Source organism: Botryllus schlosseri, chromosome 16 (assembly GCF_051294905.1).
Source record: "Botryllus schlosseri isolate E-star chromosome 16, Bs_hap1, whole genome shotgun sequence".
NCBI lineage: Eukaryota > Metazoa > Chordata > Ascidiacea > Stolidobranchia > Styelidae > Botryllus > Botryllus schlosseri.
This window is the reverse complement of record NC_137251.1, coordinates 18,998,276-19,070,364: the sequence shown is the minus strand read 5'-3', so window position 1 is coordinate 19,070,364 and position 72,089 is coordinate 18,998,276. Positions and strand designations below refer to the sequence as shown.

At 41.1% G+C, this 72,089-nt stretch overlaps 4 protein-coding genes across 6 annotated transcripts; 2 read left to right on the top strand and 2 right to left on the bottom strand.

The window, feature by feature from the left end:
* Window positions 1–8,746: 8,746 nt before the first annotated feature.
* LOC145458897 (uncharacterized) lies at window positions 8,747–12,448 on the top strand. Its single transcript, XM_080337402.1, has one exon. The coding sequence runs from the start codon at window positions 10,242–10,244 to the stop codon at window positions 11,295–11,297; it is 1,056 nt and encodes a 351-aa protein (XP_080193528.1). The 5' UTR covers window positions 8,747–10,241; the 3' UTR covers window positions 11,298–12,448.
* A 21,100-nt stretch (window positions 12,449–33,548) lies between these two features.
* LOC145459309 (uncharacterized) lies at window positions 33,549–44,467 on the bottom strand. 3 transcript variants are annotated; one of them, XM_080337955.1, is made up of 5 exons: window positions 43,244–44,467; window positions 39,374–39,457; window positions 34,896–35,293; window positions 34,722–34,833; window positions 33,549–34,667 (listed from the first exon to the last, which is right to left on the bottom strand). In XM_080337955.1, exons 4-5 carry the CDS (start codon window positions 34,797–34,799, stop codon window positions 34,437–34,439), a joined length of 309 nt encoding a protein of 102 aa, XP_080194081.1. In that variant the 5' UTR covers window positions 34,800–34,833; window positions 34,896–35,293; window positions 39,374–39,457; window positions 43,244–44,467; the 3' UTR covers window positions 33,549–34,436. The 3 variants fall into 3 exon arrangements, with proteins under 3 accessions (XP_080194081.1, XP_080194083.1, XP_080194082.1); XM_080337957.1 differs by having other exon boundaries at window positions 43,244–44,466; XM_080337956.1 differs by lacking the exons at window positions 34,896–35,293; window positions 39,374–39,457; window positions 43,244–44,467 and having other exon boundaries at window positions 34,722–34,889.
* LOC145458760 (protein brain tumor-like) lies at window positions 33,870–34,408 on the bottom strand. Its single transcript, XM_080337227.1, has 2 exons — window positions 34,229–34,408; window positions 33,870–34,184 (listed from the first exon to the last, which is right to left on the bottom strand). The coding sequence occupies exons 1-2, from the start codon at window positions 34,406–34,408 to the stop codon at window positions 33,870–33,872; spliced, it is 495 nt and encodes a 164-aa protein (XP_080193353.1).
* Window positions 44,468–63,326: 18,859 nt separating the features above from the next.
* Window positions 63,327–65,525, top strand: LOC145459105 (uncharacterized). Its single transcript, XM_080337707.1, has one exon. It carries the CDS (start codon window positions 64,113–64,115, stop codon window positions 65,166–65,168), a length of 1,056 nt encoding a protein of 351 aa, XP_080193833.1. The 5' UTR covers window positions 63,327–64,112; the 3' UTR covers window positions 65,169–65,525.
* The last annotated feature ends 6,564 nt before the right edge of the window (window positions 65,526–72,089 follow it).

Below are 72,089 nucleotides of genomic sequence, written 5' to 3'. Positions count from 1 at the left end.
TTCCTACATTACTGGTAACGAATGGTATATATTTTGGTCGCTACCGCGCTAGAACTATTGCCTAATGTACGTAATATTTGCATCATTTAATTTTAGTCGCATAATGATCAATCTTCTGTCGTTTCTTTGTTGTTTTCAAGTTCAATGTGTTCCGTACCATAGTCTATAAGCAGGGTTGCCATACCGTCCTTATTTCTAAGATTTGTTCTTATTTTGAAAGGCCACGTCTTGGAACACTCAACTGTCCTTATTTCAAAGAAATGTCCTTGTTTTCGACTTGCGTCCTTATTTTGTCTTATTTTCAACAAATATACAGAACTTCGATCGTTTTCCTATGGTATCTGTGTTGCATAATATTCTAAAATTATGCTTTTGGGTCGAGATTTTTTGTCATGAATGAAAGGAACTCCCGTGGCGTACACACCACAGGATTTGACTTATAAGTGGTGAGATAGCAAAGGCAGTGAGTGGTATGGCAGTTTCGGGTGTACCAAGCTATTGTAGCGGACGTCATTTCAGCAGTAAACAGCAATAACAGGTTTCTCCTGCTTAGTCAACAGCAGAATAAGCTGTGGGGAACCCAGCATTTATTGCGTACTGAAATGGTCTCGGTGCAGTCAACACTTCGGTTAAAAAGTAGCATAGCTATAAATCATTGATAAATTGATCTAAATTATATTGCACGTATAGTTTAGCTACTAATAAGGCTAAATCTGATTAAATAAAATGAACAGGCGTAAAAACGTTTTTCGTGACGATTCTGAGAGAGAATTCAAAGGCATCAAAGAGTGTTTCGCACATTGCAATATCTGCAGTTGTGACATTAACCTGGAGGCCATAGGAAAGACCACTATTTCAACCCACATTGATACCCCAAAACACAGGAAGTTTGTCATAGTGATCAATTCGCGCCAGTCGATTATTATTCTTTTCACAAGTCGATCAGCACCAACGACCACAGACTAGGCAGCTGCTGCTGAGGGTCTGGGCATTCTATACTGTCAAACAGTAGCAATCATTCCTCACCAACGATTGCGCATCGCAAATGTTCGAAGCAATATTCGCCGATTCTAATATAGCCAATACGTTTGCTTTGGCCAGGACCAAAACTAAGGGCTTTGTTACTGGAGTTCTTGCTCCATACGCTAAGAAATGATTTTGTCTAAACTTGGTGTAGAGCCTTTTTCCATCTTGATCGTCGCCTCTAATCACAACGAGGTGAAGAAGTCTGGTTTATCTTTATCACCCTATGGGGGGGGCCAAGAGCAACGTTATTATTTTGGAAGGGGGTGACGAAGTGCTCTTTCAACGCTGAGTAAAGGTAAACCTAGCCTTGAGCTGTCGTGTCGATCCATGAAGCACTTTCTAATATCAAGGAGTTGCTGGATCAGGCTCTTTCTGGTGAAAAGTATGTGATTTGCCACTGCTCGTATAAATACAAAGTGCGTACAAAGACGGTTTTTAATGCTAATCTTCATTTTCGACTGTCCTTATTTTGGGGTCTATGTCGATGGCAACCCTGTCTATAAGTGATAGACCAATCAAAGATATCACGATGATATGACCTGAGGATATAAAATGTGCCCACCCCTGCATCATATAAGTCAGTTTGATATCGCAATTTGGTTGGTCTGACACTAGATTTGTCTGTAAAGCTCCTAAGATCTCGGAGATGGAAGCGGGCCGGGTGAGCCGGACCCGAACCCGGCCCGAACCCGACAAGTTCAGCCCGAACCCGGCCCGAACCCCTCGGTCGAGTTTTCAGCCCGTTTCGGCCCGAAACCAAGTTCAAATAGCAATTTTCAACTGTTGCGAGCAAATAAGCTGATATACGATTCAAATTTCGAGCTTTTCAACGCTTTCAATGCTCTCACTTTGTTTTCTTTCGATAGCAATCTTGCATATGGCAAGAGAACTTAATATATCTGAATGAGAATACGCTGAAAACAGCCCCACTGTTAACTTAGTTCCACCATGCTTTTTGCAAAATGTGAACTGTATTAAATGGTTCAATATTAAACTAAATTAAAGAAATAAAGGAATGAAATTGGCCAAGATGAGAAAAAATAGTCTGTTCAAAATACAAGTCAAATGTCATCCATACAAAGGGCGTTGCATTCACACGTTATACGAAGAATTGATTATTTCAATAGCCTCAACAGTTACTGGAGACAGTCGGGTTCGTCTCTGCGACAAGGTCAGACCGCACGAAGAAAAATCTCTTTCGGATTGCGCACTTGAGCACTGGGCTGCAAACATCTTTCTAGCCACCCTGGAGAGCGTTGGAAAGTCCCGTTCATGGTTTCTCCAGAAGTCCAGCGGATTGGGGTGCGATGATGCATTTTGGTATTCCTTGTACCGTTGAAGTTCCTGAAGTAAGTTTCGCTTGATACTGTCAGACGAAGCGAGGCTTGGAGCAGAATGTCTGTCAAGACCGTCGCGAAATTGGGAGAATGGATCATCAAGTTCGATTGGTCGCATTTCTCTTGCTTCTGATCGAACATAGTCTTGATTTCCTGGGCTATTGTCGGCAACCTTTTCCATGTGTTCAATTACTCATTTATCAATGTCCGAGAGCAATCTTATCTTGAATGAGACCTCTTCATTACTAATAAGTGGCAGAAATTCAAATCGTTTGAAATTTAGATCGAGAAAGGTAGCTAGCCAGTGATGGGCCTTCAGCTAAGATTTAAAATATACTGTGTCCAAAAGTTGTCTAAGTTCTGTCTTCATAGCCTTGATAACGGGATGGTCATTCTGGCAAGGTTTTGCAAGTTCAAACGCCTTATAATACGCTAGCACGGCGTAGCCTATCGTTGGTTTGGAATTAAATTGCATAACATCAAATATATCGCCGAATGGTTTCATGAATTGTAAAATTTCCGCGTTCATTCTTCGATTAACAGATGCTATGAGCTGCATGCGGTCTCTGTGTGGTTCTGAAAGAATGCGCACCAAAGCTTCATAACTTTCGTTGATGGAATATGCTCTATCAATATAGCCTTGCCATCTCCGAGTTGACGAGCCTTTTTTCAACGACACGGGCAGTTGTTCCTGCACACCGGAGGCTTGATTACAATACTGTACCAGAGAAGATGCATTGTTATCGTAATCGAGCAATTCTGACTGTGAAGTGCATACCCGTGACCACATGGTTGAGAAGCAAGTGTGTAGCCTATGTGCCATACAGTCAAGGCGTGCGGACGTTTCCAACATTCCTACTCGAAAGGCAGCGACAACATTTGCACCGTGGTCGGTAGTTGCCGTAATGTTTGAAGCATCAATAGCATATTCAGCCAATATAGTCTGTATAACCCGTGAAATATTTTCAGCAGTGTGACGTTGAGTCCCAAAATGACGTACCGCCAAAACTTGATGTTTCAGTTCAAAGGACTTATCAATCCAGAAGACGTGTACGTCTAGGTATGACGTATGCTTGTATTCGTCCGTCCACAAGTCCAACGTTACTGCGACGGCTTCGGCTAACTGTGGTTCAACTAAAACCTCTGTTGTCCTTTCCCTTATTACTGCAGCTTTTTCCTTGCAATATAACGATATAGTTTTACGTCCATATATCACGTCTGATACATTAAAACGTCCATGCGTCGCGGACATGTTCACAAATTGCTGTAATAGCTTGATCAGGCCGTCATTTTCAACTGATTGAAAGGCATGATAGCCAAGAACGCAAAACTCCAATTCAGCAGTTTTTATGTCCAGCTTTTCAGATTCGCTTAGTCTAAGCGTTTTATTTGCAAACTGTAACATTAGCTGCTGCTTCTTTTTTCCATGAGACCCAGGCTTGCAATGTTCGGAATGGCGCTTGATATGGGACGACCCTGTTTTTTGGCAATCGTATTTTAATACTAGTTTGCAAACACCGCATGAAACTATTCTGGTCAAAATTTCCGGTGTGACACCAATTACAGCATTAGTAGGCTGACAACGCCGTGCTACGACTTTCATTGTCCTCCAAAACTCTGATCGACCAGGAGCAGGAGAAAACGTAAATCGTTCTGGATGTCTTTGCAATTCTTTTGATAATTCATGTGTCGTCTGCATTATTTACTGTTAGTGTAGCCTACTATATAACAATACTACCGCTGTCACATAGCCTAATACAATATAAGTTAGTTTCCGTATAGACCTAAAGCAATTCACCATGGACGACAAAATCACTATGGCGCATCTAAAAGCTTTCTTTAATAAATATTAACACCGCCGTAACACATCTATCGATCAATTCTGCTGTGCCACAACGGAAGCCGTCGTCTCATCACCTGCTTCTAGCTGTTCAGTTCAGCATGCCTCATCGAAATTATAACTAAATTGGTAGTAATCCAGGCTCCAGCATGGTAATCCATCCATCCGTAAGTCATGTTTTCGTCACAATGTGGCCTGAACAATGATCAATGTCTGGCGTATTTGGGACACTTGTTTACTATTTAGCTGACATTGTTTCATTATTCAATCATAGTCTTCGGGCCGTCTTATAATGAAGTTTATCTGGGTTCGTACTGCGTATAAAATTTATTCACAGATATTGCCATACTTACGTGATACGGTATTGGTGTGTCTTATATGTAGTTGTGCCACTTTCGAACAAAATTGCAAATCAAATTTGTAAATGAAGTCAATGCTTTTCGTAGTGACTATTCGGCCCGATTCAATCCCGATAATTTTTATAACTTTGGGCCCGAACCCGGCCCGAACCCGAAAAGCCCGGCCCGACTTCCATCTCTGCTCGGTAAAGATTGTCGTTGCTCCAGACATATTGGAATCACTTACACGTATGAAACAAAACACAAAGAATGTATCGCTTCGTGAGACGAACACGATTCCATAGTCGTATTTCGGCACGAGACTCATTATTTTTCTCTGAGGTTCTCGCTTGATACGCGCGCCTCAAGCTGCGGGCACTGGACCATTCGGCGCCTGAACACTGGACAGTGGACAATGGACATATCAATGTCGAACGTTTTGGATAACATGCGGTGGGCATTTTATTGCAAGGTTTTATCGTCGCCAATTATTTTGGCAGCGCACATAGCGCACGGAGTCGCATTTTGCGCAAAACGTTATAAGCTAAGTCGTGTCTCCTATAGCGTGAAAATGCCCAGCGCCGAAATGCCGCTTCATAAAATAATCGTGCTCGCACAGGGTGCTCAAGCTCAGGGTACAATCCGAGATTAAAGTATAAGACTCTATGATTAAAGCAGTCAAACGGTCTCATACGATACTAGGCGCCAGTATACATATTTTGAGCGTTTTGCACATCATAATCAGGAAATCAGATCTCGGTAAATCGCGCCAAGCGCGAAAAGAAAATTTCTAGCTAATAAAATCTGCTCACAAGACTCTACTTTATGTTGATTTACAAAGTAATTTGGGGTCTGCGACGAGCTTTTTCCATTTTGCAAACTTATGTTACACGTTTTGCAGCAAACGTGGTAATGATATGCCGTGTGCGTCAAATCATTTGGCGTGCCATGCAAAATAATTTAGCGTGCCACAAATGGATATATGTAAAAACTATATCGCACGAGATTTTTGCAATAAATTAAACAAATATTACATACATATATTAACAGATCGCTCTTGTACTGTGTCGACCCAAAATTATACCCACTCATACTTTAAAAACCTTTAAAGGGGTGATAATTTGCGTTACGGTAACTTGCAAATGTGAGTTTGTAATGATAACACTATCCTCGTGCCTCGCGCTAATCGAAGTGTTATTTCGAAATAAGATGATTGTTCAAATGTTCTGCGAAAAAAAGCAGAAAGTCAATTCGAAGTCATTTTCCCAGCCTGTCGCTGGCTCAGACGGGCTGATCCACTATCTGCCACTACAGCTTTTGAATACGTAATAATTATAGTGCACAAATAATAATTCACTGTGGCTTGTGAGAGCCAAAGTTATTGCTAAAGCCACGATTATACTGTGCGTCGTAAGTCAAACAAGTTTTTACAATTGCGTCGCAGCTACACAAGATAGAGAGCCACTGCACTTGAATTTCCTATTAGGTCAGAAAAATCAACAATTATTTACTATCATCATCCGCACCTTCTTCGTCATCCGCACTGCAAATTTTTTCATTCACACAAGTGCATACCATCCCACAGGTTGGAAAGCACTGCTATAGTCAGGGTTGCCATAACGTCTTTTTTTCTAAGATTTGTCCTTATTTTGAAAGGCCAGGTCTTAGAAAACTCAATTGTCCTTATTTCTAGGAAAAGTCCTTATTTTCGACTTGCGTCCTCATATTGTCTTTATTTTCAACAATACAGAACGTCGATCGTTTTCCTCTGGTATCTGTGTTGCGTAATAGTCTAAAATTATGGTTTTGCGTCGCGGTTTTATGACATCAGAAATGAAAAGAAATCTAAGTGGTCAGATCATAGTGTCCTAAACGGTGTGGACACAGCGAGATTGAACGGCTCTCTGCATTTAAGTTACGTCATACTTTTCATTTGGCCAAAGGCAATTTTACGGCCATTTTTGCAGGCTTGTCGAGCGCTAACTTTAATGTAACGGGTAATAATGGCAAGCTGATGCTGTACTGACCACGAAAATATAAACAAATTTTGACCAACGCTACAATTTTGACAAAATTTTGAGAAATTTTGACATGTCAAAAAAAACGCCCCAATTATATATAACTCGGAAAAAATTATCCGTTTAACAGCCTTGATGCACTAATGATATCACCAGTCTCATTATATCATATGTGATCAGCGATGCAGGTTGTCTAATCATGCAGGACGGAACGTAATATGTAGACAGTATACACTCTCGGGATTATTTTGAAATCACAACAGAATCTCATGAAATGCAGATCTATGGGGTAACGCACTGGTAGCAGTAACATCATCTACAAAATTACATGAGAAAAATGTATTTTCAAATTAGAAGAGCAGTTCCCAATCTTTTTTTCTTCATTACCCACAGCCTGAAATCTCTATTTCCACAGTTTAATATTGCCCCCTCCATTAAAATTTGCCAAGACTTGGTTTTGTCAAGACTTGCTATCGGCGAAAGTTAAGACCCCCAGAATGGAACAGCACACAACACAATTATTGAGCAATGAACTGGTAACCGTTCAAGCAGTGTTGCGCCTCCATGAAATATATATGTAGGCCGACAGAAAAATAGGAAGGAGTTGAAATTTTTTCAATGTTGCGTCAATTTACACGTGTAAATGCCTAGAAATGCATAGGTCAGATAAACTTCCTGGTGTTGACGAACTTATGCGTATGGTAGATATAAGCCGCCATACGACACACCTTCGAAAAGAAATAAATATGCCACTTCATCTGTAAGGAGTCCGGATATGCTATCAATTAGCGAATCGGCGATCTCCCCACAAATACATATTCATGTACACATGAGCTCTTATTATTACGAACCAGGAGATTCAATCACACCATTTCGAATACAAATGAATAGCAACCTATACGCGAAAGATCGCGCACCGCTGTCCAGCCGATTCTCGCTAATTGGAGTCACTGATAATACTAATTGCTGAATTGCAAATGAGTTGAGCAATCATCGGCATTTAATAAACGAGATTAACAATGCAATGAATTTTTTTAATTGTTTTTATTCCCATCCAGAAATCCCTAAATTACCCACGGGTTGGAATCCACTGTATTAGAATATATCTTGGCATATAATTTTACATCACTACGATCATTTTGCGACAGCGGATCAAGTGTCGAATTTCCTCGCCATTCTGTGGGTAAACATTCACACAAATATTCGCTTCATTAGCCAACAGCAGGGTGTCCACTGTCCATTGTTTTATGGTAGATAACCAGATTTCATGAAGTTACAATACGTGTTGGGGACCGACATATCGTAACGTCACCCCAAGACAAGCTACATATTTTTGAATTACAATGATGGTAATGTCAAATAGATATTGCGTGAGGATCATCCGACCAAAGCGTAGAAAATTATTTCCAATTCCAAGTTCAACATATTGCTATAAATATTCCTGTAACTGGTAGCTACATTTTAGAGTATATGCTTTTAAAGCTCCCTTGTTAGTTTACGGACTGGAAGTTAGTACATGCTAAATTCAAGTTGTAATGCGACAGCGGTCGAATATCATTCGTTTTAATGATATTCAGATTGGAATAATATGGTATTTTCATTCATATGCGCGTGGCGCAACTTTGTCCTCAAATAGATGTCTACCGGGGTGGGTGAGTCATGAATCGCAATGTGAGATATGAACATGGACACGGACAGTGAGCGATTTTCCGAGGTATGCAATCAATTTAACAAATCGAAAGTAGGATCATTGTCATGGTTTTGACAAAACTGTCGAAGTATGGAAAAAGTATGTAAGTATGGAAAAACAATTCCATACCATACTTGGGAAACTTCCATACCATACCATACTTGCCCATTTCCATATTCCATACCGAAATTTCGTTCCATACCATACCATACCATGCCCTGGATTGTGGTTGATTCTGATCGTGAATATTGCGGCTCGACGAACCCGACGGCTCCTTGTAACTAATCAAAGAAAAAAACAGCTGCTGTTCTCACGCTTTCGCTTTCGCACATCCGGTTTCGCACTTTCGTAGTGAAAGCAAGTAGAATCTACTACGCAGACTATTGTAAGGTCGAAGTTTGGTTGGATGGAACGCAGTAGTGAGAATAGCTAGACATGATTGCGGTTTTGACTTTCGAATCGAAAACACATGACAATATTTTTGGGAGGAATATAAATGTTATTAGAGTGCGGTGAACTCGGCTAAAGGCGACGAACTTCGAGTATCGATTGGTTGATGTGTAGTTAGGTTAGTTATTTATAGCTAGAGGGCGTCAGCCAATTGATCAACATACAAGAACACCGACAGTTTCCGACACGTTTTCGCAATAATGATGATATTCAAAGCAAGCGAGAGAGTACAGAAATGCGGCGCATGCCGCAGTAGTGAAACGTGTGTGTCACAGAAGAGCACGTGGAGAAGCACGCAGGTTTTCCGCACCATCGTTTTTGACAAAGCGGTCGGCCTTCCTCGATTGATGGAACGTCTAGGGTCGGGTTCTAGGAATTGAATAGTCGGAATACTAAGGTAGTTCAGTAAGTTGTGATTTCGTCGTCGGTAATTTTCGGCGTAGAGTTGGTGTATAATAACGTTATCGCGTTTCCTCGGTTGTTTCCCGACATTTCTGTTGATTAATACGCGCCGATTTTAAGGCCTTTCTCCATAAGCGACCAAGCTGGCGGACCAAGCTACCGTCGAAAATGTAATTTCACAAAGATGAGATAACCTCGAGATTGTACGGAGAACGACATTCACCGCTTTATTCATAAAACATGCTTCACTAATTGTTATATAGGTAATTGCGTTCCAGAACTAAAGCGGTGGCAGCCGAAAGGAATACATAGGGCTATAGGCATACCATCCTTGCATCGTTTCATGTCGCATGATGTTGTGTCGCCATGCGTCTCCGTGTCGGTTTGTTTATAATCTATATGTTTATTTGTTAGAATAGGCTTTTCGAAGTACAGAACTTCAATATTAAAGCATACAATTTGTTAGAATGGTTCAATAAAGTAAGCAATAACTATGGACCTGCCCGAAGCGAACCCCCGGGAACACCATGAATACTTGAATAGTCATAACCGCGAGGCATGGACGTGGCTAAAGCTGAAGATAACTTTCCAAGACGCCGCCAAAGTAAACAAGCTGTACCGGTAAATCTGTTCACGTAGCCAAGCTAAAGCATGAAACATTAATAGTTAAATATGCAACTATCCATATTATTGACATATTTCATTCGCACGTCGGACTATACTCGAAAACGTATGCCTATGTAAGTAGAAAATCGATCGAAATGAATAAATAGATAAGTGTTGCGTCACCAACCCCTATTCCATCAGCTCTCGTACTTCAGGTCTTAGTTTGAAACAGACAGAGTATGTGTGTTTGTAGATCGTCCGCATGAGGTGCCGATGAAATAACTAGTAATACCGTAATTTGTTTACCAATAATAATTGATGGCCGTTACTGACATAGCGATCTTATATTAGTCAGAAACTCTCCACAAGTTAATTCTTTATTCCTGCACCAATTTGAATCCGTTTTATCAATGATTTGTTTAAATTAGACTTCATTTAATATACTATGTTTCTTTTGCCATTCACTTCCAGCTTTTGGTCCTTCTTTTTAATATATCTCATAGAAAAGACTGCCGCTGTTGTGTGACAAGAGAGATGACCGAGGAACATGGTGCAAAAAATCACTTGTGTGACGTTTGCAATAAAAGCTTTGCTAACAGGAATAAATTGCGATTGCACATGCATACTCATACGGCAGAGAGAAAACACAGCTGCGATGTTTGCGCCAAGTCGTACAAGACACGTTCACGCCTTAATGTACACATGGCAGTTCATAACGCATCATCGAGATTCGAATGTTATGTTTGTGGAATGTCCATTGCATCAAAAGAATCAGTAACCAGACACATGCTTCGACATTCAGGAAAGAAAGATTTTGAGTGCAAGATTTGTGGAAAAACATATTCCCGCAATGACAGTTTGAAATCTCATATGGCTATCACCCACAATGACAAGAGAGAGAAATTTGAATGTGAGATTTGTGGGGTGATTCTGAAAGGGAAACAAGCATTGCAATTTCACTTGGATAATCACATGGCACGGAAAATGTACGAATGTGACTTATGCTTCAAAAAATTTGCTACCTCATCTGCTTTAAGGAGTCACGGCGTCGTCCACACTGGCGAAAAAAAATATGAGTGTGATATCTGCCAAAAATCGTTCACAGTGAAAACAAGCTTGGTGATTCACAGAAAAATCCACATTGGAGTGAAAGAATTCAAATGTGACCTATGTGGAATGCGATTTTCACAAAAGGGTGGTTTGCACCGCCATTTTCGTCGTCATACTGCGGAGGACAGTGTTGTATGTGAGATTTGTGGAATGACTTTGAGTCGCCCTGAAAATTTAGCCAAGCACCTACTTGTGCATACTGGAGAGAAAATGTACAAATGCAGCATCTGCGACAAATCATTTAGCAGCAACACCTATATGAAAAATCATATGACCCTGCATACAGGAGAGCGCAAGTTCCCCTGTGAAATTTGTGGATTTCGCTTTAAGCTTTATTCAAATCTTAATGCTCATCGCTCAATTCATACAGGAGAGAAGAAATTTCAATGTGATATATGTGGCCAGTCGTTCAGACTGGCACAATCCATGCATCTGCATGCCGCTTCTCATAACACAGTGAAGTGTAAGAACGTCATGTGAAGTGAGCTATTATTTTCATGTTTGCCTACAATCTTTTCACGTAAGGTGCAAATGGTGATAGTTTGACTTGAGGTACATCCATTCCGTCCAACTGATTCAAATGCATACGTAACCATTAACCAATCATTTTTATGTAAATTTCCCACTTCAGACCATAAATACTTTGTCACCATGATGAGATGGTGATGTTTCAAGAGGAGTTAATGCGTTATTCATGCATTACATTAAATTTGAAATTGAAAAAGAACGCGTGCACTGAGTGAGAAACATTATTACATAGCCAATGTGTCCAGGAACGGGTACAACTCCTAGCGTACTCGAATGTACTTCATGATGTTGTTCTGTATCTTGCTATGTTCTGCGGAGGAGGCTTGTACTGTACAAAACTGTAGATTCGTAATTACTGTAATTCAATATTCTGGATGACAATAGGTAAAAAGTGATGTCGTAATACAGTACATATAAATTTCTACGTTTGTCGATTGTTGCCACCCTCTAATAGTCTAAGCTTGCTGATTCATACATATACAAATGGGCATTTTTTATATGTGTAGGTTGACCAATCTTGGTAAGTGACTATAAAGTTTAGACATGCCTGTGATGATTACATTATTGGAATCAGGGGCTCGCTGACTTGTTTCGTGAAGAACGCTACGTTTGGCCATCAGTGTATGTACGATACCATATATGTCGTATATATGCGGGTCAGTGCCAATTAGAAGACTGCCATTTTCAATCGGTGTTATTGGGTGGAAATGCATAGCATTACCTCTGTATATAGCCTACCTCAATAGCATCAATTACTGCTTTGACTATCTCGGAAGGGCGCTAATGTTTTGTGTATATTGTGTATCGCATTTTACAATCTTGAGCGTATGACGTAATTGTACTGCTTACTGGCCTAGTAAATTTTGTAATCATTGGATTGCATTGATTTCGTCAGTTCAGCTTATTAATAATTCCATGCAGGTTGCATTGTGCGCAATTTGAAGAGCTTGTTGGAGGTACAGAACTTCAATATACAATTGAATAGTATATTCATATTGAACTAAACCCGAATATATTCGGCTGACACTCGTCAGGGGTAATCGTCAGCAACTAGTAGAGAATTGGAAAGAACATTGTATATCAACAATCGTATCACAAAATATGACGTCACCAGCATGAAATTTCAAACGAGAGAGCGTTCAATGTACTTTTCAGGTGGTGCACAAACTCCTTTTGTTGACAGTGTTTGGGTTGGTGTATTTTGATAAAAGTCGACTCCAAGGCACACAAATGGAAGTCTGAGCGCCCCCCCCCCCCGACGACGCGAAATCTGTCGTCTATATAATTATTCGCACAAATTGGGTTATCTAACATATGTTGGCCGATGGCAGAATTAATGGCGTTTGATCGGTAAGCATCTAGCTTAAGCGGATGAGTTAAGGGTGCGCAATTATGCACCTTGGCGCTATGCTGCATTTTGTTTTATCACCAAGTAGGATAGGCCACCGTCCAAGAATTGATCAACCATTTGTAAGACGATATCAAATAGACAGTTTTCATAGTCCACTTGCGTGTGAGGGATTCAGTTTGTTTTTCACACATGGTAACGTAGCTGATATAGATGATGTCAGTATTTTACGAGTGGAGTGAGCATTTGATACCCTTTTCCTTACGCTGGTGAACCTAGCTACTAACTTTGATTGTTTACGGCAAGTTTATAACCGTGAAAAGTCACCGTCGCATCCAAGGTGGTTATTGTAGAGATAATCATGAATTTTAACCTATGGTTATTACATTATATACATAGACATTGTTCAGAAACCAGGCCACTTTTATCAGGTATATCACATAATGGATGAGAATAAATCTGATGGCTGCAAGTTGCAATGATGGGTCTGAATCGAGTATGCGGGGATATTTTTTACCGGCGGGATTGTAGGAAAGTTAGAAGATCAGTGGGAGTAGACCGCAATAAATGGAGCCGCACACTTTGGACAGCGCTTGTGAAGGCTTTCTTAAAATTAACTACCTCAAACTTAAATGGCTACTTCGTGGTACAGAAATTTAAGATTGTTAGATCGAAGACTATCCGGCAGTGTCTAATCAAAAGTTATCGACACGCTGATCAAAGCGGTGGTTCTCAAACAGCTTAAAAAATAACACGATAGCAAAATTTTGTGGAAGATAAAGATATCCAGGCAACTTATTTTCCAAACCTGGACGAAAACAATCCGCATCGCTAGTTTTGACACCAAACAGAGTAAAGCATGGCAGAGATATGTAACCACTGATCTATATAAATGCAGACAGAAACATGACATAAATTCCACCATTGGCAAACATTTGTCGGATTTTGCGGGAAAAAATTATCGGGACGACAGATTCCGAGTTGTCAGGATGCCGTACACATTCTCATATGGGTGCCTTGGAGTCGAAATCGACAACTATCTAAATACGCCAACCAAGCCTGTGCCTACAAAAGGAGTTCGTGTACCATTGAGCTTAGGCACTCTCTCAGCCCCGATTATTCGAAATTTCATGCCGATGACGTCATACGATTGTTGATATACAATGTTCTTTCCGACTAGTTGCTGACGATTACCCCTGACGAGTGTCAGCCGAATATATTCGGGTTCATTTCAATATGAATGTGAATATACTATTCAATTGCAGATTATTATATATATATCGACTATTGCAGGTCATTTCGACTTGTCCCTATTGTTTCATTGTTTTGGATTGATGAAAATATTAATACACAAATACTGACTATACCGTTTGTAAGTGAGTATGTTTAAATGATTTTATCCTTTCTGAAAGAAAGTAAGTGATAGAGGTTGGAGCATATCGGCTCTACGAATCAGCCTGCTAGGATTTTGCTTTCGTGTGTTTATAATAAGCGGGTATGATGTACTCTGTTGACCAGCGCTTTCCAACTTTTTTTTTCATTTCGCGACCCACGATGAGATATGACTATGACCGAACATATGAGAATGTAATTCAACGTACAATGAGCAGAGTGAGTTATATTAGAAACCAACAAGTGCAATTGCGCGAAAGTTTAAGAATACTTATTTGTCAAGCTAACAAGAATGCTCGTGATAGTAGATTGCAAATGAGAAGGCGAGTATTCAAGTACGCCGATCATAAAGCACGCGAACACGGCTTCAATTCAGAAGAAAAAGGGTATGAGCCCGTCTAATCGCAAGAAGATTCTGGTGTTTGGCATTTTGAAAATTTGAATAAAACACTGTCGGAATTTAGAAATTCTTCGCGACCCAACAGAAATAGCTTCGTGACCCACTGATGGTTGGGAAGCACTGCTGTAGACTACAATATAGTCAAAGTCTAGTTATTGCTGCATGAAACGCAGTAGTCAGAGTAAGCCATCGGGATTCTGGTTTTGGCTTTCGAATTTGAATCTTATTACAATAGCAGTTTGGACGAGTCTACATCAGAGCGTGTTAATGTAATTAGTTTACGTGTATCTTGGGGGCAGGACGAACTTCAAATATCATCGTCATCATAACCATCATTTTATTGAAATTTTTATGATATGAATTCACGAAAAGATTGCGATATAATGAAAAGATAGGCGGGTGCCGAAATGACTTGGAGCAGTCTGTTAATCAGACACCCACCTTGGCCTACAACATGTAAATATGAGGTATGCACACTGGATAAAAGTTGTGGCGAGATAGCGTGGGGATATAATTCTGAGCTACGACAACAATGGGTTGCGGGTTCGAGTTCGACCGAGATCGACTCGAGAATTCCCGCCTAAGTGTTAAAGATATATCTCGGCCCTTCCCCTTCGATGATAATTCTTGGATTATCCACCGATCTAGGATAATCCCCGAATTATCGAAGAAAAACTCAAATAGCTCCGCTTCTACTGGTTGGAATTGAGTCAAATTTGTTTTGCATCGTCTTTGAAGACAGCGCAACGATTTCATGGGGTTAACAGAAAAATCTGACAAACATTTTTTTTTAAATCTTTGGGTAAATTCAAAATTTTCAAACTGTACGAAATCAGCGATTATTGGTTGGAATGAATTAAAATTTGGTGTGCGTCGTTTTTTAAGGCAACTTAACGATTTAATCACGTAACCAGCAAGATTCAGGAAAAAAAGTTATTTTTGAACAGCCCTAATTAACATTGATATTGAAAATACATAGATACATGAATGCAAAGCAAAGTATATATAATTCAATTCGGGCTGTAGCGGCAGATTATCAAGCGGCAGATCATCAAGTCAGCTACAGCCTGAGAGGATGGTAGTTATATAAAAAGACATGTTATAAAAAAGCCTTGAAGTGAGCTGTGCTACAAGTTGGTAGCTACGGAATAATAGTGAAGAAAATTGGCCGGGTTTACGTGACCATAGTTGTCGGAAAACACCATGAATACCACAAACAAACTGGATAAAAGAAAGCATAGGCGCCTACTTTTATTTTTGAATGGGGTGGTGGCAGGCGCGTAGCCATGGGGGTGCCGAAACCCCCTCCTTTTAAAACGCAAAACCCCGTCCTTTTGAAATGGCCATTCTGACGCTAATATTCAGTTGCAACTCAACTAGTATTTTCAGTTTTACGTGCGGCCACGACCAATTAGCGAGATTCGTCTGTGCACGCATAAGAAGACACGACCTCCCGCTGAGTAACACAGCGCGACAATTCCGGAACACGAAAGACAGACAACAATGATGATTACAAACGCGCGCGGCCAATCAGTAATTATCCCTTACCGCCAGCACAATGGGATTTTACTTAGTATTGAGCAGACATGGGGTGATTACTTCATGAATGTAATCGATTGCGATTACGATTACTTCTGAATGACGCGATTACGATTACGATTACAGCAAAATCAGGAAATAGTCGATTACGATTACGATTACATTGGAAAAGTAATCACGATTACTCACGATTACATTTATGTGTAGTTATATTGGAAGACAATATATGGATTGCGCTGAAAAGGCCTATAATGAGGTAACAAACTTCCTTTTAAAAAGATGCGTCCTTTGCTTGTTACCTATTAATGTACCTATTATCCCGTTTTATAGACGATTTATCGCAGCCAGCGATTTGCATTCTTGTCAGGTCCATGACAATAGGTACCCGAAATTTGTCAATAGGGTGAGGAGCGAGCTCGAAGGGGACTCAAAAGTATTTCGTATACCATCATAAATTATAGAGTGTTTTCGAGATATTAAATTGACTTGACAATTCTCTCTAGATAAGCTTGATTTTGAAATGCATACGTCTTCCCCTCAACAAAAAATGCGTACATAATTTATAGTAGGGCTGCATTTAAAACAATTAATTGTTTAAAACAACGTTTTAAACAAAGACTTTTAAAAAAATGTGTTTTTTAGTTGTAAAATTATGCCATAATTGTGTAAATACTTTCCAAAAAACATGTTGTATGAGCCTATACCAGACCTGGGCAAAGTGCGGCCCGCGAAAGTTTGCTTGGAATTCGTAACATAAAACCTTCTTTTTGAATGTTAACGCGTGGACTAAAAGCGTAGGATGCATCCACTGAACAGGAAATTCGTTGACTTTGAAGCCTGTTCATTAAAATACCACGATTACAGTGCCTACGTACCTCGCATGAATAATCCAGATTCAAAATAATGGCAATGTAGCAAAGTATGAGTAGCAAATAAAGTCACAAGAAATAACTCTTTCTGTATAGATTAGGCCAAACCTTCTTTGTATTCATTGTGGCATTGCGCATTATACGGTATTGTTACGTGAGGCGTTTCCAAATTCATAATTCGTAAAACAAGTCAATCAGTGCTCGCGAATGGCGAGTACTATATGATACATCTCTCATCATGTATATCACCCATAAAGAATAAAATTGCACGTCGAAAGAAAGATAGCCGAAAGCTGTAATTCGAAGAAGGTTGGAGCACAAAGTATTTGTATGCTGGAGTTAGGGGTTAACCTGCCTTTGAGTTTTTACCGAGCATGTCGCCAAGATTAAGGATTTTAATTATGACTAAATACGAAACACTCGGTCAAGGGAGGGCGTATTTCAGAAAAACTGCAAACTTCGCTCAACATCAAAGCTATTAGAGCTGAACACTGCTCTGAAGGCAGCGACCGAGACAATAAACATTGCACTACGCCATGTACATTTTAGTGCAGTGGTTCTCGAACTGGGCGTGAACGCATCTAAAGAGGGGCGCGAAGCTGAGGTTGAAAGAAAAATTTGTTCGCGCTAGGCGCGATTTAATCCGGCATTATGGTGTTATAGTTATGGCTCTGTCCCACTTTGATGTTTCAGAATTTTCTTATCATCAGCCATAACCACCCATGCCATCAAACCATCCGTGGGAATTGCTAGCGTTCTCGTTGCTCGTTTTATTATTTTGTGATATCTTGCTTGGTAAAGGGGTCGAAGGTTTTCACCCCCTATCATAAAAGGGAAGCGTGCCTAAAAAAGTTTGAGAACCACTTTGCAGTGTCTTAATAGAATAACGTGGAGAGGGGTTTAAATGGAGTCAAAATGTATCATGTTCAACATTGTTTCGAGTCATGACGACAAATAGATGATTTATTAATTAACCGCCACTTTCTCATTACGTAACATCAACACATACACTGAGCAGCATTAATAGCAATGAAATGTATAAATAAAATTGAAACACGCTGTAAAATATAGCTAATTTTTTTTACTCGGCCCGCCAACGTGTTTTGTATTTCTCATTTGGCCCGCAGAGGAAAATAATTGCCCACCCCTGGCCTATACGGACAATAACCACCGGATTTAGCCGACGTACATCGATATCATGGGATGGTTGGAACCCTCAAAATAGTCGGTTCAGCAGTTATAGCACAGATATTTCATCAAAGGAGCTATATTTACCCTATATTTTTAATTGTCAATATCAATCCACATTCATGACGTCATGGCTTATATAAACTAACAAAAAATAAATAAAAAACATGTTTTAAACAAGGGCCTTGTTTTGAACATGTTTGCTTTAAATTGATTTTTGTTTTAAATGCAATCCTAATTTAAAGTAATAGGCATTTAGGTTCCATTCAATACCGTGCCACGACACACCAGAAGACACATGCAGTTTCGACCAATACGCGACTTCACGAAGTGTGCTACTAAAGAAAGACCTTGGCCGAAACTTAGGGTATGTGTCCATTGTCAATAGCCGCGCTGGATGGCCGTGTCTAATAGTCCGGTCCTTCCAATCTCAGCCCACAATGAAAATGCCACCCGGGCACCCACAGAGCATTAAAGACATGACAATTTGTGTGTGCGTCTCACGAAATTTTTATTTTAGTCTGCTACGTTTGGGATACAACGATATCTTTTGATTATGTAACAGGCCGGAGGTCACGAATTAACAACATACACCAAAGTAATTATAACAGGATACCAGACGTTACAATTATGAATTGTGTGCCCCCGGCTCTACAGGTAAATCTGAACATCGGGGGCGGATAGAGGATTAAACATTATTAATAATTAAACGCGATTACCAAGATTATTGACGAAATTCAGTCTTCAGCTTGAAAATATCACCCTATGGGGGGCCCAAGACCAACGTTTGGACTGGGAGACGAATTGCTGTTTTGGTCCTGATTCTAGCTAATACCCACGCTAACATGATATATAAGCCCATGGCTATGGCAGCAGGTCCCAATGTTGAGTGGAGAATTGTGAAATGACCATTGGCGCCCGTTTCAAGTAGAGTCATATGAGAATAAGATGAAGAGAACATAAAATTCTGCCTTTAACAGATAATGTACTGCAAGCTGCCATAAAATGGCTCGGTTATGATATATATCAGCAGTTTCGTTGTGGAAACCGTAATGTTTTATTTGACGAGTACAAAATTTCAAACCTTTGTATGGTGTACGTATACGCAGGCTACTACATAGGCACTCTGCTCGCCAAGCAGCAACGGTCAAACTGCGTTTAACTAAGCATAACCAAACATCAATACACAAGTTACTATTTTAAACTAGGCAAGGCAGAGTGGTGATTGATTATCCCGCTGCGAGGCACTGGCGTGAGGAACGTTTTGATAACCTGGCATAGAGCACGGCGGGTGTTCTTACAATCGAACTAATGCACGTACGTACAAACATCGAATATCTATTTGCTGTGGAGACTTCTTACGCAATGACTAGCGAAGCTAATGGGCTACTTCTGACGTAATAATGATCAATGTCAATCAAAAATCAGACGTTTGTGCTATCACGAGCCTGGCATAATATCTCTTCCTTGTTCACGAATGTTCAGTTTATGTCATAGTCCATGTACAAATAAAAAGTAATCGTTCTTTCACAAAGAAATCGATTAGATATGGGAAGTAGTCGATTACGATTACGATTACTTGAAAATGCTGTAATCGTCGTAATCGATTACGATTACTAATTGCGATTACCCCATGTCTGGTATTGAGTAGCTCGCATCGCGACAATTGGTTGCTGATTAAAATATCGATTTGACTGTATTGCTGCATTTCCCGATTTACGTTCCCAAAACATGATTGAATAAATATTATTGGCACCGGGATAAATTCCAACAAGCAGGCACACACAATAGTGCTTTCTTCAACTCTGTTTATTACGAAAATGGTTCACAAAATATTTTAAACGCGGCTTGCGGCCCGCATCAATGCCAATAATGCACTTTAATTCGTAGAAGGTTGGTCGTCAAATCGCGATAGGAGATGGTGCTTCTCAGAGCGCGCGATGAAATCTACGTTTCTAACGACGAGGTCGAATTTGTAAATCTAATAAGGATCGTTAGTTTGCTGAAATCAGCATCGGTACGCTGTGCGAAATGCATGGTGTGATCAATTCTATCGGACTGCACAATCGACCGGCAAGGTTGTGCTAATAACGAAATTTCAGACATGCAGGAAACCAGCAATAATTACAATTACAGGGTGCGCTAGTCATACCGAAATACCCAGATTTGGCAATGGCAACGAGCACAATTTGTTTAGACGCGGGCATAAGTTTTAATTAAAAAGTTACATAAACGCGAACAATATTACACTCAGAGATTGCTACTGTTTGGCGGAAGTGTTTCTGCGGACGGCAGCAGGCCTGCATGCGGACACGCTAAATCAAACCACCGACGATAGTGCACATGAGATATCGATGACCCATTTCGCATACAAATGATTCTCGCTAATTTTCAGTTCGCAGCATCGATAATACGAATTAGTGAATTGGCATTTCAAAATGACGGGATTTCTAGTTATAAATGAGAAACTCGCCGGCTACGCACCTGGGGTTTTAATACCGACAATGCGCTAGTTATTATCAGCCCGGGGCCGACGGCCGAATTAGTAGCCGGCTACAGATGATGGCAAACGAGAAAGCGCGCATCTAATCAGTAATTCCTCAACTTGCATACAGCACAATGGAGTTTCGAGTAGAACATTATAACGACGTTTAAGTTGCATTGTTGAAATCGACGTCGTAAACGGGGTTGCTTCGATTGTCTGATTACTAATCAGGGATTACAATTTATTGAGTCGTTTTAAGCACTAGTTCGTCGTCGCGTTATTCGCGCGCGTATCGATTAATGCTAAATAGTGGGCATTTACGCGCTATCACGGACTCGCTAATTGACAGCTCTGATGATTTGAAATCGCAGGCGGCGGGCGTTTAATCGAATTGTTTGGGGTGGCCGCCACCCCGTAACTCGGCGCCTATGAAAGAAAGAATAACATAAAAGTTAGCTACAAAAGTGCGGCATGTGTCGGTAGGCGAGGTTGATATGTCAGATTGTGGTCCCGTAATCTTGAAGACTGACTAGTATTGATTCAGTAGAAATAGCTTGTATTTCGATTTGAATGTGGACAGTAAACAATTGGACAATTGCTCGACGACTGGCAGATAGCCGGCGAGATGCTGTTCCACACTACAGGTCCGGCATACTTGATAGAGCGATGTGTTTACTTGTGTTTCGTCCTGATAATATGGTAGTTGTTCTTCGAGGACGTGCGTGTGTTGAAGTTATGTGCTTTTGACTCCGAGCTGCAGTAGTCGTTTAAATTTGTGTGACTGTGGCCACAATGGAACTGATAGATAAACTTGGCATAAAAATAGCGAGAGTTCGGTTGGTGTGAACGTAGGAAAGGAAAAGACGTAGTTTATTTTTGTCCTTGATGTTTTTGCGGCATATGCACCGACTCATGAATCATGATACACATACACACGATCTGCGCACATGCATACCACGAGTGCATGATGTGCATATGCCGCTGGACAAGGAAGTGCAGATATAGCCTTTACGGCGTTCTAAGTCACGCACCACCCCTCCATGCTATCCCAGTAATGCATTGGCGCCAAGCAGGGAAGCCATGGATACCAGTGCTACTAATCAGGTCTTTGGTCTGACCCGGCCGGGGATCGAACCCACGACCTACCGATCAAGAAGCTGGACGCTTAACCATTGCGCTATCTTTTCTGTGACTGTAGCTAACTAACCGACATTGGTTATTCATAGTTAGACGGAGTAAGTCAGACGATCAACATCATGCAAGCACACCGACAGCGTCCGACGAGCTTTTGTTATAATGATGATATCACAAAGCATGCGAGAGAGTACAAAAAAGCACCATTTGTGAACCAAGACCGAGCAGCGCCACAATAGTAGTATAACATGTGAGCCGTTAAGAGCACGTGGAGACATACATTTTGTTATCGTTGGTTTTCCGTACAAAGCGGTTGACTTTTCTTGATTGGCGAATGGTGTGCACTCTGCAGTTCCTTGCCTTCATGCGCTATATATAGGGTTGGTTTGTAGCATTGGCATGGTCAGATAGTACCGAGGTAGTTCAGGTAGATAAAACTGCATCAGGACGTAGGACAATTTGCGACGCATAAAAATACTTTCGGCGTTCCCTCGGTTTTTACAAGAGTTTATTTGTTGATTAAAGTGCGTCGCTTGTCATGTAATGCCTCCCCCTAATCCCCGATAAAACTCCAACGCAAGCTAAACCCAGGCAATGGGTAATTAATCATTGGTCAGCAAAAATAGTGTGATTGTATGAGTAATAAGGACAGTCAATTGCAAAATAAGGTCAGTCGCTACGTGCTAAATAAGGTCAGTTCCTGCGTTTCAAAAAATGTCAGTCTCTGCGTGCGATATAAGGTCAGTCGCTAAGTCACAACGTGATAAATATGGTCAAGAGCTTCTTGGAGGTACAGAACCTCAATATACAATTGAATAGCCTTCAAAATTAGTAATAAAATTCTTCATAAAATCTGTCGCACTGAAGATCTCTCATCATTTTTTGATCACCAACAAGCTAAATTTCTTGCCCATATAATTCGAAAACCTAATGATAGTGTCGTGAAGTCAATAACCTTTGAAGATGAAAGGAGAACCAAAAAAGGAAGACCCTCTGCATCGCTGATGAACAATGTCCTTGATCGGAACGATGCCGACATCAGGACATTTTCGAAAGCAGCACTTTCACGCGAAATTTAATTTATATTTGAAATCTTTAATGCTGTGTCTGTTTTCGATGGATACTTCCATCACCTCGGTGATGGTGCTCTTAGTCTGAACGCAGACAGAGCTAGACCTATATTAAAATGAGCCCAAATATTTTCAGTTGTCACTCGTCAAATGAAAATTTTACTCAAAAACGACTGTTTAAAGGTCGCTTATGCTTCAATATAGGTCGGTTGAGAGGTCCGTATTTAATACGAAACACATTCTACAATACTATTATACTACAATACTTCCATAATTCGATTTGAGGTTTTATAACCTCAAGCTATACCCTCCAAATAATCAGGATCCTTAGTATTTCAAAGAAATTTAGATACAACTCCAATAAAACAACGTGGTGTAATTTTTCCACATCCGCCTTAGTAATAAGAAATAGACAATCACAAGTACAAATCCAAATCTGTACTGCTGATCCTAATTTCGAATCAAACTTTTTCTTAAGAAAAATCAACTCTTGAATATATATCATAAATCATATTTGAAGAGATTCTTGGGGGCACAGAACTTCAGTCTACAAATGAATAATATATTCAATATCCGTATTGGAAGAAACTCGAATAGGTTATCATAAGTAAGTGCTAGTAGAGAAATGGAAATAACATTATATAAAATATGTAAATATCAACAATCGGATCATCAAATATGAATAAATCGACATGAGATTTCGAATAATCAATGCGACGGATCGCCTGAGCTCAATGTGCTATTTTAGAAGGTATACGCAACCTGTTTCTGTTGGCAGATATTAGGTCGGCGAATTGTGATAAAAGTCTACTCTAAGGCACGCAATTGTATGTGTGAACGGCCTTTCCCGGCGATGCTAAATCTATCGTCTCACAATTCACTATGAGTGTCTTCCTACCTTGACTCAAGGAGTCATTGCTGCTGATAGTGATAAGTTGCGCAAACCTTACCGAGATTCCATCCAAGTGACGTCATATTTGGTGACACACTAGTTTTTAAATGTTCTTGCCAGTTCTCCACCTATTGCTGACGATTACCCCTGACGAGTATCAGCCGAAATTATTATTAAATTGCGTATTTTATATTGTAATTTTAAAATCCAAATTTTACTTTTCCGTATTAAAAATGAGATTTCATGACCAACTATAGTTCTAGCTAGATCCTAAATCTAAATATGGCTCAACACCAGTTGCTACGATATCTGTATGTCAAATCCTAAATCTGAAGATGCTTCAGTATCAGCAGTTTCGACGTACGCAATAAGATCAGCGCGTGCGATATAAGATCGGGCAATACCAGCAAAATAAGGTCAATTGCGTTCGAAATAAGGTCAGTAGATACGTCCGCAGTAACATTAGGACGCTTGGGGATCTAAGGTTCTTGGCGCTGAGCGTAAGTGTCTTAGAGCTAGGATTATATGGGCCGAGCTCAGGGTCATTTGGGGTTGCGGTCCTTTGGGTTGGTGTTTTGGTCATTGGGGTTTTGGATGAGTGTTTACGGGGTTGGGATGCGGGTACTTGGCGTAAGAGGTTTCGGGTCATTAGGGATATGGTTTCCATTGTGTATGCTCTGTCCTTATTTGGCATATAGCGACTGACCTTATTTTGCATGCGGTCGCACCAAGACCGAACCTCCTCAAAAATGTCGGAAACCGCCCTAAAAGCGACACAGGAATCGAGTCGTGTGTCGTTTCCTACCCTGTCTGACCTGAGAAGTAATTGCACATAATTAAGTAAGCAAAACATTCGTCGACATTTTTGTTGTCATCGCTACGGCTGAGTTAATCATTGTATTGCGATGCCACAAGTGCGACTGTCGGGACGAAATGGGCCATGAGCCATGGTCCCAATAGTTTTCGTCGATTAAAATGAAGCAAATTATTTCAGGTCATATTTATTCTTTAGTCTTTAAAGAGTTTCCCACTCCGCTCGACTCGAAAACGAATGCGTAGCAAGGCGATAAAAGTCAGTAAGCCTGGCGTTCGCCGTTCCTCATTCAACGTCGCGTACTACCAGACTTAGTTCGCTACAGACATAGTCGTGTGTTCTTGACGGCTTATGGATCGTTCGTTTTGTGGGTAATTATGAAATTACTATGAACGATCAGAGGTCTGAGGGATCCGGGGCCACAAAGTGCTGTTTCGGGCTTTGGGCCTGACTGAGTCAATAGTAGCTTCTCAGAGACATACATTCCGAATTTATTTAGGGTTAATCGGTACTCTCGATATCGTTTGCTATTTTGGTCAAAACACAACTTACTAAGAGATCACCGTCACGAGAGCAAAATGACCAAATTTCGAACTCTTGTGTATAGTTGAAAGTGATAGTCCGGTCGCGACACGTATAGGCCAACCGATTTGCTGCACTTGATTAGTGTGGGTGTTAAAACATCACATCAGTTTTAAGACATAAAACACGGCACTGATGATGAATTCAGCGTAGATATCTTAGATTTCGTGCCACCCTGACGTCGAACATCTTCATTAGTGACGTGACGTTAGGCAGGGTTGCCATACCGTCCTTATTTCTAAGATTTGTCCTTATTTTGAAGGGTCACGTCTTAGAAAACTCAACTGTCCTTATTTCTAAGAAATGTCCTTATTTTCGACTTGCGTCCTTATTTTGTCTTATTTTCAGCCGCTACAGAACTTCGATCGTTTTCCTCTGGTATATGTGTTGCATAATATTCTAAAATTATGTTTTTCGTCGAGATTTTATGACATCATAAATGAAAGGAACTCTCGTGACGTACACACCACAAGATTTGACTTCTAAGTGGTGAGATAGCTAAGCTAGGGCAGTGAGTGGTGGTGGTATAGCATAGTTTCGTCTGTAACAAGCTACTGCAGCGGACGTAATTTTCGCATTAAACAGCAGTATCAGGCTCCTGCTGCTTGGTCTACAGTAGAATAATCTCAGGCTGTGGGGAAGGCAGCATTTATTGCGTTGTGAATAAAGGTGCAGTGCAGTCGACACATATGTTTAAAAGTAGTAAAGCTATAAATCATTGATAATTTTTTCTAGATTTCATAGCACATGCAAAAATAGTTTTAGCTACAAATGAGGCTAAATCTGAAAAGTTTAAATGAACAGGCGTAAAAACGTTTTTCGTCGCGATTATGAGATAGAATTCAAAGGTATCTAACGAAGCTTGAAGGGCGAGTGTTTCGAACATAGCAATATCTGCAATTGTGACATTAACCTGGAGGCCATAGGAAAGACCGCTATTTCAACTCACATCGATACCCCAAGACGCAAGAAGTGTGTCATGATGATTAATTTGAGCCAGTGAATAATTTTTCCACAAGTCGATCAGCACCAACGACCACAGACTAGATGGCAGCTGCCGCGGAGGGTAGGACCTACCTGGGCGTTCCATACTGTCAAACACCAACAATCATTCCTCACCAACGATTGCATATCGCCATTGTTCAAAGCAATATTCCCCGATTCCGACATTGCAAATAAGTTTTCTTAGGTCAGGACCAAGACTACAAGCATTGTTACTGGAGTTTTTGCTCCAAACGCTCAAAAATGATTTTGTCTAAACTTGGTGGACTAACGTTTTTTTTTTTTGGGGGGGGGGGGGAGGGGGGCTGACGAAGTGCTGTTTCAGCCGGAGTAAAGTTAACAAATTCGACCTGAGCTGTCATGATATCCATGCAGCACTTTCTAAAATCCAGGAGCTGCTCGAGCAGATTGTTTCTGGTGAAAAGTATGGAATGTGATATGCCACGGCTCGTGTAAATACAAAGTATGTACAAAAACGCATTTTCATGTTAATCTAATTTTTCGACTGTCCTTAGTTTTGGGTCCATGCCGATGGCAACCCTGGTTATAGGTAATAGACATTGGTATAATATGACTCGTTGAGCATATCTATTGAAAATATAAGACTAGTATGTTTCCTTTGAGGAAAAAGGTTTCCGCCACCTAGTTCAAGATTCTCTTAAATATACCATAACTTTTGGGTTGTATTCCAAATTTGATGGCTCATTACTGACATATTGGCCTCACACCAGTCAGAAACGCCGCACTACTTGGCTGCTCTATTTTTCATCACCCATCTAAGTCCCTTTCAAATTTGTGTTGATTAGAGTTCATTTGATATCCAGGTTTCTTTTCCCGTCTAACTTCAACTATTCCCCATTCGCTCCAATATTATATAGATACGCTGTGCTAATTCGCCATCAAGATAGATTGTGTAACCTGAGAGATAACCGAGCAACCTGGTGCAAAAATTCACTTCTGTGACGTTTGCAATAAAATCTTTGCTAACTGGAAGAAATTTCGATTGCACATGCATGCTCATACGACAGAGACGAAACACAGCTGCGATGTCTGTGCCAAGTCATACAAGAAACGTTCATCGCTTTATCGACATATGACAGTTCATAATGGATCATCAAGAATCGAATGCTCTGTTTGTGGAATGTCCTTCGCATCGAAAGAGTCAGTAAGCAGACACATGCTTCGACATTCAGGAGAGAAAGATTTTGTGTGCAAGATTTGTGGCAAAGCTTGTTCTCGTAATGACAGCTTGCAATCTCATATGGCGATCCACATTGACAAGAGAAAGAAATTTGAATGTGAAATTTGTGGGATGACTTTGAAAAGGAAACAATCATTCCAATCTCACATGGATAATCACATGGCACGGAAAATGTACGAATGTGACATATGCTCCAAAACATTTTCTGCCTCGTCTACTTTACAGAGTCACGGCGTCGTCCACACTGGCGTAAAAAAACATGAGTGTGATATCTGCCAAAAATCGTTCACGGCGAGTAGTAGCATGGTGAAACACAGAAAAATCCACACTGGAGTGAAAGAATTCAAATGTGACCTATGTGGAATGCGATTTTCACAAAAGGGTGGTTTGCATCGGCATTTGCGTCGTCATAGTGCAAAGGACAGTGTTGTATGTGAGATTTGTGGTAAAACTTTAGGTCGCTCTGAACAATTACCCAAGCACTTACTTGTGCATACGGGAGAGAAAATGCATAAATGCAACATTTGCGACAAATCATTTAGCAGCAACACCTGTATGGAAGAACATATGACCCTGCATACAGGAGATCGCAACTTCCCTTGTGAAATTTGTGGATTTCGCTTTAAGCGTTATTCGAACCTTGATGCTCATCGCTCAATTCATACAGGAGAAAGAAAATATAAATGTGATGTATGTGGCGAGACTTTCAGACTTGCCAAATCTATGCATGCTCATGTTGCTTCTCATCACAGCACAGTGAAGAGCCGCAAGCGAGTTTGAAGGAATCTGTTGAAACATAGCCTTCATGTATAGGCTGTAGTTGCAGTAGGCTATTCGTATCATGTTTATCACAATCTCAACATATAAGGTACAAGGATGTCAATTACCCACCTGATCCAAATACACGCATAACCAATAACCATAAACCAATTATTAAATTTAGATGTAAGCCAATTTTGCTTTGATGTTGTTTTGTACATTGCTATGTTCTGCTAAGGATGCTTGTATTGTGTATATTGGACTGTAGAAAATTGCATGATCTAACATTGCATGATGACAATATGCAATTGAATAGTATATTCATGTTGAAATGAACCCGAATATACACCGAATATACACCCGACTGTCACTCATCAGGGGTAATCGTCAGCAATGAGTAGAGAACTAGAAAGAATATCGTGTATATCAACAGAGCAAAGTAGTTTACGCATTGAAGTGTCACTGTGATTGTGGCTACGTGGGAAGAATGTTAAAGCGCTCACAGGAACGCATAAATCAGCATGTCCCTAGATTCATTAGAACACGCTCATCACGCTCGGTGAAAAGGTCACCCCTGACTCATCCGCTTAAGATTGATACGGAACAATCAAAGGCCATATATTCTGCACTTGGCAAACACTTGTAAGATAATCCCGCCTGTGCTAAAAATTTTCAAGACGATAGACTTCGCGTACTCGGAAAGGGTCGTTCACACTTTCATTTGCGTGCCTTGGAGTCGACTCTTATCAAAATAACCAGTCGAGACTGTGCCAACAAAAAGAGCTCGTGTATCTAGGGGTGGGTAAACTACGGCTCACGACAACATTTTGTGCGGGCCGCGAAGGCAACGAGAAACGTGATACAAATAATGATGAAAAATTGTAGTGAAGATACGAATTACTAGAGCAAGTTGATTAAACTTTTTCCTAATATATTTTATCACGATATTGAGCAAGTCGTAATCCTAATTTTGCATTTTCTGATTTAATTGTTAGCCCAATATCCCGATCTCGGGGTCTACGCATTTTGAAACGGTTCTGTTGCTGAATATCCGAGACAATCGAAACGGAAATGAGTTAGTTCGGATCACAATTGTGATTTTAGATTAGAACTTTCAGTGCTGTAATTGGAAAAACCGATCGGTGCGTGTTTTTGGTGGATTCGTCCTCTATATGCGAAGTTAGTTGCACATCATTTAAGACTTCGGTCTTAATTCATTCCTAATGAGTTATCCGAAGTGATACAAAAAGCGGAAAGTTGAAGATGAATGCTATCAATGCTACAATCAAAAACGAATCAAATGATAGGTAATCCTACTTCTGTTTCAGCATCCATGGTAAGGCAATATGTATTACATGTCATATTATGATATTTTATAATGAATTTGCTGCTGCAATTCAAAACACCATTTAAATCCAAACATCCTAATTATAGGCACAATTTATTAAATTATGAGGTGCAAAATAAATTGACAGAATTGTTAAAATATTTGAGACAATAGTAAATTATGTTGATGTCGTCCCCACAAAATAACGTGAAATAGGCAAGTTTAATACAGCAAACCCTTTGCTGAAACGCGTTTAAAGGTAACATGCTCGTGTCAGCATTGTGCGTTCTATAGCTTAACCAAACGTGGAATAAACATATCTATAAGCCGATCTTTGCTCACATATTCAAATTTCCATCCGATCCTAAGAGTTGCCACAACCTACTATCTTCCCTCCTTATTTCGACGACTTGATTCAGGATGACCATTGACCAGTCTATAAAATCTCGGTAATGTTTCTGACGCATGTGCGTTATTATCAAATCTACATTTAAATTGTTTTAATATACATATGTATTATCTCCAAGTCTTCAGTTACTATATATCAGGGGTTCTGAAAGCGGCGAAGGGTATAATTTTTGGTATGTAATATTCAAGTATGTAACATTTGTTGAGTTTCAAATAAAATTCTTTGCGCGTGGTGCGATTTCCGGTGCATCGTTTGTTGTTGTTGTTTATTAAACATAAAGATTTGGCACTTATCGCCCGATGGCCTTTTGTACCACGGTCAAAGACATTGTAAACCAAAAGAGAAGGTCGTATAAACGGTGGATCGGTTGTAAATTTCCGAGGACACTGTCTTTGGTAATATCGGCCAATGAGCGAGACACGTGGAAAAGTCATAACAACAACTTGGCTGGATCATAAAAATGTGCCGACCTTTGTATTACATAAATTGGTTTCAATTCACGACTGGATTTATTGTTCAACCTTATATTCCCTGAAAAACACTGTCAGGCACCAGTAGAATGCTTTATTGTAGGGGTGTGCAACGATCTAGTGCGGGACTATGCGAGATAGGACTTGTGAGGACAACCCATTGCGCGCCAAGACACGTGAAGGTATTATGTTTTGGGCAGCATATCAACAGGTACAGTGCAGTGTCAAAAAGATTGGCGGCCATAAATCCCTGGCCAAATATGACCGTCGCTGGCTGGCTAATACATTCGATATTGATATGTCTGGTCGTCAAAATAGTCTGAGTAGACAGTAGTACAAATGCGACCCGTAGTGAAATAATACACCTTAATTTTAAAGCGCGTCGAGTCAGACATGTTCCATGGAGCTGCATTACGTAAGACTGCTGTCTGGGTGTTCTCCATACCGTATACATGCCGGTGAAATGTAACATAGTTATATTTAAAATGTATACGATTTGATGTGTGAGGCTTGGGTCGCGAGATGCCACTAAACCTCGGATTTGGGTTTAAGAATCACTGCTTCATATATTCTAATAAAAGCTTGCGTTTTGGTTTGTAAAAACGATTTTACCATAGTGCGGCCCACGAATGTAATCAGATGTTGAATGGAGCCCGCGAGCTGAAAGGTTTGCCCACCCCTGGCCAGACCTGGGCAAAGTGCGACCCGCGGGCCACATGCGGCCCGCGTAAAGTTACTTGAAATTCAAAACATAAAACCTACTTTTCAATGTTGCTGCGTGGACTAAACCGATCGGCTGTATAAACTGAACTGAAAATTCGTTTACTTTCAAGCCTGTTCATTATTATGCCGCGATTATACGTACCTCGCATGCGTAATCCAGATTCAAAGTAAAGTCAATGCGGCGAATTATGCCGTGACAATCAAAGTCACAAGAATTCACCAAGCCGTCTTTGTTGGAATTGTCACATTACGCATTACACCAGTGGTTTTCAAACTTGGGGTGCTTGATAGCATCTGAAGGGGGGTGGCTGCGGTCAACTGAATGAAATTTTCGCGCTTCGCGCGATTTACCTTTGATGTCTAGTTTTTGCTCTATGTATTTTCCGAATTTCTTATTTAAGAATTCTCTCACCAACAGTCATAAGAACCTTCCATGAAACTATTAATTGGGATTGCTAGCATTCTGGATTCATTTTGTGATATGACGATAAAGGTGGTGCTGAATTGTTCACTATATCATAATGAGGGCGTGTCTAAAATAGTTTGAAAACCACTGCACTGCACGGTCTGCCCTTCAAATTGCTACGTGATACGTTTCCAAATCCCTCATTCGTAAAACAAGTCCATTGGTACCTGTGATTACTATGAGTCATCATCACCCATTAAAGGTGAACGGGCATGTCAAATAAGGAAACCCGAAAGCTGAAATTCAAAGTCGGTTTGGAGCAATAAACATTTGTTTGCTGAACCGGTCTTTTTAGTAGTTACTACCGATCAGGTCGCTGTGTTTAAAAGGAGTGTAATTTAAGTCGCTCTGATGACAAAAACACGAAGACATGCACTCGGTCAAGGGAGAGCGAAATTCAGAAAAACTAAGCTTCACTGCGCAACAAGGCTATATTTCGCCAAGCTACACAGTGTTCGGAAAGCAGCGGCCAAGACAATAAGCCGTGTAATATCCCAAAACATTTTAATGTCTTGATAGAAAAATGCTGATGGGGATATAAAGAGAGCTCAAAAGGTATCATGTTTAACATTGTTACGAAATATGACGGCAAATAAATATTCTTATTTTGGTAATTAACCGTCACCTTCTCATTCCCTAATATCAACACATCCACTGAGCAGCATTTATTAAAATAGCAATTCACTGCTTGCGCTGGAGAACATAGCTGAATTTTTTGACTCGGCCCGCCAACGTATTCTCTGCTTCTCAGTTGGTCCGCGGAGAAAAATAATTGCCCACCCCTAATCTATAGTCATCGTCTCATCGCTTCATTATAATTCGAATCTGGTACACCCCTGTACACCTCATCCGAGTGCTAAATCCTTTTAAAATTATGGTACACCCTGGGGTGTACGAAACACCCGGTTGAAGAGCTATGTACTATAACATCTTCACTTCATTACGATTTATCCTCCATCCACTACTTTTTAGATTTTATGTTACATAATATCTTCTCGAAGTACCAATCTTTGAATTTTTTCGGTAGGGTCAAGCCCGCCTAGAAGATCTAAAACACCAAAAGTCTAGTTTTTTACTAATTTTTTTACGACATAATTGTACTTAAAACTTCAACAAGAACTTTGGAGCATCCATTGAGCCTTCTCTATACTTCGCCCGCCCGCCTTCTCTATACTCCCGGCAAGGGCGCAGGTCATAGTTTTTGTCGCTATGCTAATGCGAATTGATTCCTTAGCCTCAGCGAATATTCATTTCATTTCAAGATAAGCAGCGAAATTATCACATGATACGCGAAAACACCTCATTTACATACATGAGGGAGGTGAAAGTTTGGTCAAAGTGAAAGCTTTCACGGCGTTGACGTATTTGACTCCCACCATGGTGGCAAATTCACCACCATTTAGGGTGTGACGACTAAAGACACACCATAAATGATGGTATAGGGTGTAAAGTTGTGTCAGTTGCAATGCAAGTGTCTCTGCTACTTTCAATATAGCAGCATGCGGCGTTGAAGTGAGTCTCTGTTGTCATAAACTTGAAGAAGTCTTGATGAAGTCACCCTATGAGATGTATAAGTTTTATTCTGGTATGTTCGTGAATCGTTTTCCTCACCTCGAAGATTGCAGCTTGGCATAGAATCCTTTCTAAATCTCTTTTTTCAAACTCATCTGACAATCTTTTACGGTTGTTATCTTCTACTCTTAAGTGATACCAGCGCACCTGAGAAGTAGGGCAGGTTGTCCAATTTTTTTTCTATTAATCCGCATCTTTTCGAGCTTTTTATCTTTTGGAAATTGGTGAAACGATCGACCAGGATTTCGTTTTTGCGTAGCTGCACCTAAAGTGCCAAATACAGCACAATGCACCATAGTGGCAACAGCATGCTGCAAAGCACTCTGGAACAAATTAGACGCCAATTTATAGGAATAAGAGATCATTTCAACTTCAACAAAAATCGCAAAATAGACATTAAACGTGATAAAGTAGTAGGCCTATATGCGGTATTTTTATAACAAAACTTGAGCAACAGACATTCCGTAATCCTAACAACTCGTAGTCTACTTGGACATTTGAATAAAAAAGCGGTAAGTTTTTTCATTTTCGTTTCGTGTAATAAGTTTTGGTCGATTTCTGCGGATGGTGCTCAAAAGGATGGAAAGCACTGGTGTAACTGGTTTTGATATAACATCAATGCTTTTTACTGGCAGGAGTCCCCACGAACCCAGAAACGCCAGTCCGGCTATCCGCCGACATAATTAATGCTCTTAGAAGTTGAATACAAATAAATTTAAAATATTATAATTTATATTCAGTTTTCACGCGCACTCTCTCACACACATGAAATGTACAGACACAGATCACGTTCGGACATGGCCGCGTTTCTTTTCTGCACCGTCATCGTCGTTCGTTTTTTCGCGCGTTTCGGAGGAATTTTGTTGTTCAAAAGGTTTGCACTTAGTGGTTGAAGCAGTCACAGACCACGATTCCACCGTCTGACAAAACGCAAACTCCTACAGGCATCTTCATCTGTCCCGGTTCAGAACCCTGGCTCCCAAAGCAAGTCACGAACTTTCCATCGCTCGTCAAGACCTGAACCCGGTCGTTGCCGCTGTCGCACACGATCATGTTGCCGTGATCGTCTTTGGCGACACCTTGCGGATACCTGAACTCAGACTCGTTCGCTCCTTCCGATCCGACTTTAAGAAGATGGCGGCCGCTGTGCGGGTCGAAGACATGAAGCCTGTGATCGTGCCAGTCACTAACGACCACCTGCGAAAAGGGTAAAATGTCACGAGAGTTCGTAAGGAACTGACGACTCCCGTACTCTGCCGTTTGAAGTCACGGGAAGATAAAAACGGACATCCCAAACTTTCGGAACCGAACTTCCGAACGAACTTTCCCTCCTCCGTGAAGACTTGAATTTGGTGATTCAGATTGTCACAAACGTAAATCAAACCCTTGTCGTCTGTCGCTGCTCCAACAGGTTGGCCCATTTCTCCGTCTCCTGAACAAATGCTGACGTCACGTCACACCGATCATTGGCACGTCACACACCTGACCTGTTCCTTCGACACCGAACTTCCGGACGAACTTTCCTTTTTCGTCGAATATTTGGATTCGGTTATTCCCCGTGTCCGAGGTGATAATCCGTCCACGTGACGTCATACACACGTCATGCAAATAACCGAACTGACCTTCCGCTGTTCCTTTGCACCAAATGACTCCCTTCACTTGTCCGTTGACGTCGAAGATCTTGAAGCACGAATGTTGCAGCCAAAGAAAAGTGGTCGGAACAAAACAACGAACCTGGATCCGGTGGTTCTCGCAATCTGCGACCGCGATGTCGTTAGAGTCCGTTGAGCAAATGCCACGTGGATATTCCATCTGTCCTACGTCATTGCCTTTCGTCCCGAAATATCTGAGAGCGGATTGCAACGACTCGATTTCAAGCTTTGTTATGACGAAACTAAAACCATTTACTTTTTCACTCGTCTTTTGATCCGACATTGCCAAGGAGCGTCCGTTTGGTCGTCTAGCGCTGTAAATTTGGGGGCAGGGGATAGAGAGGCTTATTTCTTCGTCAACAAGGACAATCAGGATGATTAGCCTATGCAAAAATACTCAAAACAAAAACACAGAAACATTAATACTAACTAACTCTATAACGGTATAGGCGGTTGCCGGCGATGTGATACTGATTCATGTCATTCCATTTCAAGCACGTTTCAAGGTAGGAAAAGCGTTGTAGGAATTCGACATAAACAGCCTATGAGAAAAGAGCTCTTAAAGATATATGGCGAGCTAACCTGATGCCCGCGGACCGCCATCGAGCTCCCTATTTTCCGTCAATTCCCTGGTCAATGAAATCACTTCGGTATCTGTAATGGTAACTAAACTTGAACATAGCTTTCACTACAACATCCATTACAAAAGAGCACTGCACTTCTACCTGATAAAGTTTGCTCAAAACTCGTACACCCCCTGGCCACTGTTCAGCATTTTTGTTATATACGCCCCATTTCATATATTTCCATGTATATCATACGGCTGTATTCCAGTGGAGATTCGTCGTGGCCCAACTGGGCGATAAATAATAATCATGATGAAGTAGCTACCTGTAACATCGCACCTAGGAGAGACCTTGTGGGGGCTTTTTGCCATCGCAAAGATTCTACTTGTAGAAGCTGAATACCCTCACAAGCTTGCTCGAGTATTATTGTCAGGAAAACTGTCTGGGAATCGTTCTACAGTCGCGCCAAGCGCAAAATATTTTCAACCTCATGAATGAATTTCGTCTATAATATGTTTCACATATTACTGTCAATTATCAATCCATTCTGTGCTTCAATTTGACACCACACCATTTTAGAGTGCAGTGCCCTTTGATTGTAGGGTATTGTTTTATTGCTTTCTGTGACTAGTAAATCAACTGAAATAGTGGTAGGGATCTTGGCTCACATTGAATTTAGTACTGCACCCAGTTATTACCTTTAAAATGAATGTATTCCAAACAAAGCGACCCATTTTATATAATGGTAATGTGCGGTTGCGGGTCACAACACTAAACAGTGCCACCCCATACTATCAGTGTAGGGATCAAGTCACTACCTTCGAGTCACGAGTCATTTCGAGTCATTGCACATTTTGACTCGAGTCAAGTCAAGTCAATCGATTTTCGAAAGTGACTCGAGTCAAGTCAAGTCACTCGATTTTTGGAGGTGACTCGAGTCAAGTCGAGTCAAGTCACAATGCAAGTCAAGTTGGCTTTTCGAAGTATGAGGCATGATTATGTCATTTCATTTTGTTGGCTGTCTGAAATACAGATTGAGTGGTCATTGATTCTGAACCAATGAACGAATATAGAGTTGAATATACACGCAAGAAGACGCTGTATCGCTCACATATACCTCGAACTGCTAAACTACGTAAGTAATTGCATAGCCTCAGTTTATATTTACCAGCCAAAATAGAGAATAGAGAAGCGAATACATAAGATGCACTTTACAAACATTCCGGCCTGCGCCAATGGTTGATGACTATATAAACTTTATTCGAATTCAATTTCAATAAACCAAGAGGTTTGGTTAAGGTAAGAACAGAAAACAGAAATATACATTTTACAATTAAATTACTTTACTATACTAGTTTACGACATCACAAGCTATAAGCTTCGATCACTTCGTTTGCGGTCAATTTATTTGGGAAAGAACAATAAAGGCACAGTGAAACGCAAAATCATTGAATGATTAATCGCTTTCGGGGGCTACACGAGCGTTTCGCGAGCAATACGACCATATGCAAGATACAATGATTTTTATCGACACCGATTACTTGATGACTTGAAATTGACTCGTGAATTTTGCTCCGAGTCACGAGTCAATCCACATTTTTGATACGTCGAGTCAAGTCAAAACAAGTCATTTGAGAAAAGTGACTCGAGTCAAGTCAAGTCATAGGAAAAAGGTGACTCGAGTCTGACTCGAGTCAAGTCATGACTCGAGTCATCCCAACACTGCATACTTACCATGAACAATATTCTGAAGATTTAATTTTGAAGCTCTCAAATACAATTATATTTGGTTAATCGTTTTGAACAAAAAGCTTCAAAGCATCTTTAATGTACAAAGGGCTCTCACTCTCAAAAGTGGTACAGTGTCTCTTTTTTCGATTTCGACACGCTGTTCGCTGCGCAATAAAGTACTTCGTTCAAAACATTTAGTGGAAAATAACCCGAACTATCGTGATGGCGACCCCTGAACGTTTCCACGCCCTTCAAAATCCAAGCCGTCCCTTTGGGGGGTGCTGGCGACCAGTTTATAAAACACTGCTTCAGGGTGTTTGGCAAAAGTGGTCTAGTTGTGCACACCACATGCGCGTTAAAGTTGTAATAACAGCGATGAATTGCAAATTTGATGATCTTTTCAAAGCGATTAGACACGTTGCCGAACCAAGATAGGTACAGAAACATCGCACATGCAATCATCATTGAAACATGTTTGAGGTCCTAATTTGGTGGCTACTAGGGTTACCATATTTTTGTAGATAAAATTCCGGACATTCTTTAGCGCTCACTAGCAATAAGGTTTGAACACACTCAGTCAATGTGACGTCACACTAGCAAGCTTCGCCTATCGTCTGTACACACGAGTGGAGTGAAAGTGAGACATAGATTTTTAATTGAGCCGTCTCTAATGTGAGCTCTGGTATGATTGCTTGGGTCTGTAACAGATTTCGTCACGGGCCAGATGAAATCGTCTGGTGGACCCTACCCGGTCCGCCGGCTGTGTGTTTGACAGCCCGGCTATACTGCTAGGTCCGTGCGGTTATCTGGTTGTGTATTGTAACCAGGTTCGAAACAACATTTTTTCAGCCCCCATCCACCCATAAAAGCACTAATCTTGGGCCCACCGTAGGGTTTGTTTGTTTGTTTTATTGACACATCATTGGCGCTTATCGCTATTATAGTCATTTGCACCCAGTACATGAATTTCATTAACGACAGGTGTCTCTTTTTTTCGTTTTTGCTCCTTCATCGTGATCTGTAGCTGCCATCTTTCAGGAGTTCGGCTCTCTCTTCCACTGGGCTTTTGAAGGCGCTGTATTTACAGCGGGATCGGCGATGAGGAGCCCAGATAAACCTCCGACACATAGAAACATGGCCGAGCCGAGCCGAGGGTAATCGATGCTACTTCTTGCGGGCTTACTATATGCATCTGCTTGTTAAAATTTGTGAATTAAATCTGTCAATAATATTGGTTCTTTCATATATTACTATAAAAGACAACAGTAGTTTGCACATGCACATCTGTTGGTTTCCGACCTTTTATGGCCGCAAGCTTATTTCCAATTTGAAAATGTTCCGCGGTCCAACTCAAAAAAGGAGAGGCTGATTAATATAAAAGTCAGCTTGTCCAAAATTACTCGCGACCTATTTCGGAAGCAGATGACGTCCAACATCTTCTCGATCCCCATAATAAAGGAAAACGAGCCTCAGGTTTAGAACAATTGTCTTTGACTAAAGTAATGCATCCAAACGGCCTTGAACTACTCTCGGAATCAGTGTCGTAGCAGCCACTTTGTAGTTGTGGGTCTGCGCAAGGTGCGGCAGGCTGCAAGGGGGCGGCAAACGTGAGGTGATCAACTTATTTTATTAATAAACACTACAGAAGTACTGAAAAAGGTAGGTAATGCGTGAGTCGAGGTGAAGTGATGGATAACCATTTTTTGATAAAATCAAGTGGATCTCATCTAATTCACGAGACAATTCATGCAATATCTATAAAACAGGACAGGTTCTGCGGCGTTTACAAACATGTTATTTTTATGGTATCCCACGACCGAGTCAAGTCCAAGACCGGGTCCAGTTGTTTATCTCTTCTTTTCTCGAGTTCAAGTCATGTTCATCACCTTTTCTACACCTCTGCTTGGGCGATACGAGTCCCTCGTACACATAATATACCATTTGTCACTCTTAACAAGAGATTACCTGTAAACAACTTGTCGAAGTACTGTTGTAGGTTTTGCTTACTTGCACTACTTCTTTGCACTAAGTGATTTCGGTTTTAGACTACTTCTACTTCCCAATTCTCAGTTTTTAGGCAATAGTAGGCCTAGAATACCTACCCCTTTACTTACATGGAAATCGCTACTTGTACTTGAGTGTGAATTAACGTCGTTATTTCCACTTCTACTTGAGAGCAAACTATGACTCCTTTTATCCACCTCCATTCTGAACAAAGTCATTCAAACAGTTAAAAGACTCTTTCTTGCCCAATTCGTCTCGATCACAAGTCGACTCAAACAAACAAAGTGAATCAAGTCTCGTAATATGGAACATTACTCGATCCATTTTAACCCTGGATACAGTAGCGCATATAGTTTACCCATGTACTCGTTGTCTGAGCTCCAAGAATGAAGACCTAGGAAATAGTCAAATCAATAGCAGCAAATTCTCTCACCTTCGGTCACGCGCTGCCATTGCTCGAGATTTGCCTCGCGGTCGAGCTCATCTTCGTTAATCTCAGATTCGGCCGCTTGTTCGTCTACAAGTGATCAGAGGTGGTAAAAGTAGTCAAGAAAGCTACTCAAGTAGAAGTAGAAGTAGCGACGAGAAAATTTACTCAAGTACGAGTGGAAGTACTTCATTCATAACCCATCTAAAACTACTTGAAGTGTAAGTAGAATTGACTGACTTTAAATCTACTCAAGTAAGTAAGTAGTTCTGGAGATGATCGTAATTAGGTCGCTTGGATTTTCAAAATATGCAAATTGAGCTATGGCGAAGGTGCAGATCTTGATTCATATTGATGCATTACAGAAGGTATCGAATTTTTAACAACATAAGCAATCGTCCGCATCATGGGATGAAAATGAAAGTATTGATATGGAAATGCGATACTATAATCCTCTGTTTACTCGAACAGCCCGATTTAGAAAATATCATGGTATGGCGCCCTCCCCCATATTATAAGGCCCGTCGTTTATTCGAAGAGCAATATAGAGAAGTTGTAGCGGATATACGGTCTAAATACTTTGTCGATTAGAAAAAGTTGATAAAAATATGGTGGATCGTAAAATGCCATATTGTGTAGCTTTATTTTCGGAAATTATAGGCATCACTTGCTTTTATACTTCAACATGTATGTTCTCCAGACAAAAGAACTGAAACTAATCAGAACTCAAAGTATGGTAGTGGGAATTGAAAGAGAAATATAAATTCTACCCATGTCTTTACTCCGGTAATTTTCAAAGGTGGTATGCTAAAACAGGTCTAATGCTAAAAAAAAGTTGGAGTTCACTTTTCCAAATTAGGACGCGCTATGGACTGCTAGATTACGATATCATAATTAAATTCTAGATTGCGAAGCGTCAGTTTCAAACATTATGATTGGCCGGGCCATATATACTGATATATTTCATATGGGCGACAATTCGGTGTGAACGGAACCACGAAACCCGCTACTTAAATTATATTCACCAATACTCTCGTGTAATCATATTGGTCACTCCATATGGACTGTGCGCGAAGTGCGACGAAAATTCTGGGTTTTACTCAACTTTTATGAAAATAAAGTATCGATACACCGACAAAACAGCCCTCAAATTCCTCAGGCTATCTTCCTCGGGTTACTATATTTTGAGATCTGGGATAGAGGAAACTTTACAAGAGCCAATAACAGACATTGAAACTGGAGATTTTTACGGGAAATCGTGATCGGTTGTGAGTTGACTAAAATTTCAAAAAGATCAATTTACCTAGCCGTGCCTGAAAACCGGTTGCGGAGGAAAATTTGCGTTGGGTGGCCCTTTTTATTTTTAGTCAACCTTTACTAACGTTAGGTGTATTGAAGGGCAGTTTTCTCGTCTCAATCTTGCCGATATTACCATTTTAGCTGCCTAACACTCACGGAAATAAAAGAGGACGCTTTACCAAAAAAGAGGAAATTTTTGCGCCCTCGGAGTTTTTTTGAAAAAAAGAGAAGACAATTCCTCATAAAAGAGGACCTTATGACTTTTGAATAGTATCACCAATGACGTGTTATGTTTTTTCGTTTCGACTGATACTTCTAGAGTTTTGAAATTGAAATCGTAGGTACTTTGGATGTGCTGTCAGTTATAAAGAACTTTTCCGCAAATTGGCATCACATTTCGATGCGATCAATAGGAAGACAGGCACGCGTGCCATTTGTGGCAGGCGAGATGACTTTTCATGGCACGCAAAATGATTTCACGCAAATGACATATGGAGATCGAGCTTTTGCAAAAATTGGAACTGAAGTTTTCAAGATGTACAGAGCTTGCAGGTCATTCAAAATTATTTCGTAAATGAACATAAAATAGAGTATTTTAGGGCAGATTTTACTTTATCCTAAGCTTTTTTTTCGCGCTTCGCGCGATTAGTTGGGATCTAATGTATTGATTCTAATCCGGGAGCCCCCAATAAATAAATATGTGTTTATAGAACATGTTTTATAAAAATAATATGCATAACGTACAGAAATGAGACAACCGTATTAGCAGTTATGAAAGATCGCTAACCGACGTAGGATGCTTTAGTCTAGGGGTGAGAGAGAGAGAGAGAGTCTTTATTTTAATCCCACTAAAATACATAACACACGGCAGTGATGGTGGCACAGAAAATATGCTTGCACAGTATTCGGTATTAGATAGGAATGATCGATAAGACCGTGAAGGTGATCTAGTCTGATCACACCAGCATCAAACAGGTACACTTGACTCTAAGCAGTCTGGCTGTAAAAAAGGTTGCAGTAGGTAAAAAAATAAAATAGAAGAAAAATTAAACGATGGTAGCAAATGATCAATGAAGCAACGTCTGGGCGAGGTAGGGCAACAGTGTTAGTGTAACGACAAGAGGTGATCAAGTAGAGCTTTTATGAATCTATTATAAGGCAATTCACGGATGTGTGGTGGTAATGCATTCCAGATGATAGGTCCCGAGTAGTCGATAGATCTCTTAGTTAGGTTGCTATTGGGTGGGGGTAGGTAGATATTTCCTTTAGACGAGGATCTCGTGTAGTGGGAGTGGACATTTTTGGCAGGTATGAAAAAGTCATCAAACACAGGAGGCCAACTATTGGAAAAATATTTGTGAATGACTTTTGATACTTCGAAGCGGTGTTCACTGTGCAGTCTACGGGAGCTCAACTATTATATGAACCGACATTCCGGCGCTGGGCATTTTCACGTAAAGATATAAAGACATAAAGTTTCGGGCAACATGTGACCATACGCTCCGTGCGGTGTATGCGTTGCCAAAATGATTGTTGGCGATAAAACCTTGAACTAAAAAAACAGCACCTGCTGGCCAAAACTTTCGACATTGACATGTCCACTGTCAAGGCTCCGAAGTAACCAGCGCCAAATACTCAAGCGCCCACAGCTTGAGCTGCACGTATCCAATGAGACCCGGCTATAGGAAAATAATGAGCCCCGTGTCGAAGTGCGAATTTTGAATCGTGTTCGTCTCTCGGAAGGAGATATTCTTTTAGTTTCGTCTGGTGTGCGAGCGATTCAAATACATCTGGAGCAATAAAAATCTTTAACGCTTTACCGCGATCTTTGTAGACAAATCTAGTGTCCGACCAACTTCAATGTGACACCGAACCGGCTTGAATGATGCACAAGGGTAGGTACATTTTTCATCATCATCAGAACATATCACCGTAACAACCCTGATTGGCCTGTCACTAATTGGATATGGTACCAACATAGTGTCCTATATGGTGTCGAAAATTGGTCTACGTCATACTTTCCATTTGGTCAAAGGCAAATTGACGGTAATTTTTGAACGGCTTGTCGAGCATTAAATTCGATAAAACGAGTATCAATCGAAATCTGACGCTTTACTGATAACGGTAATTTTAAATTATATTCCGCTCATGGCCCTGGAACCCCCACAATCAGCCCCAAATGATTCAATGTTATGATGATTGGCATGGTGACGCAACAATGCTGTCTGGGGGAAACGAGAGAGTAGCTCAAGAGCAAAGGTGCGGCTGCGCGGCGAAAGTGATATGAGAGTGCTCACTGCTCAGCTGCTGGCGTCGCGGCAATGGGCGTTGGGTAATGAGCTTGTGTTTCTAATTACAATCGGGTCGCACTCCCGCCCTATCTTCGCTTTGATTCCCATTTCTTCCTCATATACCTTAATCCTATTAGCTCTTACACATGCTTTGATATCTTCATGGTAGCCATTAGCAACGTGTGTCGTGTGTTTGCTGTTGCCCTGCTCTGCGGTTAGCAAAATCGATTAAATGACAGGGTTATATAGACTATCCTCAATATTGAAATATAAAGTGTAGACTCACCCATGTTGATCGTCGCTGTTAAAATCTTATGTTTTCAAGTAATTCTGCGCAATTAACATAGTAACCTTATTCATAGGTCTACACAGAGAACTGAAGAGAAGATAAAAAATCATATGTGTTGTGTGTACGTGCATGGTGAGGGTTTCAATGACTTTGCGCCGCACCCGTCTGTCAAGACGCTGCTGAAGTAAATACGAATATAGGCAATGATCGGTGCATTTTTGTTGAATTGCGCTTAGCGTTGTCCATAATATCAATGCTGAGTTATCCAAAATAGAACTTAAACTTTAAACAGAAATACATAATTGGAAGACAATCCCTTCTGCGAATTTGATCCATGGGCACTGGGCAGCGCCCGTATCTTGAACACATACACTGAAACCCCAATAAAACGATTATATATTGAAGTCTGATGCGTCCTCTGACCTCAGCGAAATACATGGCAAATTGTCACATACTATTTCATTCACCGATTGGGCCATCCTGAAATTTATACAGAGTTGTGGTGACCTTCACATAACATCTAGTCCTGCCTATGTGGACAAGGATTGTATCGAGTTTTGACGCTGGGGATCGTTCAAAATTGCCAGAATACTCTTAACGACACATTACAAGTAGTTTCTTCTTATCTAATCGCCAATGGCATATCGAAGAAGACCCGATATGGCTCTAGAGCAGTGGTTCTCAACCTTTTTTTAGACACGCCCCCCTTTTTGATAGTGAGAAATTTCGCGCCCCTCCTTATCGTCATATCACAAAATCTAACCGGGATGCTAGCAACCCAAACAGATTGTTTGATGGCATGGAAGGTTATGAGTGTTGATGAGAGAATTAAAAATATGAAATGAGGTCTGTATATAGAGAAACACGCGTGAACTGGAGGCAAATCGCGCCCAATTTTTCCAATTGACCGCTTCTTCGCGCCCCCCTTCAATGCTTTCACGCCCCCCAAGGCCGATGTCATGGCTTGAAATTTGAATCAAAATTTGGCCGCAAATCACGAGTCATTCTATAATTTTCATTGGTAAGTGACTCGCATCGATTCAAGTCATTCGGAAAACTTGAGTGAGTTATCCCAACATTAATTTTCACGCCAAAACCGTATTCATTAATTTTCTGTTTTGATCGTTTGCTAAGTGGGCTGACTCCGGCTGACACTCGTCCGGCGGTAATCATCAGCAACTACTAGAGCAGTAGTCGGGAAACTTTTTCTACCTAAGAGCCTCAAACTGTTACGTCACAATTGAAAATCCGTGACGTATTGGTAGCACTAATATATGGGATTTGTATAGTGTGTGCCATATTTTTTTGCCCACATACGTAGGTGGAGCCAAAAAGGGTCACTACAGCAATGCATAGCCACCATGAGATACGTTAGTGACATGCGGCTAGGGTGGCAAGTGAGGCAGTGCCACTGATGTCGTCAAGGGTAATGCGATAAAACACAATGCGATGTAATGCGCAAGGAGGATGTCGAACGACACGCACGCAGTGGCGATCCCAGAGTGCCCGAAGTGTTGAAGCCGCACCCCTAGTACTTTCTAGTACTACTAGTACTTTCCATTCCTCGTGAGCGCTTTCTATCGTCGGGTCTTTTTTTTTTTGCTTTCATGTCGCTTAAGAACGGCAACGGCGGGAAAAGGGGAGCTCAACGGGAATCAAACTGGATCCGCCAGATTAGTGGGCGCTTATCGTTATCACTACGCTATCTCGCCCACTCGGAAAATCAAGAAACCTCCAGTAGTTGTCGGTATTTTCTATCGATGTTTATGAATGACTAGATTTTGAACATTTTTATTCACAAAATCACGGGATTTTCGTATTTATTGTTCGAGAATAAAGCGCGAAAGGAGATTTAAGGCACAGGAGGCCAAGCCTCACCTGGGATAGCCAAACTCAGTAGCTTAGAATTGATAATCACAGACATTGATCAAATATAATTGTCGCGCTGATTCCCAAAATCTCAGTACTGAACTGATCGACTTCTAAAGTATTTGGCGTACGTGACGCTGCGCTACATTCTGACATTTTACGGGGGTGCTAGAAAGCTATACTTACCAATCAAGATCATGGATAGTTATTGCGTTGTTTTCAATTTGAATTTTTAATTGTGAATGTCACTTCCAAGACAGTTCACTTCTCGGCTTAGATCAGGAAGACAACGCGGATTTGAAAGCTGCATTGTCCTACATGCGTGACCACTGACCTAACCACTGACTATGTCTGCTATTCTTTTTCATCAATCAAGGTATCGTGCAATACAAGATTGCGAGGTGCGCAGCCGCGGTTAGATCGAATTCGCGAGTGATATTAGTCAACGGCGCCACAGCAACTTAAATTTTGGGATTTCGAAAAGAGGGCGGTACGAGCCCCTAACCTTGGATATTGAATATCTAGCTGTCTTGACCTCTCAAATGCATATGTTTATGCCGGCACGAGAATAATTATTCTGGCCGTCATGATAATTTACTAACAAGCTGCTGCAATATTGAATAATTTGGCACTAAATTAAAAAATTCTCAAAGAGCCATCCCTTACACTCAAAAGAGCCATATATGGCTCGCGAGCCATAGGTTCGCGACCACTGTACTAGAGGATGGAAAAGAACATCATATATCAACAATCGTATCACAAAATATGATGAGATTGTTCATTTACGAGGTTATTTTCCATTCTCTACTAGTTGCTGCCGATTAACCCTGACGAGTGTCAGTCGGAAATATTCGGGTTCATTTGAATATAAATACACTGTTCAATTGTATATTGAAGTTCTGTACCTTAAAGAAGCTGTGGAAATTATATTTAATTTATCATTATGAGTAATTTTTTGAGACAAACACGTGCGGCCAATCAGTGATTATCCCTTACCGCCAGCACAATGGGATTTTACTTAGTATTGCGTAGCTCGCATCGCGACAATTGGTTGCTGATTAAAACATCGATTTTGATGGCATTGCTGCATTTCCCGATTTACGTTCGCAAAGCATGATTGAATAAATATTATGGGCACTGGGATAAATTCCAAGTAGCAGGCACCAGGCACACACAATAGTACACTGTTCACAGGGCCGTAACAGCACTTCGTCAGCCCCCCCAAAAACGGTGGTTTTGGGCCCCCCATAGGGAGGAAAACCGGACTTCTGTCGCCCCCAGACCCCCCTCCGACTATACGCTCTTTACATTGGATCTACGCTGTTTCTTCATTGGGTGTCCGTTTAGAGCAGTGGTTCCCAACCTTTTTCGACCAATCGCCCCCTTTTCAAGGTCAACACCGATCATCGCCCCCCAAATTTTGTGTACCGAAAATTGGGCATACAACCGGCGGGTTGACTAAAAAAAAGGTCAAATTTTCAGCTCGATATCCAATTTAACACACTTTTGTAACTAAATTCCTGTGGGTGAACTAAAAAAAAAAAGGTCCGCCGTTTTCGCCCCCCGTCGCCCCCTTTTGGCTATTTTCGCCCCCTGTCGCCCCCTTCGTCATTTTCGCCCCCCTAGATCGCCAAATCGCCCACGTTGGGAACCACTGGTTTAGAGTGAGTCAGTTTTGGCTGCCTAGTCGCGCGAAGCGCGAGAAATTTCTAGAATTCGTGCCTTAATCGGTCAATATGATCGGGATTGCTTATTATTGCTATCAATTTCTATCCTCTCTCTGATTCCGTAATCTAATTTACAGGTAGAGCTAAGTAAGGTGTGCTCGAAAAAGTAGGACCCCTCAATAATAATTGTACATATCCGGGTGTATACCCGTTGCCATGGACGAAACAGCACTTCGCCAGGCCCCCCAAAAACTTGAGTCTTGGGCTCCCATAGGGTGATGAACTGACCCCCTCCCAATCACGTTGTTCGATTTTGCCACGAAATGACAGTTGTACTGTATTGTTCAGTTAGCCAGCGCCAAGCGCGAAAATTTTTGATAATCCATGATAAAATCGGTCAATAAGATCGGGAATTGCATATATATTGCTATCAATTTCTTGTCTTCTCTACTCACGTAATCAGATTTACCGGCAGAGCTGAGTGAGGTGTCTTTGAAACTGTAAAGCCCGTAAATAATAATTAAACATCTTCTGAAGGACGGACTCGTTGGTATGACTTCGTTACATGATGTTACTTCGTGATCAAAAAATATAGGATCGCCCAACGTACTAAACTACTATATCACACGATTTCCAATTGGTATTTCTTCACTGGCATCTAATTTTTCCCTGCGGGGTGGTATTTCTCTTGTGAGGTTCGGATTACCAAGACGGGAACATTCGGCGCCAGTCATTTAGGCGCCTATGAACAAATAAACCTATATGTATTTCGTATATATAACGATGTTTTCGGTCACCATAGGGGCAGTCCTTTTCGGCCAAGGTTTCTCACTGCCGATCGTTCTGGCACGCTTCTTGGAGTCGCGTGATACATGGCCTACTACTGTATATGTCTTGGTGCGTCGCGTCGCGGGAATGGCCAACGCCGATATGCCCATTTCTATCAATCTTGCGTATTTTTCCTTGGGGGAAGAGTACCCAATAATCATAACATTAGGCAAATTGAAATCGCGCGCGCGAAAATTTTTTGAAAAAGTTGCATAAAGTTTAAAAAATACCCTATAATTTATGCTAATTCACCAAACAATTTGGGCCCCCTTTCGAGCTCGCTTGCGGCAGTTACGGCCCTGACTGTTCAACTCTGTTTATTACAAAAATGGTTGACAAAATATTTTAAACGCGGCTTGCGGCCCGCATCGATGCAAATAATGCATTTTAATTTGTTGAAGGTTAACGTATATTTGTTCGTCAAATCGCGATAGGAGATGGTGTTTCTCAGAGCGCGCGATGAAATCTACGTTTCTAACGACGAGGTCGAATTTGTACATCTAATAAGGATCGTTAGTTTGCTGAAATCAGCATCGGTACGCTGTGCGAAATGCATAGTAGTGATCAATTTTATCGGACTGCACAATCGGTGGGCAAGGTTGCGCTAATAACGAAATTTGAAACATGCCGCAAACTCGCAATAATTACAATTACAGGGTGCGCTAGTTATACCTAAATACCCATATTTGACAATGGCAATGAGCACAATTTGTTTAGACGCGGGCATAAGTTTTTATCAAAATATACATAAACGCAAACAATATTACACTCAGGCATAGGCGCCGACTTTTATTTTTGCATGGGGTGGCGGCAGGCGCGTATCCAGGGGGTGACGAAATCCCCTTCTTTTGAAACGCAAAACCCCGTCCTTTTTAAATGACCATTCTGATACTACTATTCAGTTGCAATTCAACAAGTCGTATAATCAGTGTTACGCGCGGCCGCGACCAGTTGGGCTCGAAAGTCACGTGACTTTTCAGCATAGCAACCACCGTCTGGGGCCAAGCGCGTTTCTGCTATCATCTTCTCTGCGACAGTAATGCATTTCTATGTCGCAATTTCTGCTACTGCGCTGGTCTTGGCTGTCACATTACGTGTTGGTGTTACAGGATTGATTTTTTTACGTGCAGATAGATGACATAATGTGTAGTATTCAATTAACATGATGGAGTATAGAGCAGTTTAAGATAGCCTATGTCAAACAAGTAATTCCAAGGTTTAGTACCTTCATCTGGACCTACTAACTGTTCACCGTATGGCTGCAGCATTATTATGCTTCAAGTGTATAATTATCGACACAGAGAGAGTGATCAGTCAACATCGGAGATTAGTAATATTGTAAGATTACTGTACCGTGTTAAATTTGATTTCAGATGGATTTGGTTAAGCTACTTTTACGATTTGCGAGTTCTTCAAAAATAATCCGAATCTGGTCAGAAGAAGTCAAAATGATTTAGACAACGACCATCCAATATCAGCAATGTATGGTGGTGATGGCAGAGAATTGGGAAATATTCAGTTCAGCCATGAGTAGAATGAAAGTTTATGACGTAGAGGTTGGTAACTGCAAAATTACCTGAAAGATTGGGGAAGCGCTGGAATTGAGTTCGAATCCCACTTGACGCAACTGGGTCGGAGGCTTATCTGGACTCCCCACTGCTTACCTAACTACATAAGCAGCGTCATGTAATCAAGCCTAGATGGCTAAGTAAAGCTGATGAGGCTCAAAAATCGGCACCACTGACGAGGACGTATGGAAGCAAGCAAGAGAAGAAAGATGGTGAACGAATGGGTGACAGGAACTCAGAAAAAGCTTATCAAAAAGCAATAAAGCATTTATGTTGTGGTGCAAACAGACGATCATCATCATCATCATTGGTTTATAAGCAATTTTATCAGTTCAATACACCACAAAATGCGATACAATGAAAAGACGGAAGATGTCGAAGCGACTTGGAGTAGTCTATGGAATCAGACACCCATCTTGGCCTAGGCGATGTAAAGAGGAGGCATGCACACCGAATGAAAGTAAAGAAGACAGTATTTCCACCTTTTCAGAGTACTATGTAATATTGCATACTTGCCGGAGTGTTATATTTTTTAAAGTAGTTTTAGGACATGTTTGCGGCACTTTTGTGATGTGTGTATTGATAGATATCAAGTGTCCCTATTCTATCAAATCAAGATCATTAATAAACTTGAGCGTTTAGAAGAAAGTCTTCATTTTGAAATGAGTCGGTGATACTGTACTACTTACCCAGCATCGCGAGTACTTTGACAAGTGCAGGGCAGCTTGTGCATTGCATACTCAAAACTTATGCCATTTATTCGTTTTGGACCCGACGATACCCTAAGATTCTGAATAGAAGAACTACCTAATTCTGATGTAATAATATTTCCACAACAATACTTTCATAATCTTGCATACTCTCGCTTGATTTTACAAAATTCTAAGAGAGCTCTAAGAGTGCTGACGAAATCAATAACTGGCCAATAAATTCGACAAATTCACAACTTGAGAATGTATTTCCTTTGTACCGAGAATAAAACAAATAGAATGTAGGTATTGGTAACAGATTAGGTATTCCTGATTAATGTTGCCAACTTGCCATAAACGGATGCAGTTTTGACTTAAGCTATACACTGCTACTGTGGAGGTAGTCTTAAACTGACGACTCACTTAAACACACAGAGTTGGCTTGAAAATGGGCAGGCATAAGCAATACAATTGAGAGGACTGTGTTGGTATATCGAAATTGACGTAAACGAGAATAACAGCAAGCAGTGTAACTGTGAGTACTCCATGGCTATCTGTAGTTATATATTGCGTTGCTGCATCGCGTCGACGTCAGTATCTTCTAATGATAAGCCAAGATCCTGAACGGCGTCTGTGTAAATTTAGGGTGCTCTGGCCCTGGCACTGAGAACGACGGTAAGGGATACAAGTGTTGTTGGGTCCGTATGGTTACGAGGCTGGTCTCACACAAATGACCTACTGGTGGCATTGATGTACCGTATGTCGACAACAATGTCAGTTCCTTCCCAGCGTTTTGGGTGAATTTCTACCAAGTTCAGGAAGTATATGTGGTCCCAACTTTTAAGGCCGGTAGCGTCTTGAAGTGTTCGCTCCACCTCCCTACGGTGACGTCATTCCATAGACAGTTGAGCTCCATTTTCTCACAGTTTAAGGGGTAAATAGCGTGCGTGTGCTTCTCGTTCTTGCGATAAAAGAGATGGTGTCTTCTGGAGAGCAGTTTTTTGCAGAGATACCAATTGCATCATACAAGATGCCGGGATCAGAGATACCCCGGATATGGTTTACGTATAGCGCACAGTGCAACTTCACTAGCACAGCAATTGGGTACAGATTAGTGAGGCTAGCATCAATGTTTGCATTGATTTGTTAAACATCTAAAAGTATCTATAAAGAGAATAAAATGGTTATGAATTAGCCTACCCTCTGATTTTTGCTCAAGAAATTTGTGTAAATTTTGTATAGGGCAATGCAAAAGCTACTGAAGGTAGAAAATTTTAAATTTGGCTAAACTAGCCAAATTTGCTATACATTTTTTTGAAAACTCAACCATTTCATGGCATAGCCAATAAAAGTTTATAAACCTATTTTATTTTTTCAATAAATTAATTTTTTTTGTAAAATCTGATAGCTTCACTTCTGCATGTTGAAATTGAGCCAAATCTAGTGTGCAACCTTTTTTCAAGCCAACCTAACAATTTTGTTCATGAGACAGTGAAATTTGGAAAAAAAGTTGTTTTTGAACATCGATGTATAGAAACTTGACCAAAATTTAGAAAAAACATTGGCAACAGTGCCAGTACTAAATTATACGAAGTAGTGTCATGAGTAACAGCAAGACCTGGTCTTCCATTAAAAGAATATTCACATTCCAGTTAGAATGATACCAAATTGTAAATCGCTGCATCATCACAAAAACCAAGTTGAAAGTACGGTACTCTTGTCCTTGTCCGGCAATAGCAGTCTTCTCAGCACTATCCTTGAAACAATCAAAAACTTCCTCCTGATTGGCATGGTTAAACTTAAATTTGGCTGACCGAAATTCTTGATTATCTTTTTCGATAAATGGCACAGATATCTTAATAGCTAACCGATGCCTGCAGTTGATGCATCTATTCTTAGGCCAATTTCACTATATAAACACTTTAATAAAAATCTAATAATTGTAGGTTATCTTAAATCATTTGCTGTTGAAGCTGACTCGATTACGCTGTCTTGGGGCACACAAAATACCAGTGTGACATTTGATACCACCAAACAAACAATTCAACATAGATCAAATGTTAATTATATTTATCATCCCCACTAGCTTCATTAATTTCAATCACATTCCTGTCGTTTTCTGGCAATTCAGAAGTCGATGGAAAGACTACTTCGAATTGTTTTCTCATCCATTATAACAAATTGGCACGTTATACCCTGGCATTTTGCGCGGCTGCAAAACAACATAAACCTACCTAGTTAGTGTCTAAAAGTCCTGAAACTAGCTAATAAGTCATAGAAGCTAACATAAAACCCAGAACTGTACTTCAAACAACCTCACTGAGACAGAAAATACGATTTGAAAACAGACCAATATCGCAAATTAACACAGGGAGCGGCTATCTAAGATAGTTGTTTGGCCCCAGCGAACCACAAGTCACGTGACTTTCGAGCCCAATTAGCGAGATTCGTCTGTGCACGCGACGCGATCTTCCGCTGAGATCATTGCGAAATTAGGTTATTGATTGCCGAGCGCTCGGTATTCATCTCTGGAATGAGAAGTGACAGGGCACAACAATTCTGGAACACGAAAGAAAGACAAGAAATATGATTACAAACGCGTGCGGTCAATCAGTAATTATTCATTACCTCCAACAAAATGGTTTTTTACTTCGTATTGAGTAGCTCGCATCGCAACAATTGGTTGCCGATCAACTTTACGCTCAGAGAATATTTATCACAAAAATGGTTCACAAAATATTTTAAACTCGGCTTGCGGCCCTCATCGATGTAAATATTGCACTCTAATTTGTAGAAGGTGACCGTATATTTGGTCGTCAAATCGCGATAGGAGATGGTGTTTCTCAGAGCGCGCGATGAAATCTAAGTTTCTAGCGATGAGGTCGGATTTTTACATCTCATAACGATCGTTAGTTTGCTGAAATCAGCATCAGTACGCTGTGCGAAATACATAGTAGTGATCAATTTTATTGGACTGTACAATCGGCCGGCAAGGTTGCGCTGATACCGAACTTGCAGACATGCCGCAAACCCGCAATAATTAAAATAACATGTTTCGTAGTCATGCCTAAATGCCCAGATTCGGCAATGGCAACGAGCACGATTTGTTTAGACGCGGGCACAAGTTTTAATCAAAAAGATACATAAACACAAACAATATTACACTCAGAGATTGTTACTGTTTGGCGAAAGTGTTTCTGCGGACGGTTGCAGGCCTGAATGCAGACGCGCTAAATCAAATCATCGGCGATCGTGCACAATAGGGATGGTGTGAACCTCTGAAAGGTTCAGGTTCGTGTGAACGCGAACCTTTTTGAGAGGTTCTGTGTGAACGCGAACGTGAACCTCATGACGTCACGTGACGTCATATTGCTAATTCCAACCCTATCTTTCAATGAAGTAATAGCCTATATTAATGTACAGTTAAACACGATGCCTAACGACGACTCGGACCACATAATGACACAATGCTAAAGTACATATTGGCGTTTTAAACGTCGCTAAATGTATAAACTGAGGCAATCAAATGATATATATACTCGGGGGAGATAGTGTAGTCGGGGCAGATAGTGCAGTGGTTTGGCGCCCACCAATCTGACGGACCGGGTTCGATTCCCGTCGGAGGTTTATCTGGGCTCCTCTTCCCGCGCCGTTGCCGTTCTTACGGCGACAAAAAAGCCCAGTAAAAGGGCCGCGGCTTCAAAAAAGATCAACACCGAAAAGAACTGTGACATCGGACACTCTAGGCCGAGGTGGATGTTAGAGTAAATAATCGCAACCGATGCGTGTCGTTCGACATCCTCCTACCTGTTCATGACATCGCATTGTTTCTTATCGTATTGTACATTGTGTGTGACTTGTTCTGATGAAAAATATAACCCAACGATGTTATGTTATAATGATCCCATAAAATCAATATCTTCCGTCGCTTTGCCAGGGAATATAAGCATACGACTGAACGGTCTAGGCCAGACCGTCCAATGTACTCGGCGTCTGTTACATTGATATTGAGCAGAGTGTAAAACAGGTTTTTATACTTGCCCCCCCCCCCCGATGTTGCCCCATTAACAGGTTATACAGTAGCCAACACCTCAATCGCACGGATTTGGTTTTAATGATACATTAAACATATGAAGTCAAGATTGACCCCATACGCCTGCTTGATATTTTTACATCAGAAAACGATATCAATTTCATTGATTGGATGAATAAGCATCATTCGCTGTCTACATGTAGTGTATTTCGTTCGTGATGCTGAAAGCCAGATATTTCGAGCAAACTTTTGTAAAAAAGCAATTAAAATTTTTGAGATTGCCAAGGTGCATGCTCGTTTATTGTTGCTTTTTTATGCTTCCAGCGCCGTGCATACAGTGTCCCGCAGTTGAAATGCAATAACTTTGAAGTGAAAACTGTATTATATGAAAAGGTTCACAGTGCAGAACCTACCAAGGTTCTGTTGTGGACGCGAACCTCTAAATTTCCGAGGTTCACACACAGAACGCGAACGTGAACCTCACGTTCACACCATCCCTAGTGCACAATGCATATGGGATATCGATGACCCATTTCGCATAGAAATTATTCTCGCCAATTTGCAGCACTCAGCATCGATAATACGAATTGTGAATTGACATTTCAGAAGGACGGGATTTCTAGTTTTAAATGAGAAGCTCACTGGCTACGCAGTACGCACGTATTGTGTTTTAATACCGACAACGCGCTGGTTAATATCAGCCCGGCTACGGCTTACCTACGGCCTACGTAGTTCCCGATCAGCCAGTCGAATTAAATCGTGAAATGATGCGATTTTAATTATCAAGGTGTTATTGCAGCAAGAGCAATATGAGCGCATGTCGCAACCTCATTAATGCGAGTACAAACCCCAATGGTTTGAAATTTGTTCCGCGATGGTTGCGCCCGAGAGAGTCCGTCCAGCAATGAAGTTTATTGGAACATAAAATGTTCCCGCTCAAACCAATCGATTAAATTCTAGGGTTACCATATTTTGGAAATCTGAAAAGAGGACACTTTTTCAGAATTTTCAGACTTGCATTACCGGACAAGAATTCTCAAAATCGGTGAATTTTCCCACTTTGCGGTCGGTTGACTAAAAAAAGGTTAACTTCCTCGCTCAGCGCCCAAAATATCGTTTTTTCCTCCACATTGTCAGGTGGTTGACTAAAAAATAGGTCAACCTTCCGCCCAGCTCCCGAAGTACCCGCCGGAGCTTCACTCCAGTGCTAATTTACGGCATATCAGTCCAATTTTGCAATAAATATGACCTAAATTTTTAAAAAATAGGGCAAAATCTCAAAAAAGAGGAAAAAAGCGCGTCCTCCGAGGACACTTTAAAAAAAGTCGAAAAAGATGACAAATGGTAACCCTCAGAGTTTGCGCCACAGAGAATCTCTTGTTGCATCAATATTTGACAACGTTATTCAAATGCGCAGTATTAATAACAAATTAAACACTGACAAGCAATGTTCCCTCTAATTTTTTATCGAGTCTGCGCACGCCCACCAACTCACTGCGCAGATCCTTGGACAACAGTGCGCAACGACTAAAAAAAAAGATCATCACTTCGGATTTTTTGTGCGCAACTCAGATTTTCTGTGCGCAGAGACCGTGTCAGCACTGCCCATTTGCGCACGTGCGCAGCTTAGAGGAAACATTGCTGACAAGTGACATCAGGGGAATACCAATGTATAAAGCAGACAAGAATTAGTAGCCTTCAGATGATAGCAAACGAGAGAGCGCTCCTAATCAGTTATTCCTCGACTTGCGTACAGCACAATGAGGTCCGAGTCTGATATCGCGACTATTGTTTGCTCCTTATAACGACGTTTGAGCGGCATTGCTTCATTTCCCGATAAAAGTCAGCAAAGCCTTGTTGGAGAAATGAATATGCGCACTTTGCGCAGGGATGTCTTTCTATTCGCAGGCATACACAAACACACTTTCATATTCCTCGCTCCAATTAAAAGGACTATCACGAAACTAACTCAAGAATTAGTTTGTAAACGAATATGCGCGCAAATACAATTTAAGTGAGAGAAGGAGAACGTGAATACGTTCGTTTGGTCAAGACTAAGAGAGGATATGGTGTTTCTCAGCGGAAGCGTGTCGAAATCGACGCCGTCAACGAGGTCGCTTCGAATGTGTGATTAGTGATTAGTTGATTACTAATCACGGATTACACTTTATTGGGGCGTTTTAAGCACTAGTTCGTCGTCGCCGACGAAGCTGAGTATCCAATTATTCACGCGCGTATTGGTTAATGGTAAATAGTTGGCATATCACGGACTCGCTAATTGACAGTGCAAACGGAGGGCGTTTAAGCATTTTGCATGGGGTGGCCGCCACCCCATAATTGTGTCATGGGGTGGCGCAGCCACCCCGCCACCCCGTAACTCGGCGCCTATGCTGACTCAGGGATTGTTACTGTTTGGCGAAAGTGTTTCTGTGGACGGTAGCAGGCCTGCCTGCATGCGAACGCGCTAAATCAAACCACCGTCGATAGTGCACATGAGATATCGATGACCCATTTCGCATACAAATGATTCTCGCTAATTTGCAGTACGCAGTACGAATTAGTGGATTTGCATTTCAGAATGACGGGATTTCTAGTTATGAGTGAGAAACTCCCTGGCTACGCACCCAGGGTTTTAATGCCGACAACGCTTTATAGTTAATATAAGCCCGGGGCCTACGGCCGAATTAGTAGCCGGCTACAGATGATAGAAAACGAGAAAACGCGCATCTAATCAGTAATTCCTCAACTTGCATACAGCACAATGGGGTTCCGAGTCTGATATCGCGACAAATTGTTTGCTCATTATAACGACGTTCAAGCTGCATTGTTGTATTTCCCGATAAAAGTTGGCAAAGCCATGTTAGAGTAATGAATATGCGCAGGAATGACTTTCAATTCGCAGGCATACACAAACACACTGCCATATTTCGCGCTCCAAGCATCCAATTAAAGAGACTATCACGGAACTAACTCAAGAATTATTTTGTAAACGAATATGGGCTCTCGCTCGTCTGGTCGAACGAAACCGATAGAGAAGATGGTGTTTCTCAGCGCAAGCGTGTCGAAATCGACGTCGTAAACGAGGTTGCTTCGATTGTCTGATGACTAATCAGGGATTACAATTTATTGAGGCGTTTTGAGCACTAGTTCGTTGTCGGCGACGAAGCTGCGTATTCAATTATTCGCGCGCGTATCGATTAATGCTTAATAGTTGGCATTTACGCGCTATCACGGACTCCCGAATTGACAGCGCTGATGATTTGAAATCGCAAACGGCGGGCGTTTAATCTCATTGTATGGGGTGGCCGCCACCCCGCTGCGCCACCGAGTTGCGCCGCCCCGCTACGCCACCAAGCAGCGCCACCAAGCTGCGCCACCCCGCTGCGCCATCCCGTAACTCGGCGCCTATGAAAGAAAGAATAACATGAAAGTTAGCTACAAAAGTGCTGCATGTGTCAGTAGGCGAGGTTCATAATTCAGATTGTGGTCCCGTAATCTTGAGGACTGACTAGTATTGATTCAGTAGAAATTGCTTGTATTCCGATTTGAATGTGGACCGTGAACAATTGGACAATTGCTCGGCGACTGACAGATAGCAGGCGAGATGCTGTTCCACACTACATGTCCGGCATACTTGATAGAGCAGGGATCACCAACTCAAAACGGGTCGCGGGCCACTTTTCAAATTTCGTAGAGGCCGCGGGCCGCATGAATTCGATATCGATGAAAAATAGGCAACAACGTTCTAGAACTCTACGTCAGTTCAACGGTGAGCTAACTGACATAGGCGATGGGCATATTGACCGCAAAAGAAATAATTTTTTATTGAAAGAATACAAATACAACAAAAAAAAACATATTTTGAACTGTGATCTGTGCACCAGTGCACGATACCTGAAAATGATCTTCAGCGACTAAGGAATCGATATTTGGACTAGCGAGATACGTGACTAGCTGAAAGACCATCTTCACGTAAAGCTTGATCTTGTGGGGAAGCCCTAAGCCAGTGGTTCTCAAACTTTTTCAGACACGCCCCACTTTATGATACTGAACGATCGTCATATCACAAAATGCAACCAGAATGCTAGCAATCCCAACGGCTAGTTTGATGGCATGGAAGGTTATGACTGTGTATAAGAGAATTCTGCAAGATGAATTCCGGACTATATACAGAGCAATAACTATGAATTACCCGTAAATCGCGCCGAGCGCGAAAAATTTTTCAGTTGAGTGCATCTCCGCCTCCCCTTCAGATGCTTTCGCGCCCCCACGAGGGGCGCGCGCTGCTCAGTCTGGGAACCACTGCCCTAAGCCGTTTTCTAAGCGTCTCGGTCGTGGCAGTGTCTGGGCCATTGCAAGTCAACACAGTATGCCCATTCATATCAGCTGATTCTCCCTCGATGGAATGTTGTTGCCATCACCACAGCCGTTTTGGCTAGTGACGAATAGTGATGTTGGGCACAAGAGAATATAGCTTATTTTGAAACAACAACAACAACATGTTAAAACTAGTCAATTTCAGCATTTCAAATTTGTTTTCTAAGCTTTCTTCCGAAATCTCAAATCAGGTCGCGGGCCGCAGAATAGGACTTGGCGGGCCGCATGCGGCCCGCGGGCAGCGTGTTGGTGACCCCTGTGATAGAGCGATGTGTTTACTTGTGTTTCGTCCTGCTAATATGACAGTTGTTCTTCGAGGACGTGCGTGTGTTGAAGTCATGTGCTTTTGACTCCGAGGCGCAGTAGTCGTTGACATTTGTGTGACTGTGGTCACAATGGAACTGATAGATAAACGTGGCATAAAAATAGCGAGAGTTCTGTTGATGTGAACGTAGACTGTAGCTAACTAACCGACGTTGGTTATCCATAGTTAGACGAAGTAAGTCAGACGATCAACATCATGCAAGCACACGGACAGCGTCCGACGAGCTTTTGTTATAACGAGGATATCACAAAGCAAGCGATAGAGTACAAAAGAGCACCATTTGTGAACCAAGACCGAGCAGCGCCACAATAGTAGTATAACATGTGAGCCGTGAAGAGCACGTGGAGATATACATTTTATTATCGTTGGTTTTCCGTACAAAGCGGTTGACTTTTCTCGATTGGCGAATGGTGTGCACTGTGCACTTCCTTGCCTCATGCGCTATATATAGGGCTGGTTTGTAGCATTGGGATGTTCAGATAGTACCGAGGTAGTTCAGGTAGATAAAACTGCATCAGGACGTAGGACAATTTGTTACGCATAAACTACTTTATTTGTTAATCAAAGTGCGTCGCTTGTCATGTAATGCCTCCTCCTAATCCCCGATAAAACTACAACACAAGCTAAACCCAGGCAATGGCTAATTAATCATTGGCCAGCAAAAATTGTCAAGAGGGATAGTGTGATTGCATGAGCAATAAGGACAGTCGATTGCAAAATAAGGTCGGTCGCTACGTTCTAAATAAGGTCAGTTCCTGCGTTTCAAAACATCTCAGTCTCTGCGTGCGAAATAAGGTCAGTCGCTTGCAAAATAAGGTCAGTCACTAAGTCACTACGTGATAAATGTGGTTGAGAGCTTCTTGGAGGTACAGAACTTCAATATATAATTGAATAGCATCTTCATATTGAAATGAGCCCGAATATTTTCAGTTGTCACTCGTCGAATGAAAATTTAACTCAAAAACGACTGTATTAAGGTCGCTTATGCCTCAATATAGGTCGGTTGAGAGGTCCGTATTTAACACAAAACACATTCTAAAATACTATTAACTTCCATAATTCGATTTCAGGTTTTATTACCTCAAGCTATGCCCTCCAAATAATCAGGATCCTTAGTATTTCAAAGAAATTTAGATACAACTTCAATAAAACAACGTCGTGTAATTTTTCCAAATCCGCCTTAGTAATAAGAAATAGACAATCACAAATATGGCCCAAATCCCAATCCAAATCTGTCTTGCTGATCCTAATTTCGAATCAAACTTTTTTCTTAAGAAAAATCAACTTTTGAATATATATCATTAATCATATTTGAAGAGATTTTTGGGGTTCAGACCTTCAGTCAACAAATGAATAATATATTCAATGTCCATATTGAAAGAAACTCGAATAGGTTATCATAAGTAAGTGCTAGTAGAGAATTGGAAATAACATTATATAAAATATGTAAATATCAACAATAGGATCACCAAATATGAAGGAATCGACATGAGATTTCGAATAATCAAGGCGACAGATCGCCTGAGCTCAATGTGCTATTATAGATGGTATACGCAACCTGTTTCTGTTGGCACATATTACGGCGGCGAATTGTGATAAAAGTCGACTCCAAGGCACACAATTGTATGTGTGAACGGCCTCTCCCGCCGATGCTAAATCTATCGTCTCACAATTCACTGAGTGTCTTCATACCTTGACCCCAGGAATCATTGCTGCTGATAGGGATAAGTTGCGCAAACCTTACCTAGATTCCATGCAAGTGACGCTACCGAGATTCCATCCAAGTGACGTCATATTTGGTGACACGCTAGTTTATATATAATGTTCTTTCCAGTTCTCCACTAATTGCTGACGATTACCCCTGACGAGTATCAGCCGAAATTATTATCAAATTGCGTATTTTATATTGTAATTTTAAAATCCAAATTTTACTTTTACGTATTAAAATTGAAATTTCATGACCAACTATAGATCTAGCTAGATCCTAAATCTAAATATGGCTCAACACAAGTTGCTACTATATCTGTATGTCAAATCATAAATCTTAAGATGCTTCAATATCAACAGTTTCGACGTACGCAATAAGATCAGTGCGTGCGATATAAGATCAGGCGAAACGAGTAAAATAAGGTTAATCGCGTTCGAAATAAGGTCATTCGCGTTCGAAATAAGGTCAGTCGATACGCATGCAATAACATCAGGACGCTGGGGGATCGAAGGTTCTTGGCGCTGACGGTGTCCTAGAGCTAGGATTATTCGGGCCGAGCTCAGGGTCATTTGGGGTTGCGGTTCTTTGGGTTGAGTGTATTATGTCATAAGGGTTGGTGTTTTGGTCATTGGGGTTTAGGGGGTTGGGATGAGGGTGCTTGACGATAGAGGTTCGGGTGATTAGGGATATGGTTTCCATTGTGTATGCTCTGTCCTTATTTGGCATAAAGCGACTGACCTTATTTTGCATGCGGTCGCACCAAGACCAAACCTTCTCATCGATGTCGGAAATCGACCTAAAAGCGCCACAGGAATCGGGTCGTGTGTAGTTTCCTACCCTGTCTGACCTTGAGTAGTAATTGCACTTAATTAAGGAAGCAAAACATTCGTCGACATTTTTGTTGTCATCGTTACGGTATACCTAATCATTGTATTGCGATGCTACAAGTGCGACTGTCGGGACTAAATAGGACATGGGCCATGAGCCCCCAGTGGTTTTCGTCGATTAAAAAGAAGCAAAGTATTTTAGGTCATATTCATTCTTTAGTCTTTGAAGAGTTTCGCACTTCGCTCGACTCGAAAACTAATGCGTAGCAAGGCGATAAAAGTCAGTAAGTCTGGCATTCGCCGTTCCTCATTCAACCTCGCGTACTACCAGTCTTAGTTCGCAACAGGCATAGTCGTGTGTTCTTGACGGCGTGCGGATCGTTCGTTTGATGGGTAATTATGAAATTACTATAAACCAGAAGTCTCAAACTCAAATGTGCTCGCGGGCCAGTTTTCCAGTTTTGACGACGCCGCGCGGCCGCAGCATTTATAGAGGTATTCCATGTCTTTCGAAGTAGGCCTTATTTGGCGGGAATGAATTGTCCTATTGAAAGTGAGCCGATCCAGCAGACTGACAGTTAGGGCTGTTCAAAAATAACTTTTTTTTCCCGATTCAAGCCGGTCACCTCTTAAATCGTCAGGTTGCAGTAGAAAACCTTGCTCACCAAATTTCACTCGATTCCAACCAGTAAAGGCCTCCGCAGATCCAATTGAAATTTTTAATTTATTATGGAAAATTAAAAAAAAAAAATTCCGAATTTTTCTGCCAACCCCATGAAATTGTTGAGCTGTCTTCAAAGACGTTGCAAAACAAATTTGAGTCAATTCCGACCAGTAGAAGCGGAGTTATGTGAGTTTTTCGTTGATAAATCGCGGATTATATACCGATCAAGGATAATCCGAGAAATATCATCGAAAAACTCACATAACTCCGCTTCTACTGGTCGGAATTGACTCAAATTTGTTTTGCAACGTCTTTGAAGACAGCTCAACAATTTCATGGGGTTGGCAGAAAAATTTGGAAATTTTTTTTTTTAATTCCTCATAATAAATTAAAAATTTTAATTGGATCTGCGGAGGCCTTTACTGGTTGGAATCGATTGAAATTTGGTGAGCAAGGTTTTCTACTGCAACCTGACGATTTAAGAGGTGACCGGCTTGAATCGAAAAAAAAAAGTTATTTTTGAACAGCCCTACTGACAGTAAACACACATCGTCAAAATGTGATTTACTCTTGTATCAATTTAGGCCTGGCACGAAAAGAATCGTCACATTTATAACTATTTGAATAGAATAATTGTTGTACTTGATATCACGATACAGACACCATATGGGCGGACAAATGTATAATGCCATCATAAAAGCTATTGGGTTATAATTTTACAGCTACTATGAATATTTTGAATTTAACTGATTGATAATAGAGAGTGATCTGATATCAAAACATTTCTAAGTTGAGCATTGTAATTCCAATCCAGGATTCGGGTATACTTCTGATAAGTAGGCTATTAATCTCATGGTCAAATATCTTCAAATATAGAAGCAGAAAAAATACAGATATTATATAAATATATTATTGAATGTGTCCTAGTGATTGAAATGTCGGAACGCCGAACGACCCATTGTCGTTACATCGTTGGAGTGTACCACCACGGTACTCGGTACCGTTAAGTGGCCTTAATTAACAGATTGCCAATGGTTGCCATAACTACTTGCTTAGTTAGCGAAATACCAAGCTGCGACCTTTTGATCTATTACTATTCCCCTGATAGTTTGTTGATTCCATGGTTCTAACAAATTCACGGCATTCCGAGTCACTCCGAGTCCACTCGAGTCATTTTCATTTTACCTTCGAGTTAGCCCGAGTCTGAGTAGGCTAATTCTAAGAAAGGTCGCGTCCAAGTCCAACAAGGGTCAGGTTTTGTCAGCATGAATTGGAAATGTGGCGAGATCGTGAATCTTCCACTGCATGGTAGCATTTACAATTCATGTGATAGTGAAGTTTGATGAATAGTTTCAGGCTCTCGGAGAAATGAGAGAATTTTCACTTTATAACCTGGAAAGATATATGTGAGAATGTGACACTTATATATTGTCAAATTAATAAAAATCTAAAATGTAACCACGGGCCGCACAAAATACTCCGGCGGGCCGCATGCGGCCCGTGGGCCACGTGTTTGAAACCTGTGCTATAAACGATCAGAGCTCTGAAGGATCCGGGGCCACAAAGTGCTGTTTCGGGCTTTGGGGCTGACTGCGTCAATAGTCGAGAGACTCGAGACATACATTCCGAATTTATTTAGGGTTAATCGTTACTCTCGATTTTGTTTGCTATTGATGTTTTAGGTCAAAGCACAACTTACTAAGAGATCTCCGTCACGAGAGCAAAATGACCAAATTTCGAACTGTTTTGTATAGTTGAAAGTGATGGTCCGGTCGCCACATGTAGGCCTACCGATGAGCTGCAGCACTTGATTAGTGTGGGTGTTAAAACATCACATCAGTTTTAAGACATAAAACATGGCGCTGATGATGAATTCAGCGTAGATATCTAGATTTCGTGCCAACCTGACGTCAAACATCTTTATTTGTGACGTTACAGTTAATAGACATTGGTATAATATGACTCATTGAGCATATCTATTGAAAATACAAGACTAGTATGTTTCCTTCGAAGAAAAAGGTTTCCGCCACCTAGTTCAAGATGTTCTTAAATATACCATAACTTTTGGGTTGTAATCCAATATTTGATGGCTGATTGACATATTGGCCTCACACCAGTCAGAAACGTCCCACTACTTAGTTGCTCTATTTTTCATCACCCATCTAAATCCCTTTCAAATCTGTGTTGATTAGAGTTAATTTGATATCCATGTTTCTTTTCCCGTATAGCTTCAGCTATTCCTCATTCGCTCCAATATTATATAGATAAGCTGTGCTAATTCCCCATCAAGATAGATTGTGTAACCTGAGAGATGACCGAAGAACCTGGTGCAAAAATTCACTTGTGTGACGTTTGCAACAAAAGCTTTGCTAACAGGAATAAATTACGAATCCACATGTATACTCACACAACAAAGAGAAAGCACAGCTGCCACGTATGTGCAAAGTCGTACAAGAGACTTTACAACCTTAATCAACATATGACAGCTCATAATGCATCATCAAGATCCGAGTGCTATGTTTGTGGAATGTCGTTTGCATGGAACGAATCATTAACCAGACACATGCTTCTACATTCAGAAGAGAAAGATTATGTGTGCAAGATTTGTGGCAAAGCTTGTTCTCGCAGTGACAGCTTGAAATCTCATATGACGATCCACAATGACATGAGAGATAAATTTGAATGCGAAATTTGTGGGATGATTCTGAAAGGGAAACAAGCATTGCAATTTCACATGGATAATCACATGCCACGGAAAATGTACGAATGTGACATATGCTCCAAAACATTTTCTGCCTCGTCTACTTTAAAGAGTCACGGAGTCGTCCACACTGGCGTAAAAAAACATGAGTGTGATATCTGCCAAAAATCGTTCACGGCAAGAAGTAGCATGGTGTTACACAGAAAAATCCACACTGGAGTGAAAGAATTCAAATGTGACCTATGTGGAATGCGATTTTCACAAAAGGGTGGTTTGTATCGTCATTTGCGTAGTCATACTGCAGAGGACAGTGTTGTATGTGAGATTTGTGGAATGACTTTGAGTCGCCCTGAATATTTATCCAAGCACCTACTTGTGCATACTGGAGTGAAACTGCACAAATGCAGCATTTGCGACAAATCATTTAGCAGCAACACATGTATGAAAGTACATATGACCCTGCATACAGGAGAGCCCAACTTCCCCTGTGAAATTTGTGGATTTCGCTTTAAGCGCATTTCGAACCTTGATGCTCATCTCTCAATTCATACAGGAGAAAGAAAATATAAATGTGATATATGTGGCAAGGCTTTCAGACTTCCCCATAGCATGCGTCTTCATGTTGCTTCTCATCACGGCACAGTGAAGAGCCGTAAGCAGGTTTGAAGAAATCTGTTGAAACATAGCCTTAATGTATAGGCTGTAGTTGCAGCAGTCTATTCGTATCATGTTTATCACAATCTCAACATATAAGGTACAAGGTTGTCAATTACCCACCCGATTCAAATGCACGCATAACGAATAACCATAAATCAATTATTAAATTTAGATGTGAGCAAATTTTGCTTTGATGTCGTTTTGTACATCGCTATGTTCTGCCAAGGATGCTTGTATTGTATATATTGGACTGTAGAAAATTGCATGATCTAACATTGCATGATGACAACATGCAAGTGAATAGTATATTCATGTTGAAATGAACCCGAATATATACCCGAACCCGAATATACACCCGAATACACACCCGACTGTCACTCATCAGGGGTAATCGTCAGCAACGAGTAGAGAACTAGAAAGAATATCGTATATCAACAGAGCAATGTAGTTTACGCATTGAAGTGTCACTGTGATTGTGGCTACGTGGGAAGAACGTTAAAGCGCTTACAGGAACGCATGAATCTGCATGTCCCTAGATTCATTAGAACACGCTCATCACGCTCGGTGAAAAGGGTCACCTCTGACTCATCCGCTTAAGATTGATAACCCCGCCTGTGCGAAGAATTTTCAAGACGATAGACTTCGCGTACTCGGAAAGGGTGAAAGGGTCGTTCACACTTTCATTTGTGTGCCCTGGAGTCGACTTTTATCAAAATAACCAGCCTAGGCTGTGTCAACAAAAAGAGTTCTCGTATCTAGGGGTGGGTAAACTACGGCCCGCAGGCGGACCACGACAACATTTTGTGCGGGCCGCGAAGGCAACGAGAAACGTGATACAAATATTGATGAGAAATTGCAGTGAAGATACGAATTACTAGAGCAAGTTGATTAAACTTTTTCCTAATATATTTTATCATGATATTGAGCAAGTCGTAATCCTAATTTTGCATTTTCTGATTTAATTGTTAGCACAATATCCCGATCTCGAGGCCTACGCATTTTGAAACGCTTCGGTTGCTAAATATCCAAGACAAGCGAAACGGAAATGAGTTAGTTCGGATCACAATTGTGATTTTAGATTAGAACTTTCAGTGCTGTAATTGGAAAAACCGATCGGTGCGTGTTTTTGGTGGATTCGTCTTCGATATGCGAAGTTAGTTGCACGTCATTTAAGACTTCGGTCTTAATTCATTCCTAATGAGTTATCCGAAGTGATACAAAAAGCGGAAAGTTGAAGATGAATGCTATCAATGCTGCAATCAAAAACGAATCAACTGATAGGTAAGCCTACTTCTGTTCCAGCATCCATGGTAAGGCAATATGTATTACATGTCATATCATGATATTTTATAATGAATTTGTTGCTGCAATTCAAAACACCATTTAAGTCCAAACATCCTAATTATAGGCACAATTTATTAAATTATGAGGTGCAAAATAAATTAACAGAATTGTTAAAATATATGAGACAATAGTAAATTATGTTGATGTCGTCCCCACAAAATAACTTGAAATAGGTAAGTTTAATACAGCAAACACTTTGCTGAAACGCGTTTAAAGGTAACATACTCGTGTCAGCATTGTGTGTTCTATAGCTTAACCAAACGCGGAATCAACATATCTATAAGTCGATCTTTGCTCACATATTCAAATTTCCATCCTATCCTAAGAGTTGCCACAACCTATTATCATCCCTCCTTATTTCGACGACTTGATTCAGGATGACCATTGACCAGTCTATAAAATCTCTGTAATGTTTCTGACGCATGTGCGTTATTATCAAATCAACATTTAAATCATATACATATGTATTATCTCCAAGTCTTCAGTTACTTTATATCAGGGGTTCTGAAAGCGGCGAAGGGTATAATTTTTGGTATGTAATATTTAAGTATGTAATATCTGTTGAGTTTCAAATAAAATTCTTTGCGCGTGGCGCGATTTCCGGTGCATCGTTTGTTGTTGTTGTTGTTGTTGTTTATTAAACATAAAGATTTGGCACTTATCGCCCGATGGCCTTTTGTACCACGGTCAAAGACATTGTAAACGAAAAGAGAAGGTCGTATAAACGGTGGATCGGTTGTAAATATCCGACGACACTGTCTTTGGTAATGTCGGCCAATGAGCGAGACACGTGGAAAAGTCATAACAACAACTTGGCTGGATCATAAAAATGTGCCGACCTTTGTATTACATAAATTGGTTTCAATTCACGACTGGATTTATTGTTCAACCTTGTATTCCCTGAAAAACACTGTCGGGCACCATTAGGATGCTTTGTTGTAGGGGTGTGCAACGATCTAGTGCGGGACTCTGAGAGATAGGACTTGTGAGGCCAACCCTTTGCGTGCCAAGACACGTGAAGGTATTATGTTTTGGGCAACATATCAACGGGTACAGTGCGGTGTCAAAAAGATTGGCGGCGATAAATCCCTGGCCAAATATGACCGTCGCTGGCTGGCTAATGCATTCAATATTGATCTATCTGGGGCGGCATTACAAAACAACTACCGCACTGCGGAATCAACATTTACCGTCACAATTCGAGAGAAGCGGACAATCGCGATTACAAAACCATCAATACTGATGTCGTCGAGAGAAAACGTGAACGATCTGCGTCACGAACGTCACTATCAGCGAAGTTCGGTATTACAAAACTGAAATTAACGCAGATTTCTCGCGGTAACTTACCGCTTAGCTTCTAGGCTAGCTGGCGGAGTTGAATCCGGGCTGGAAATTGCAGCTTTTTGAACTGCAAAATCTTAAAGGGGCACTGCGCTCTAAAAATGATGTGGTCTCAAATTGAAGATAAAAACGAACAAATATTTTTGGCCGCGGCCATTTCCTTCAGAACGCCACCGTAATGGAGCTGCAATATATTGAAATTTCTACAAGACCAGCTGCAGCGGCTGCTTAACCCGTTACATGGCACGATGTCTTCATCGTCGCACTTGCTCGACGCGATAAGGCAATCACGCAGAGAACGAAAGTTATACACATTTCCTTCATAACATCGGCTGACAACTATCTAAAATTCGTTCTCTGCGTGACTGCCTAATCGCGTCGAGCAAGTGCGACGGTGAAAATATCGTGCCATGTAACGGGTAAGCAGCCGCGGCAGCTGGTCTTGTAGAAATTTCATTAAATTGCAGCTCCATTACGGTGGCATTCTGAAGAAAATGGCAACGGCCAAAAATTTTTGTTCGTTTTTATCTTCAATTTGAGACCATATCATTTTTAGAGCGCAGTGCCCCTTTAATATTCTACTTCAATAAAGTGAAAAAGTGAGGAAGTAATCGATCTAAAAGGGCATGTCCTGTAAGCTACCCAATTGGGTTATATTTCGTAGGCCTGACTGTTAGTAAAATCAAGCGAAATAAGGCAGTGGCGATATATAACGCTTATGAATTGAATTCTCATATACGGACCAGTAAGTGCGGGCACTGAGTAGGCTACCTCGCCGTTTAGAACCTGTATGAATATAACGGGGACTTGAGTTCTATGCTGGAAGCATGTTATCAGCACCGTAACTGCCGCACCCCAAACCCCCCAATTGGGGGGGGGCCGAGCTCGAAGGGGGCCCAAAATTATTTCGTGAATTAGCATAAATGAAAGAGTATTTTTTTAAAATTTATGCAACTTTTTCAAATTTTTTTCGCGCTGCGCGCGATGTCAACCTGCCAAACATCTTCAATATTTGTACTCTTCCTCCAAGAAAAAACACGCAAGATTTATAGAAATAGACATATCGGCGTTGGTCATTACAGCGCCACGACGCACCAAGACATATAACGATTTAGGACATATTACATGCGACTCCAAGAAGTGTGCCAGAACGATCGGTAGCGCGAAAACTTTGGCCGAAAAGGACTGCCCTTACGCTGTCCGAAAACTTCGTTATATATACAAAATACATATAGGTTTAATCGTCAATAGGCGCCTAAATGACTGGCGCCAAATGTTCCTGTCTTGGCAATCTGAACCTCAGAAGACAAATACCATCCCGCAGGGAAGAATTATATGCCAGTGAAGAAATACCAATTTGAAATCGTCTGCGTCTTTTAGTTTAGTACGTTTGGGCTATTCTATATTTTTTGATATAGCAGACAGGAGGTCACGTCACGTCACATCATGTAACGAAGTCATACCAACGGGTCCGCCCGCCCGAAGATGTTTAATTATTATTTACGGGCGCTACAGTTTCCGGTAAATCTGATAACGTGAGCAGAGAGGACAAGAAATTGATAGCAATATATATGCAATTCCCGATTTTATTGGCCGCTTTTATCATGAACAGGGCTGGGCACAATGATTCGAGTACTCGAATCAGAATCGAGTATTAATTTTAATGATTCGAGTCGAGTAGTAAAGGACGATTATTTTGAGTACTGAAATTGTACTCTTCTCGCCACTGAATGTTAATTTATCAACGAGAATTATAGTTTCGATACTAATTTTCACTGTAGAAGCCTTGGAACCTTGATTGGCTGTATCGTAGCATACGAAACATATGGTACAAAGCTACGAAGGTTACTGGATGTAGCACATTTCCGAAGTCATGATTATCCCACAACATCATCACTGTTATGTTCGTGCATTTACGTTCGGTGTCGTGCAACTCTTTCTTTCTATAGCAGGGGTTCTCAACCTGGGGGGCGCGCCCCCCTTGGGGGGCGCGGGAGGCTCTCAGGGGGGGCGCGAGAAATTGACGAAGTCATTATAGGGGGGGCGCGAGAAATTAATAAGTCAGTATAAATTGTACGTGTCTGAACATGTGTTTCACATCCATTATGAGAAGACGATTAATGAAGATGAAATTTATTCCATATTCAAGAAAGCTTGCGAAATACAAACTCTAGCAACAGCGCTCAACTGAGTATAGTCTGATTTCAACTTCATTTGAGCAAATTTTTGAAATTCTTTGGAGATATAAAGAGCAATTCCCACGTGTAAGTCATTCATTGCTTAAAGCTTGTCGCGCTGGGCAGCTCTTGTTAGTAGCTTGCGAACTGCACTGCCTAAGACAGACTTAGATGCAACATAGGTTGCCCGGTTTCGCCCTCAATTAGGCTATAAATCAACACAATTAATTCATTTCGAAAACTGATCAAATTTAGCCTGGCAGGACGGAACGACGCCTTGCTCTCTGTACTCACTACCAGCATCAGGATTAGTCTCAGGGTGACCTACGTTGAAATTAATTAATGGATGTCTTGTTCAATGTTTTTTGTTATTTTCAAACAAATTTGAAGAAATTTGTCAGCAATGTAAAAGACTCAACAACTGGAATGCAGATTCAAAATTGGCGTAAGATATACCTTATGTATACTATTAGATCAGGGGTGGGCAGCCTGCAGCCGTAGAAGGGAATTTGAGCGGCCGTCGACGCCTAATTCAATTAGTATGTGTTGGCGGTCGTAGACATGCAAATTGCAATTACGAATTCACTCCCGCATTTTCGAGAGAAATTAATTGATCTTGAAATTTTCTTCACCCTCCGCCCAATTCAACAAGACTTCATTTTTCTATTTTAATGCAGTAGCGCTCTTCTTAATCTGAGCCGGAATGGGAATTGGCAAGAAATATCAATTCGTTCGCGGCCCTGAAAAATTTTCGCGCTCCGAGCGACAATATGCACCTCCCGGCAACTATTCATAACAGTGCCACTCGCGATTTCGGTGCGTACAATAGGCCATTGTGAAAAGTAGAATAGTCCGGAGTTCACCGGGAATGGATATGGACAGTTTACCGTAGTAATTTTGCGTCCAGATCGTTCATTGCGGCTATGCCCTGGAATGCGACCTTACGCTACATAAGCAATCGAAATGCGGTAATGATTATCAAAAACGTTGCCCACCTCTGTATTAGATGATGTGCTCTTTTTGACATGACGATAAATGCAGGGGGGGGGTCAGGGGGGGCGCGAGTTTTTTGACCATCTCCAAGGGGGGCGCGTGTCAAAAAAGGTTGAGAACCACTGTTCTATAGGATTAGTAATTACCGCCAATCATTATTTCCTCGTGTGTCGTGCTTGTATTTATATCCTGTGTTCTGTTGTCTCGTGGTCTTTTCATTTAACTGCACTCTGGCTCGTGTCGCTGCCTTAAAGTTACTCTGTTGATAATATACTGATTCTGCATTGCAACCTCGTCGCATTGAGTTATTGTTCAAACAAGATCAAGAACATAACAATTTGTGTCAGAAGTCGGATTCATAGTTATTTCTGCGACGAATATAAATCATGGAAGCAAGTATATTGAAGCTTCTGGAGAAGCAGCAGGAAATGATGGCGAAGCAACAAAAGCAGCATGAAGAAACCATGGCAAATCAAAAAGCACAGCGTAAAGAAGAGCTGAAGCAACAACAGGCACAGCTGGAGCAGCAAAATGCTCGGCACAGAGAAGATTTGGACCAACAACGCGCACAGCACAAAGAAGATATGGCATAGCAAAAGCTGCAGCATGAGGAAGCCATATCTCAATTAGCACAGAGGTTGAGTCCCGGTACGTCAACATCTGAAGCGGCCGCTCCCAAGTTTGATTCGTTCGCAAAATCAAAAGAGAAATGGGACCAGTATCTGCAACGATTCAACCATCACCTTGCAATTTACGGTATTTCCAACATGGAGAAGAAAAGAGCGTGTCTACTCTCATGGGTCGGACCTGAAACGTATACTCGCTCCTACGTAATTTGTTTGGGGTTGCTGATGTCAGTGCGCAAACCTTCGACGCGTTGACTGAGAAGTTGTCTACACACTTCAAAGACTCCATTCATGTGCAAGCAGCCAGGTACGAATTTTACAATTGCAAAATGCAGCCGGGGCAATCGTACGCCGATTGAGTCGCAACTCTACGCGGAATCTCCCAAGATTGCAACTTCATATGCTCAAGAGATGGCTGTGATCAGAGCTACGTTGATGAGCTAATGCGC

What these genes read in the sequence shown, in the direction of transcription:
- LOC145458897 (XM_080337402.1), top strand. Translation starts at nt 10,242, where the DNA reads ATGACCGAGGAACATGGTGCAAAAAATCACTTGTGTGACGTTTGCAAT.
- LOC145458760 (XM_080337227.1), bottom strand. Translation starts at nt 34,408, where the DNA reads ATGGGCCAACCTGTTGGAGCAGCGACAGACGACAAGGGTTTGATTTAC. An exon ending in AACGGCAGAGTACGGGAGTC is followed by an intron (nt 34,185 to 34,228) that starts GTCAGTTCCTTA and finishes CCCTTTTCGCAG; the next exon opens with GTGGTCGTTAGTGACTGGCA.
- LOC145459309 (XM_080337955.1), bottom strand. Translation starts at nt 34,799, where the DNA reads ATGGAATATCCACGTGGCATTTGCTCAACGGACTCTAACGACATCGCG. An exon ending in GCGAGAACCACCGGATCCAG is followed by an intron (nt 34,668 to 34,721) that starts GTTCGTTGTTTT and finishes TCGTGCTTCAAG; the next exon opens with ATCTTCGACGTCAACGGACA.
- LOC145459105 (XM_080337707.1), top strand. Translation starts at nt 64,113, where the DNA reads ATGACCGAAGAACCTGGTGCAAAAATTCACTTGTGTGACGTTTGCAAC.